General features: G+C 45.8%; 1 protein-coding gene and 1 non-coding gene across 4 annotated transcripts; one reads left to right on the forward strand and one right to left on the reverse strand.

The window, feature by feature from the left end:
- Window positions 1–25,265: 25,265 nt before the first annotated feature.
- Window positions 25,266–39,334, forward strand: Lyrm9 (LYR motif containing 9). 3 transcript variants are annotated; one of them, XM_048366382.1, is made up of 4 exons: window positions 25,266–25,323; window positions 35,041–35,178; window positions 37,451–37,543; window positions 38,172–39,334. In XM_048366382.1, the coding sequence occupies exons 2-4, from the start codon at window positions 35,053–35,055 to the stop codon at window positions 38,187–38,189; spliced, it is 237 nt and encodes a 78-aa protein (XP_048222339.1). In that variant the 5' UTR covers window positions 25,266–25,323; window positions 35,041–35,052; the 3' UTR covers window positions 38,190–39,334. The 3 variants fall into 3 exon arrangements, with proteins under 3 accessions (XP_048222339.1, XP_048222338.1, XP_048222340.1); XM_048366381.1 differs by having other exon boundaries at window positions 25,269–25,323; window positions 35,036–35,178; XM_048366383.1 differs by lacking the exon at window positions 25,266–25,323 and adding an exon at window positions 26,316–26,568 and having other exon boundaries at window positions 35,036–35,178.
- An 11,476-nt stretch (window positions 39,335–50,810) lies between these two features.
- LOC125366647 lies at window positions 50,811–50,917 on the reverse strand. Its single transcript, XR_007213934.1, has one exon. It is a non-coding gene; the product is annotated as a U6 spliceosomal RNA (small nuclear RNA).
- Between the last annotated feature and the right edge of the window lie 20,253 nt (window positions 50,918–71,170).

Raw genomic sequence — 71,170 nt, forward strand, 5'->3', positions numbered from 1 at the left:
CTGCTTTTTCTTCCCGCTCTGGGACCGCCGAGAGCGGCGGAGGCGCCTAAGCACCTACCGTGAGAATCTTTGGGCTGCCGAGCACGGCACGGTGGAAGCACGTGAGCGCCGGGAGCGAAAATTTCTGGGCTGGTGATACATGGGGCCCTGGCAGCTGTGGGCAGCGCTGAGCGCGGCAGCGTCCCGGGGTACAGAGCTGTGCTCGCTCTCTCCACCCCCAAAGCCGGCCCCAAACCAACTGCTTCATGCTGGCTGCCTCCCCTCCCCCCGCCTCTGAGGCCTGGGCAGGCTGGCTAATCTGCTTTAAAGGAGACAAAGGGGTTCTCAGTGTTTTGTCAATGTTGGCCAGTCGGAGACTCGTTAATTCTGAGTTTGCAGGCTAAATTCTAAACTTGGTTAACAGATAAAAGATTCCAAATTTTGCCGCCGCCAGCGCGGATGGGCGGGGACTCAAGAGACGGGCAGACCTCCAGCGACTGCAGCTGGGCGGGGCTAGAGCCTGCGTCTGTGAAGAAACCCCGCCCCCCCCCCGCGTGCTTGCCTGCATGGTTTCCCTGTGTTAAACTCGCAGCTACAGGCTGAGTGAGAGAAAAAGAAAAAGCCCCCAGATTTCAGACAAAAACGGAGTAATTGGAGATATTTTAAAAAGGCGAACAATAGTTCTAATACAGCAATAAGTAATTTGGTTGGATTTCCTATAATTACCAGCTCAGAGGTACTAAAAATCAAAAGAGTTTTTCTGGATGACCAAAAGGTTTACTTGCCTGAAGTGATTTGATCCTGCGATACTCTTGTAATTTGGAGATATTAGAAAAAGCGATATGCTGAGGCCAAAATCCCTTGTATTTAAATCTTGGTAAACACGATTAAGTTATCTTGGATATTAGTCTGATGATTCAGATACTGAATTTCCATGTGAGACTCCTATCTTGAGTTGCATATAATCAGGCAAGCGTCTAAAGTATGTTTGTTTAACTATGGGGATAAGAGTAAATTCTCGTTAACCCTGTATGTATACAAAATATGGCAAAATAAGCTAATAATTCTCACTAATTTATTAAAAAAGCTAAATGAATAAGTGCCTCTAAATTTGTAATTATGATTCCTGCATTAAGAAAAAATTGTCATTTGAGTTCAAAGTCTTTCGGATGCAAACAAGGCTAAGACAAAGGCCTAAAAGTACATTCCTAAATGGAAAATTAAACAACCAAAGTGCCAACAATTGCCAGATCACAGGCACCATAGCTGTTAAAAGCCACAGAATTATCTTGGGATTTTAGAACTAGAGAAATCTCTTAAAATCATCACCCTGCTTAAGCCAAAAGGGCATCTACCTACAAGGCCAGGGAATACTCAGCAACCAACCAGAATATGCTGGGGGATTTAAATGTCCTTAACCAGTCTACTTTTCTGGCTTATGCCCAGGATATATTTTATGCCATTCATGCCAACCAGCTCTGAGAACTTGTCATTACTTGGCTTGATCTTTCCAAAAGTCTCTTTTGACAGAATAACATCTCCCTAAAGTCACCACCTGGAAACTTGCAGTTCAAGGCCATCATCTTTTCCATACTGCTGTGCCAAGCTACAGGGTGGCCAGATGAGACCAGGACACCCATTGGCCCGGATGGCCATTCCATTCTCATGTTAATGATAAGAACTTTTGCCAGCAACATTGGATGGTGCCAGGCTGACCAGGGGCCCTTGACCACCTCGCCCCCTTTCAGCAGGAAGTAGCTCCAGAAGAAAGACTGCCACCCTTATTCCCAGCCCAGCCTGGTGCCCTGCCATGTCATGAAAAAAAAATAATAATAAAAATTGGAAAAAAAAAAGGGGGGAGTAGCCCCCATGATAAGTAAGGATGATAGCTATGCTTATATTAAATATCTTAAGAAAATATCTTACGAAAGTTTAAATCTTGCCAAAACAGAGGGAAAGAGCCTTGTAAATGCTTTTACAGATTGGAAAACTAAACCCAGAGCACTTGCTCTGGAGAAATGTCTCTTCTTGTTCTCTTCAGGAAAACAAGGAACATACTGGATTTCTTCTGCTCTTCTAAGAGAATACAGAAAGCCTTGAGGTGCCAGACTTTGAAGTCAGGCCCCACCACGTGAACCCCATTTTAGAATCGAACCCTGAGCCAATCAGATTTGTACCTGTGTTCTAATCTTGCTTGCACAGCTGATTGTTGTAACCTTGTTCTTTGCCTTTATAAGCCCTGTGTAATCAAAGCTCGAGGCTTCCTCCTAACCTCCGCTGTGTCGGTGGGTAGGACGAGGCCCGAGTTGGCAGCTCGTTAAATAAAGCCTTGCCTTGCTTTTGCATTTTGGAGTGTCTGAATCTCGGTGGTCTTCTTGGGGGTGGTCTTGCGACTTGGCACAACAGCCTGACTGCATACAACAGTGGTAGTGGTAAAAAAAAAAAAAAAAAAAAAAGCAACCAGCTTCCCTTCCCTGTTTGTTTGCTTTCTAAACTCTTCCTTGAGTGTTTCTTGTGGCGCAATATTTAGCTGTGGCAATGTCGCTTGCGGTTTTGTACAAAAACTAAAGAAATTTTGCACTGTGTTTCTTCCACTCCTCTCCCCCTACTGTTTGGTTTACGGGGGTCCCGTTAGAGGGAAATAGGAGCTGAGGGTTTGACACCCAACTGTAATGTTTCATGATAAAAGTGTTTTTTTAAAAAAGTAAGCGCAAAGGTTTAGCATCTTCACTTCAATGTTTATATAAAAAGAATGTTTTACTAACCACATGTGCTTAAGTCACCAGTGGTGGACTACCAGAGATGCCAGAACCTAAGCCTGCTTCTACCTCACCGCCAAAAGAGGGATGATGTCTGCACTTTCCTGCACTTGGCGTGAGACCAGCTAAGGACTCCCGCTTCTCTGGACAAAGCCAGACGGATGGCCATTTTACCTACCCCTTCCCTTTGTGGAAGAGGCCCTATATATTTATATATATATGTCTTATGTCAGCATTTGCCTTACGCCTACATATGCCATGTTACAGCATCCCCTGCTAATTAAAAAAAAGAAGAAGTAGATGTTGGGGACAGCTGTGCCTTTAAGAGGCCACAGCTGGCTTTAGCCTGTCCCCTCCCCTTCCGCCTTTAACAGGAAGAGAAGCCCCCAGCCCCTGGGGTGAGCACGTGTCTGATGGCCGGGGACCCCAGAACCCAGTCCTTGGAGGGCTGGGCCTCCGCCCACAAAGGAAGTCCCCTGACATCTCTTGATGGACAGCCCTCGTGGCCAACCTGTAGTCCCTCTCCTATGCTCGCCTTTGGGGGTATATCTGTGGCTCCTCATTTGAATAAATCAGAACGCCCCAGAGGTATTCTCCGAGACCACTGCGCACTCATGTCTTTCCTTGGGCTGGCGAGCATGGGGTCTCGCAACCACACACTAACCGAGGCTAACCCGGGACCCCGCTTCCGCATCTAAGCCCTACCTGCCGGGGGGGACATGAGAGAGTGAGTATGGATCCCACATGGAAGAGATAGATAAGCCCAGGACCCCTCCCCACACAGATGGGGGGGTGGTAGAGCGAATCCCGGCACAAGGGAGGGGATTCCCTGTCCCTCCAAGAGTCCACCACCACTCAGAGACAGTCTCAAGAAAAAAGATGGATTTATTGGGGAAGCCAAAGCCAATTGACAGGCTAGGGATGCAGCACAGACTCGGGAGCTGAAACTGCCATAGTGAAAAGTGGGCTGACTGGCCAGGGCCACAGTGCAGACTCGGGAGCTGCCACCGTGACCCCAAGCAGGCCTCAAATTGGGGTTTATAAAGGTAAATGAGCAGCAAGGATTTAGGAGGTTGACACGGGGGGTAGAGCAAGCAACAAACAGGTTAAGCAAGCCATTTACAGAAGCAGAATTTTGGGGCCAGGTTGACCTAATCTACTGCCCCCAACATTTCCTACCATGTTTCCCTAATCAAGATGGCGTCAGCTATACTCCCTACAACAAATCACAAGTGTTAGGTTTTTAAAGTAGGTAGCTAGTAAAGGAGAACGCATGTGGTATTCAGGCAGGAGAGAAAAGTTTATAACCAAACTGCTGGCCTGTGGCAGAGATGATGCATGAAGGGAGAGAAGGGGTGACCCCCACCTAGCCCTGCCTTATCTAGGGCAGGGGGTGTGGCCAGGTGGATTAGAATGTGACCTCAGGGAAAGGGGAGGTAACTGCCTCCAAGTCTGCTGGTTACCCAGGTAAATGGGTAGAGACTTAATGTGGTAGGGGGCGTCTACATGGAGCCTTCTGGGGCTGACCTTACATTCCAACCTTTTAATAGTTATAAAAAAGGATGAATATTCTTTCTGCTAGTTCTTATACTCAGGTACGGACATTAGATGGACTAGCTACTATCTCTTGATCCCCCGGCTCTGATTAATTTTGAAAGGGTGAGATAAAGTGACTCCATTTAGGATGTGACATCATCCTTACTCCTCTCCATGATCCTTGTTCCCTGAACTGGCTGAGTCCCAGGGGTCTAGGTGCTTGTTGCTGGGATGGCTTGCCCCAGTTGGCATTCATGGGGTTTGAAATCAGGGCCTGGGCACTATTCCCTGAGCACTTCTGCTCGAGGCTAGTACTCTACCACTTGAACCACAGCTCCACTTCCAGCATTTGGCTGGTTAGAGATAAGTCTCTTGAACCATGCTTCCAGCCTGGCTCTTCGCTGGTTAGTTGGGAGATGGAGTTTATAGAGATTTTTCTGCCTGAGCTGCAATCCAAGGAGTCTTTGCCACAAAAAGCCTCCTTTTATTCCCAATTAAAGCCACAAGAGACCAAGAGGACTAGAGCTTACCTACACTTTGTCAAGAATTGACCAACAAATACTTGCCAGAATTCTGCAATGACAAAGCTTCGTAGATGTGATGAGAGTTTTAGCACAGATTTATAGCTAGATAAACATATCAAGAATGGCATACTGGCTTTACACACCAAGAATTGTACTTCTTCCTACACTGTTTCTTCAATTCCCTTTTCTGCGACTTCACTAACAAATGACGTTTACACAGACATACACACTGTGCACATAGGTTTTAAAGCATGCAAAAATGAATTTCAGCCATAGACTCTTGGAATTCCAACAGTAAATGACATTTTTTGCCCAATATTTTAGAACCACATGGTCAGTTAGAAAAACAATTTTGCTAGCAAACAAAACTTTTCAGATTACAAAATGGAGAAACCATATTTCGATAAACTCCTATGGGATGCCATGTTGAGGGGGTGGCAGGAGGACACAAACACACTAAGAGAACATGTGGCATGGCATAATGGCATCTGAGCTGGTGCCTGTTAAACCCAATATCCACCACGTGGTCAATGTTAGAGAAAATAACTTTTATACTGTAGAGTTGAAGTAAACCCCATTTTTGAGGCAACAGCCATTTTGTTGACTGTTTAAACTATGAGTAACCCAGGCCACCAATTATCCTGGCTAGCAGAACAACCTTATTAGGGCCCAGCCGGTCAGGAAACTCCCTGCTTAACTCTAACCGCCTGGGAATGCTTAACTCTAACCGCCCCAGAATGTCTCTAGCCCTGAGCCAATCAGATTTGTACCCGTATCCTAATCTTGCTTAAATACCTGATTGCTGTAACTTTGTGGGTTTTTTTTTTTGCCTTTATAAACCCTGTGAAATTTCAGCTGGGGGCCTTCCTCCTAATCTCTGCTGCATTGGGGTATATAGGATGAGACTTGAGCTGCAGCCCGCCTGAATAAAGCCTTGCTTTTGCATTTCCAAACATCTGGCTCTTGGTGGTCTTCTTGGTGGTCGTCTCGCGACTTGGGCATAACAATATGTCTTTGCTGACAAAGCACATTGGTGGTCGAGCCTCAATTTCGAAGGCCTGTGAAAAGAGGCAGCTTTGCTAGCAAGGCACATTATCAGGATGGTATGACTTGGAGTTTTATAAAGTAAGCAAGCAAGCAGGCAGATGAGAGAGGGAGAAAAAGGAAAAGAGAGTAAGAGAGAAAGAGAGAGAGTCTGAATATAAGTGACTTCTGACCACTTACCATTGCAGTGGCAAAAGCTGTATTTGTGCAAGTATTTCAAGCAGGCCTCATTGCACTGTCAAGAGGCGTGCTAGAGGGCTGGGGATATAGCCTAGTGGCAAGAGTGCCTGCCTCGGATACACGAGGCCCTAGGTTCGATTCCCCAGCACCACATATACAGAAAACAGCCAGAAGCGGCGCTGTGGCTCAAGTGGCAGAGTGCTAGCCTTGAGCGGAAGAAGCCAGGGACAGTGCTCAGGCCCTGAGTCCAAGGCCCAGGACTGGCCAAAAAAAAAAAAAAAGAGGCGTGCTAGCAGTTTCCCAGCTTGGGTGTGACTGTGATGCAAAAACCCAGAAGGCACAGGAGGGAGACGGCCTGGTGAGTGAATGAGAGCTTACCGGGCAGAAGCAGTAGACAGAGCAGAGAACCAGAGCAGCAGCAGTTTCACTTACCAGGGTAGACAAGTGGTGTGGATGTGGATGTGGAGGCCAGCAATGGTATTGCTGATGCAATGGTGAAAAGTCCCACGTGGTGTCTTGCAGCAGTTCGGTTCGCGGAAGAAGGGCCGTCAAGACTGGGAATACACCCCAAAAAAGGAGAAAAATAGAGGGGAATTCTGCCTGTCCTGATTCTTAAGACCTTCCCTAGTCACGGCGCCATATATGTTAGGTTTTTAAAGTAGGTAGCTGGTAAAGGAGAATGCCAGCAGCTGCTGGCCCATGGCCAAAATGATGCATGACCGGAGAGAAGGTGACCCCAACCTAGCCCTGCCTTATCTAGGTCAGGATGGGGGTGTGGCCAGGTGGATTAGGATGTGACCTCAGGGAAAGGGGGGGGGGGTAACTGCCTCCAAGTCTGTTGGTTACCCAGGTAACTGGGTGGAGACTTAATGAGATAGGGGGCATCTACATGGAGCCTTCCAAGTGGACCTTACAACAAGTACCACTTGCAGGTGGTCATGGGGTAAAAATCATGGGGCAAAAATCACATGTACCACATGCAGGTGATAGTGCATGTGGTAGCTGAAGTGATGAACATAATTAATCTGTTGCTATGCTAGCTTTCAACAACAATAATGCTTGTAATGGAGTCTCCCTGCCAAGGGCGGGGATTCCTGGTTCCTCCAAGAGTCCCCCACTCTATCTCCAGCAAAAAGATGATAAAAGGATTGATTTATTGGCGAAGTAAAAAGCGAACCAACCAGCCAGGGTCACAGCCCAGACTCGGGCTGAAACTGTGACCATGAGTGGCTTTCCAGGCAGGGTTATAAAGGCAAACCTCACGTAGTCAAACCTGCCACACACAGGTGGCCAATGAGGTTAAAACACTTACAGAGCATGCCAGGTCACACACAGGTGGACAATGGAGTTACAGTCTGTCTCATAGTAACTGTTTGAACCAACCTATTATTTTAGTTAGACTTGGCGCATGGATTTGGCGGGGCTCACATGATGCAGGGGAATACGCCTACTCATGGGAGGGCACAGGTTTAACCTTGAACGTTCCTTGAACCTTCCACAACTCAGGTGGTCAAGCAGTTCACACAATCTTATAGTGAAGGGGAACTTCCCTGGATTCTGAGCAGACAGGGCACACTCCCAACCCTGAGGCTCAAGGGCAGAGGAGAGCTTAGTGAAGATGGAGTCAGCTTCTGCTCTCTTTAACAGAAATGACACCCTTCAACAGCCAATGATGCCACTGGCCAGATCTGACCTCCATATTACAATTCTGTTCTGTAGTGTTCAATGTAAAACTTGTTCTCTTACTGTTTTATAGTGTTCAATGTAAAACGTTTCTGAAGTTGGCCACTTCTGTAGTTACGTAGATTGTATTCACCCAACTATTTTGGACTTGTTTTGGCCTGTATTGATCACACCTGTAACCCCTACCCCTCACCCCAGAGTTTCATCCTGTTTTGCCACCTAGTTGTTAGATGATCTCCAGTGAAGATCAAGATGCCCTGACCTGTTGTGACTGACACCTTGGAAGTAACAAGCCCCTGTAGTTGACACCTATTGTGAAGCTAAAGGGAAAACTCCTGTAGTTTAGGGTATATAAGTAGCCTTCTGAAATGGCCAGGGACTGCATCTTGAGATTCTGAACTGCAGTCCTGGTGTGCCACAAGCAGACATACAGAAGCAGAATTGGCAGTTAGTGATTACAAATAATGATTGCCATTCAGGTAAACGCTGGTAAACAAAGCAATGAACCATTTACACAATCAAAATACTTTTTCTTTGCTTAATTCTTGGTTCTGAGTATAACTGGTATTTACTGAGTAACCCATTTAACTTCTTTACAACATGCACATGGAGTAACAATTATGCTTGTTCTCTCTCCTTCCTTTCTTTTGCAAGGGCCAAGCAGCTCTAGGTCAAGCTGCTTTTCACTTACTTGGGATAGCTCAGCTTCTTTAGCTAGGACTACAGGTGAATTTCTTGGTCTGGATGTCTCACTGAGGGGTTACAGTTAGATATGTCAGGTAATGAGTACATGTCACCACTGGGCTATTTAGAATAGGAGGGGACAGGTGTTACCATCAGGATTTCCCCATTCATGCTGAGGACCTAACTCAGGGCCTTATGTTATGTGGAACAAGTGCTCTGCTACTGATGGGTTTTAAAGATGATGGTAAAAGGATAAATTGGGGCCAATGAGGCCCCTTTCCTTCCCCTTCTTTCCATTCCACCACAAACACAGATATGACTTTCATTTAAAAGAAAAGTCAGTTGCTGGTGGCTTGTACTTGTAATCATAGCTAATCTGGAAGCTGGAATCTGAAGATCAAGTTGAAAACCAGCTGGGGGGAAAGAGTCTTACCTCCAATTAATGACCAAAAAAACTGAAGTGGAGCTGTGGCTCAAAGTGGTAGAGAGCTAGTCTTGAGTAAAAAAGCTCAGGGACAGTGACCAGGCCCTGAGGTCAAGTTCCAGGACTGGCACTCCCCACCAAAAAAAATAAAACCAGCCAGAAAAGAAAATGAAGGGGTTAGGAATGTGGCTTAGTGGCAGAGTGCTTGCCTAAGATGCATGAAGCCCTGGGTTTGATTCCTCAGTACCACAGAAACACAAAAAGCTGGAAGTGGAGCTGTGGCTCAAAGTGGTAGAGTGCTAGCCTTAAGCAAAAGAAGCTCAGGGACAGTGCCCAGGCCCTGAGTTCAAGCCCCAGGACTGGCGAAAGAAAGAAAGAAAGAAAGAGGAGAGAGAGAGAGAGAGAGAGAGAGAGAGAAAGAAAGAAAGAGAAAAAGAAGGAAAGGAAGGAAGAATGAAAAAGAAAAGGAGAAAAATGCTTGTTGGTGTTAGCATCTCCCCCACCTCAGGTCATCAGCTCCTCCCATTAACCTCCCAGATCCACCCATACCTAAACTCCCTTCCCTAGAGTTATAATGGGCCACTCCCACTCACCATTCCTACTTCCCCTTCAGAGCTATCTAAGTAAGCTACCACCTGGGTAAGGTGCAGAGGCCAGCCTGTGCTCCCTCTCCCATGGGAGATATGGCCCCACTGATAAACTTTCTTATAAACCTTCTCCTGTCTGTGACTATCTCTGCATGGTCCCCTGGGATGGCTGGGACATACTCTTTCACTTGGACCAGATGGCTTGCCCCCATAATCCTAGCTACTCTGGAAGCTGAAATCCAGAGGATCTTGATTCCAGGCCGGACTGAGCAGAAAAGCCGGAGACCCCACCTATTGTATAAGACCCAGTGCATCACCATCCTCTTCTTTCTTCTGAGTCCCCTCTCCCCTTCCTATTTCTAGATGGACTTCACTTAAGAGAACACAGATGTCTGGGGGAAGGAGAAAGAAGGAAACAGCCATGGAGACCAGCATTTTCTGGACTAGGAAACGGACCATTTTGGTCATCCGGTTTGGTATGGAGGTGGAAATTGGAAATCCTTCATTCACCTTGTGAAACTAGGTTACATTTTGCTGATGCCAGGCCAGCTGGCCCTGGAGAGATGTGTCACCATGGCAACCGGTCAGGTCACCTTGTTGTGACCCACCCGACCCAAGCTTGTTATGTCTAGACGCTCATGCTGAGGGTGGCAGCGTCCTAGGAATCAGAGACTCACACACCGGCCTGGTTGCTGGTTCATCTCGTTTTCTCTGACATCAGGGACCTTCCACACCAGGCATTCATATCCTTGGTCTGTGTTCTCCTGAGGCTGAGCGGCTTTTCTTCCCCAAGGCAGGAGCCCCCCACCCCCACCTCTACCCCCTATGACAGCAAATCCTTCGCACCACTTAGATTTAGTTAGAACACAATGACAGATGATTAGTTTACACACCAAGGCTCAGAAACAACTCAGCAAATTGGCCCCATCCCAAAGGCCCTCCTCCGCCTGTACACACATTCACACAGGAGTTGCACAAATTCACACAGGAGCTGGCCTCGAACTCAGACGCATTGCCTGCTGGGGCTGGGGCAGCCAGCTCCTGAGCTGTTTCCCTAGTAAAGTGAGCGGATGGATTCCAGCTCTCTCTCTCTCTCTCTCTTTCTTTTTTTTTTTTTTGTTTGATTTTTGTTTGTTTGTTTGTTTTTTTGGCCAGTCCTAGGCCGTGAACTCAGGGCCTGAGCACTGTCCCTGGCTTCTTTTTTGCTCAAGGCTAGCACTCTGCCACTTGAGCCACAGCGCCACTTCTGGCCATTTTCTGTATATGTGGTGCTGAGGAATCGAACCCAGGGCCTCATGTATACGAGGCAAGCATTCTTGCCACTAGGCCATACTCCCAGCCCTCTCTCTCTCTTTCTTTCTCCTTCTTTTCTTCCTTCCTCCCTCCCTCCCTCCCTCCCTCCTTTCCTTTCTTCCTTTCTTCCTTTCTTTACTATCCTGTGACCTTTCAAGAGAGATTTTTGATTGTTCATTAGGGCTCCAACCAGAGAATAAGACATAAAGGCAAGTAAATTCATCTTTAAATCAGGCCCCATGGTGATTGGTGTTTTGTTCTATTGAGGTTTGGTCATAGGGAAGATGGAAACCATGGCTTGTGCTGGGTGTGGTGATTCAGTTTGTAATCCTAGTATTTGGGAGGCTGAAGCAGGGAGACAGGGAGTTTGAGGCCAGTTTAAGCTACACAAAGACTGTGGGAAGGAAAGGAAGGAGGAAGGAAGGAAAGGAGGAAAGAAGGAAGGAAGGGAAGGAGGGAGGAAAGAAGGAAGGAAAGGAAGAAGGAAGGGAGGGAGGAAGGGAGGGGAGAGGAGGAAGGCTGGTTACAGTAAGGTAAATTAATTTTTGCTGAGTCTCCTTCATACATTCTTTTTCTTGTTCCTTTGAGGGTGACCAAGAAACAGCTGACATATGATCAGACTTTACATTAGGTTGTCTTTGCCTTTTATTTTCTATTCCAAATCCCTTCTTGTGCTATTGGGCATCAGAGGGGCTGACCAGTGGCCAAGAGATAAAGCTGTTTGCTTCTTTTGGTGAACAACTAATTTGCTCAGTTAATAAATTGAAAAATGAACAACCAAATCCTAAAAGTTCAACCAATGAGCCAATCTGATCTTACTTGGTCTCCATATAAAGCCATGGAAACAAAGTCAACTATGGAGCGAAGAATCTTGGTCTTATTCACAGCCTGTGAGACAAGGTGAGCTTTCATGGCCCCAGGGCAATGGCACCATAAAAAAATCACTGGAGCCACCAAGCCTCTGGCCCCTCAGCATTGGTGGGTGAGTGGCCATCAGGCCTGCTGTGGTGATGTGGATGAACAGATGGGCGCACACCCCCTCTGGCATGTGTGTGTGTGTGTGTGTGTGTGTGTGTGTGTGGATGGAGGGAGGGTGAGCTGTCTGGGAAAGCCCTTCACCAGGAAGATGACACTGCATTATTAGCATAAACCTATTGATCTGGCTGATTAGAAAGTCTTTCAAGTCACTGGAGTAATTAGCACAATTTGCGGAGTAGCAGTTATCAGCTTCATTGCCTAATTAACAATGTAAATATCCTCCATATGACATTTGATAATCATGATCAGACCCTCTAGCTTGGGCCCTGTTCACTGCTGATTCCTAACCAGGTGTGACATGGTGGCCTCTCTCCATGCCAGACACCCATGCCACATGGCCATCCTGGATGCCCCCATCTCCTCCTTTATGTCCTCCTACAGGTCTGCTCTGTGTTGAAGTCCACAGCCCGAAACCCACAGCCTGCCCATTGAAATGCCAATTAAAAGTACTTAATTAGATGTGAAAGGGGCTTTCTGTCATGTTCTGGATGCTGAACTATTTTTTATTTATGTGCTTAGCAGGATAAGTCATCTTAAATTAGCATCACATTTCTTCCTCTGAAGAGCATGTGAGAAATGAGGCCATTAAGAGGAGAGGGTTTAACACAATATTTGTGTACACTAGTCATGGGTGCAAAAGAATCATCCCCAATGCATATGTTGCTTTGGCAAGCAGGGTTAGTCTCCTTTTTGATCTTATTTCCTTATTGTTTCTGGTGGAATTGCTTTTTGTCATAGATTATTTGGCCTGCCTCATCAAACATAGAGCAGGGAACTGGATTGTTAAGATTTGTGTACTTCAAGCTCATCTATTTGCAGTATCAGCACCCTACGTAAGATGTTTGCTTCATGTCAGGTTCTAAAGGGCTGGGAATATAGCTCAGTGGTAGAGCACTTGCTTAGCAGTGTGGGGCTTTGAGAAGCATACACACAGAAACAGAGAGACAGAGCAAGGAAGAAACACAGAGAGAAACAGAGAGATGACAAGGGGGAAAAGAGGACAAGGAAGAAAAGAAGAGAAGGAAGGAAGCAAGGTGGCTCACACCTGTAATCCTAGCCACTCAGAAGGCTGAGATCTGAGGATCACAATTACAATACAGTCAGAACAGGAAAGTCTGTGTGACTCTTATCACCAATTAACCACCAGAAAAATCAGAAGTAGAGCTATGGCTCAAGTGGTAGAGTGTGCTAGCAAGCCTTGAGCTGAAGAGCTCAGGGACAATACCCAGGCCCAGAGTTCAAGCCTGATGACCAACAAAAGAAGAAGGAGGAGGGGGAGGGGAGGGGGAGGGGGAGGAGGAGGAGGAGGAGGGGGAGGGGGAGGGGGAGGGGGGAGGAGGAGGAGGAGGACAGGAGAGGAGAGGAGAGAGAAGGGAATTCCAAATAGCATATATACAAATCTTTCCTGGGGGTGCATTTCCCCCCTTCCTGTTGAGCCCCCAACGCTTTCCATTGCTACAGTTGTTTCTCCAGTTGGTAGATTACTTACTCCTGGTCCTTGGTTTCCACTAATTGTATAGTAGGCAATGCAATTACACTTGTGCAGAGTGAGAGAAAAGCAAAAAGAAAGGAAAAGGAACTTACAGATACAAACTAGTGTACATTACATTGGTAAAAGATAGGAAAGGCAAAAGATGAATTCCAGAGGAATTTGCCATGGGTTTTAATTAACCATCTTGTCCTTATTCCCCATTATCATTGATTTGTGTGATAAGTGCCAATTATATGTGTCATAAGTATACTCCTTTTTGTTGAAGACAAGAGATCTTATGTGTGATGCAAATAAGAGTTCTCAGAATGCTAATTTTGTAATGAGCCAATGCATTCTTCAAGGAGTTTATAATCTAGAAGGGGAATAAAACATGTGCATAAATAATTACCATGCAAAGTAGGAATCTGGCATGTCATGAGACAACACAGAAAGAATTATGACCAGAAAAAGAGGGTGGGGAAATAAATTATAGTTAAGAGATTCAGTAAGGCCGGCTTGAAGGTTGGGGAAATTTGGCATTAAAATACATGGAGAATATCTGGTGAGGTTTCAGATGAAAGGAAGAGCAGAAGTGAAGGATTGATTCCTGCCCTATTCCTCAAGGTCAAGCAAGACACCAAGCTACATGAACAGGCTTGCCCACATGCCTGTCTGCAGGTAGGTTATTCCAATCTGGGCCTGGCCAAGGACATCCCTCAGGGACCCAAGAGACCATAACCCATTTTCTTTGTTTTCTTTTGTTTTGTTTTTGCCAGCCATGGGGCTTGAACTCAGGGCCTGAGCACTGTCCCTGGCTTCTTTTTGCTCAAGGCTAGCACTTTACCCCTTGAGCCACAGCGCCACTTCTGGCTTTTTCTATATATGTGGTGCTGAGGAATCGAACCCAGGGCTTCATGTATACAAGACAAGCACTTTAACACTAGGCCATATTCCCAGCCCCCCATAACCCATTTTTGATTTTCTACTTCCTTGTTAAACCTGATGTAAGCCAACCCCAAAATCTAGTACCCTGTACAACCTCCAATCTCATAGGCAGGTCTGTGCCCCTAGCTGTTCCTTAAACAGTCCTGGCCTGTTGAGGATCCAGTCTGGCCTATCTATTCCTTTAACATTCTCATTCTCCTAACAAGAAGAAAACAAGGACGTGTGATCATAAGAAATTAATTGTGGGCTGGGAATGTGGCTTACCACTAAGCCACTCTACTCCACTAGAGTGCTTGCCTAGCATATATGAAGCCATGTGTTCAATTCCTCAGTACCACATAAACACCCCACAAAAAACAGAAGTAGCACTGTGGCGCAAGTGGTAGAGTGATAGCCTTGGGCAAAAGAAGCTCAGGGACAGTGCCAAGGACAGAGAGAAAGAAAGAAAGAAAGAAAGAAAGAAAGAAAGAAGAAGAAAGAAAGAAAGAAAGAAAGAAAGAAAGAAAGAAAGAGAAAGAAAGGAAGGAAGGAAGGAAGGAAGGAAGGAAGGAAGGAAGGAAGGAAGGAAGGAAGGCTGAGAATATGGCCTAATGGCAAGAGTTCTTGCCTTGTATACATGAAGCCCTGGGTTCGATTCCCCAGCACCACATATATAGAAAACAGCCAGAAGTGGCGCTGTGGCTCAAGTGGCAGAGTGCTAGCCTTGAGCAAAGAGAAGCCAGGGACAGTGCTCAGGCCCTGAGTCCAAGGCCCAGGACTGGCAAAAAAAAAAAAAGAAAAGAAAAGAAAAGAAAGAAAGAAAGAGTGGCTGAGATCTCAGGATCATGGTTCAAAGCCTTCCTAGGGAAGGAAAGTTGGTGAGATTCTTATTCCAATTAACCATCAGAAAGCCAGAAATGGAGCTGTGGGTCAAGTAGTAGAGCAACAGCCTTAAGTAAAAAGCTCGGGGACAGTACCCTGGCCCTGAGTTCAAGCCCCAGTACACACACACACACACACACACACACACACACACACACACGCACACACACACACACAGCCCTCCAAACCCAAAACTTTTATTTGTGGACATTGAGGTTTATATTGTATATGGTTTTCAATTATCACAGTCTGTTTTTACTACTATATTATGGACTAGGCAGGGCTGGAAACTGTAACCATCTCACTGTCTAGTGCTTCTTCTATTGCTGTGAGTACGGCCTAGTGGTAGAGTGCTTTCCTCAAATACATGAAGCCCTGGGTTCGATTCTTCAACACCACATAAACAGAAAAAGCCAAAAGTGGCACTGTGGCTCAAGAGGTATAGTGCTAGCCTTGAGCAGAAAGAAGCCAGGGACAGCGCTCAGGCCTTGAGTTCAAGCCCCAGGACTGGCAAAAACAAAACAAAACAAAATGTACAGGCCTATGATCTGGGCTACCCGAGGAAATCATAGTCTGTTAGCCGGTCCCCAAGTCCCCACAAAAAGTGAGACTCTACCTAAAAATAACTAAAAGCAAAAAAAAAGAAAAAGGGCTTGGAGTATGATTCAAGTGGTAAGTACCTGCCTAGCAAGGCCCTGAGTTCAAAACTGAAGTCACACACACACACACACACACACACACACACACATACACACACACACACTTTCTCTCTCTCAAAACAACCCAACAACACCATTAAGTAAGATGTACTTTTAAACAAATTAAGAATGACATTTTTTATGCTAGAATAATATTTGTCACCTCCTTGATCTTCTCTGATTGCTCCCCTCTTATCCAGAGAGTCTTCATTTTTTTGTTTTGTTTTGTTTTAACAAGAGCTACACTGACCACAAAGTTTGAAAAAGGAAGGTGCAGTTAGTTGACCCAATCACTGTTGAGAAGCGAAGGAAGGGAGGGATGAGTTAGAGTTTGGATATGAACGATTCCCCCAAAAACGCTCCTGTAGGCTGGATGCCTGTGGCTGGTGTTTAGCTACTCAGGAAGCTGAGATCTGAGGATTACAGTTCAAAGCCAGCTGGGACAGTAAAGTCTGTGAGACTCTCATCTCCAATTAACCACCAAAGAGCCAGAAGTAGAGCTGTGGCTCAAGTGCTAAGACTGCCAGCCTTGAGTAAAAAAGCTCAGAGACAGGGACAGCACCCAGGCCCTGAGTGCAAGCCCCAGTACTGGAATAAAATATAAAAGTTTTTTAAAGGCTCATGTAGCTTGGCGCCAGTGGCTCATACCTGTAATCCTAGCTATTGAGGCTGAGATCTGAGAACTGCAGTTCAAAGCCAGCCAGGGCAGGAAAGTCTATGAGACTCTTATATCCAATTAACCACCAGAAAACCAGAAGTGGCACTGTGGCTCAAGTGGTAGAGCACTAGCCTTGAGCAGAAGAGCTCTGGGACAGTACCCAGGCCCAGAGTACAAGGACCACAACCAGCGAAAAAAGGGGCTCATGTATTGAATACTTGGCTCCCAGCTGGCAGCACTGTTTTGAGAGGTGGTAGAAACTTCAGGAGAAGGGACTTCACTGGAGGAAGTAGGTTCCTGGGGATGTGCCTTTGCAGCCCGTCCCTCACCCCTTCCTCTCTTTGCTCTTGCCCACCATGAAGTGAGGAGCTTCTTGTTGCGTACTCCTTTGACCTCACCGTGGCCCCAGGACCAACATCATATATGGTAAATTATCAGAGAAGCCACAATTTGAAGGATCAAATCTTGGAGTCTTTATTAGAGCGTTAACAGTCTGTAGGCAGCCAGTTGTTACAAAGGCCTATAGGCCACAAATACCCTTAACACTGTCAGGAAACAGGTAAGAGAAGAAAAAAATGAACAAAAAAATACCAACAAACCAATTCAACTCCAATGAAGAGCTGACTTTGGACACTAAGGTGACCAGAGATGAGCCAGGACACAGGATGCAAAGATGGAGACATGTGGCATGGCGTAATGGTGCCTGAGCTGGCCTGACCCTAAATAGGGTCAGGTCAGGGGGCAGGGTCATAGGAAGCTCCCAGTCCCAGGTACTTGACTGACATGTTCAGTAACCTATAGGCCAAGGGGCCATCCCTGTTTCCAGGGACTCGGGAACACCTATCACCTGGGGATGGGACTTCTCTTCCTCTAGGAATTCAGGCACATCCATCAAGACAAGATGCCAGATAGTACAACTTATCGTGTGGCCAATGATGGCACTGGACAGACCTGACCTTCTTACTACCAGCAGAGCCCAGAGCTATGTGCCCAAACCCCTGAAACTGAGCTAAAACAAAGCTTTTCCTCTTTTAAGTTGTTTATGTCAAGTATTTTGCCACAGCAACAGGAATTCTAACATGGATAAAATAACATGGAAGCCAGCAAGGAAGGGGTCATTGATTGCTTTGTATTGGCTGAAGAATGAATGGGAGAATAGAAAGCTTGCTTGGCTGGCACTCTACCCCTTAAACCATGTTTCCAGCCTGGGCTTTTTGTTGGATATTGTAGACTGTTCTGCCTGGGCTAGCCTTGAACTGAGGTCCTCTGGATCTCAGCTTCTTGAGTAACTAGGATTACACTGTCACTGCCACCACCCCTTTCTCTCCCTCTTTTTTTTTTTCCTTTCTCTGCCCCTAGGATGCCACACATATACAACTATCACATATATTTTTTATTTATTCTGTTTTCCCAGAACCTTGAAGGCTGGGTTGGTACCTGATAGGCATTCTGTACACATTTATTGAATGAATGCATGGAAGTTTGGCTATGATGGGAAGATTGAAATCTAGCTGGTGGAGATTATGAAACAATGGGGGATGCCTGGGATTTTCCTCCCCTCATTTGTTTTTGAACCCTCACCTAGTGCTTGTCAAACTTTAATGTGCCTGGAAACCATCTGGGGATCTTGTTAAAATGTTGATTCTGAGTGAGCAGGTCTGGGTGGGAGCAGATGCATTTCTAACAAGCTCCCAGGTGAGGCCCTGGTCACTGGTCCATGAATCACATTTAGATCAGCAAGGCTCTAGACCACTTGGTATGTTGCTTAGAATGAGCAGGTGGAGAGACAGAAGCTAATGAAGTAGAAGAGAGAGGTAACCATTAAAGCACATTGAGTTTTCCCAAGGCACAAATAAACTTCCCTCCATGTAACAGGAGAGAAGGGGTGAAGACCCAAAAGTTCTTGCCTGATAATGTTTATTTTTTCCATGAGATTTCCACTGAGAGGGAGGAAGGAAGTGATGGGTGGGAGTCCAAAGACACAGTCATTTTCTTCTCAGGAAATAACCAGAATGCCTTTGAGGTTTGGGTCATAAATTTAAAAGAATACCTCATCAAGTCTGTCTAATTTTCTCAGTATTATCTGCTTGGGGGCAGGTTGGAGGAGGAGAAGCTAGAGAGGGTGGCAGAGGAACCAGGGTTTGAGAACTTTGGTGAGGGAATGATTTTAATGTGATACAGGAAGTGAGCAAAATGCAGTTGCTTGACCCTGCTTTCAAGGGGTTCCAATGAGGAGAGAGATGAGTGATATAATCATTTACAAAGGCATGTCCATAAACATCCACATGCATTATATATTTATACAACTAGCAGGTCTTGTAGTGAGCTGGCAGGATAGAGGTACTAGGGAGTTAGTGCCCCCGAGGCATCATTCAACCTGTAACTTAGGAGAATCTTGCATAAATATCCCTGGGAGTAACTGAGAAGTAAGTTACACATTGGTTCCCCAGGATGGGGGAAATGAAACTCAGTTGCTTCTCTCCCAGCCTCACTTTCTCAATCACTTACTGGGTGTTTTCTAGGGTCTCCTTCCAAATAAATGGGTTGCTCTCAAATTGTCGCTTCCAGGTCTTCTTCTGGGTGATTCTAAACTTGAGGAAACAAGGAAATTAAAATGAAGAAAGATTAGGTCAGGGGCACTGGTGGCTCACACCTGTATCCTAGGGACTCAGAAGGCTGAGATCTGAAGATCACATTTCAAAGCCAGCCTGGGGAAAGCCCATGAGCTAAAGAGTAGACAAAGAGGTAGCTTTTGAACACCAGTGAGGGGGTGCCTCCAGCCAAAGCTAGAGACTCACTTTTTGCTTATAATCTGAAGGACTGAAAGAGTGCTAGGATTGACTAGTGGAGGTGATTTGAAAATAACGAATGATGGGACAAATGGTGGGAAATAAGGTCACGGTTGGAGGCAAGGGAAGGAGTGAGCTGAATGTCTGCTCAAGGTCCAATCTGGGAGTGAATTTTGTTCTGGCGCCTCCATATCTAGTCTGAGAGAGAGGGTAAAGTGGGAGTGTTAATGAATCAAGAAGCTGTTTAGGGGGCCTCCAGATAAGAACACCTGGCCATTTTGGACCTAACTAGCATCTAGGCCCCTAGTTTAAGCCTCAGTACTGTCATAAGATAAAATGAAATAAAATAAATAAACAGGATCAGACATTAAAACCAAGGAAGTTAAAAACTGAAAACCCAAAAGGAGCTCCGCCCCACCACATCTGATTTTAGATGTTAAGTGACAAGAAGAGACATAAAGGGGCTGTCTGTAGCCACCTTCTCCTTTTAGATGTTCTAACAGCTGTAAACTCCTTACAACAAGGAAAGACAGAAACTTGGAAGGTAGGCTTATTATCCTAGTGCTTCCATGTTTGAGAACAGTGAACAGCATTCACCTGACCCACCCTTAGAACCATTGTGTAAGGATTAGGAGTGGCTAATGACCACATAAACTCTCCCCCTCAGAAAGGATCAAGGCTACAGATGACAGCTACCATTTGAGTCTTTAACTCCCGTTTCCTGTGGGAGGAAGTGAGAAGCCATTAAGAGGTCTAAAGCACCCAATTTGTAATACTGCCGATTAGACCAGCCTCTCACAACATACATGGAAAAGGGTGGGAGGAAGCCCAGGTGGGAGGGTTAGGAGGTCAGGCCTCTGGAATGACCCAGGACTTTGGGTGGAATTTCTCACACATAGAGAAAGGAGTCTCTACAAATGTTTGCTGACATGGAAGGTAACTATTAACAAGATACTTGATTGACCAGAACACTCTATTTCCTGGTCAAATCAAATCATGCTTTCCTTTCATGAATGCTGTCCTGTTCCCCTCCCCCCCCCCCCCCCCATCCATACCAGCTGCTTCTCTATCAGCCCTTTCTCTTGGGACTGCAGCAACTGGATAAATTCCTTCTTTCCTGGTTCTCTGCTTCTCTCCTAGTTTTTCTTTCTCCTCCGTCTATCTGTGTTCTTCTCTCTTATCCTCCAATTAATCCTAATCCGGTAAAATGATTGCTTTTTATTGTCTCCTTTTTTATTAGCTATGGCATGTGTACTAGGGTTTGAACTCAGACCTTGGGCACTGTCTTTTAGATTTTTTTTTTTTTTTTTTTTTTTGCTCAATGTCAGCACTCTATCCCTGGAATCATAGCTCCTCCACTTTCAGATTTATTTATTTATTTATGTGGTTAATTAGAGATAAGAATCTCATGGACTAGGGCTGGGGATATGGCCTAGTGGACTTTTCTGCCTGGGCTGGCTTTGAACTTTAATTCTCATATCTCAGCATCTTGAGTAGCTAGGATTACAGGCATGAACCACCAGCTCCAGCTAAACAAGATAATTTAAAAGACAAACTATCAAAATGCAAAACTATCAAACATGTAAAAACTATCAAAATGCAAAAGTGCTCCCATGCACTTTTACTCCTTTGGTAAAATCACCATATACACATCAGCATAAACTAGATTTTTTTTTGGTGGGTGGGGGTGGGGGTACAGGATCTTACAATGTAGCCCAGGATGACACTATACTTTTTTTTTCTTTCAGTCCCCTGATTTTTTTTTTTTGCCAGTCCTGGGACTTGGACTCAGGGCCTGAGCACTGTCCCTCGCTTCTTTTTGCTCAAGGCTAGCACTCTACCTTTTGAGCCACAAGGCCACTTCTGGCTTTTTCTGTTTATGTGGTGCTGAGGAATTGAACCCAGGGCTTCATGCATGCTAGGCAAGCACTCTACTGCTAAGCCACATTCCCAGCTCCAGTCCCTGATTTTTTTTTTTTTTTTTTGCCAGTCCTGGGGCTTGAACTCAGGGTCTGGCCACTATCCCTGAGCTTCTTTTGCTCAAGGTTAGCACTCTACCACTTGAGCCACAGTACCACTTCCAACCTTTTCTGTTTATGTGGTGCTGAGGAATCAAACCCAGGGGGTTCATGCATGCTAGGTAAGCACTCTACCACTAGGCCACATTCCCAGCCCCAGGTCCCTGAGTTTTGTTTGTTTGTTTGTTTTGTTTTTGGCCAGTCCTGGGCCTTGGACTCAGGGCCTGAGCACTGTCCCTGGCTTTTTTTTGCTCAAGGCTAGCACTCTGCCACTTGAGCCACAGCGCCACTTCTGGCCATTTTCTGTATATATGGTGCTGAGGAATTGAACCCAGGGCCTCATGTATACGAGGCAAGCACTCTTGCCACTAGGCCATATTCCCAGCCCCTGGGTCCCTGAGTTTTATCTCAGTGCTTTGCACTTCCTTTGCTTTCTTGGTTTTCTTGCTCATGGCTGGCATTCTGCCACTTGAGTTACACCTCTACTTCTGGCTTTTTGGTAGTAAATTGGAGGTAAGAGTTTGCCTGGGCTGGCCTCCAACCACAATCTTCAGATTTCAGCTTCCTGAATAGGTAGGATTACAGGTGTGATCTACTGCTGCCTAGTGTGTGTTACTTACAATCTTACATCAGGAGATATTGAACTTTTTTTTTTTTGCCATTCCTGAGGCTTGAACTCAGAGCATGGGCACTGTCCCTGAGCTTCTTTTGCTCAAGGCTAGCACTCTACCACTTGAGCCACAGCACCACTTCTGGCTTTTTCTGTTTATGTGGTACTGAGGAATTGAACCCAGGGCTTCATGCATGCTTGGGAAGCACTCTACCACTAAGCCTCATTCCCAGTACCCAGGAAGGATGATTTGTTGCTTCATTTCCACTTCCCTCCTTGGGAGACCAAAATAAAGTAAACTTAGTGGGGTTAGGGCAGGGCAGAACCACATTCCCAGCCCCTTGAATGTATTTTCTGGAGACAAAAAAGGCAAAGCTGATATTCAGAGATGACATAGACCTGATCACCAATGTGGCCACACAAGTGGCTGCTGTCAGTGAATCACTGCAGAAGGCACCAGAAACACAAAATAATACCTACCAATCAGCAAGATTTGATTTATGATGATTCAGAAAGTAACATGAGATGGAACACCAGAGAGGCTAAAAATCCAGCCTGGAAATTACTCGCCAAATGTGCGTCGTAAATAGTCACAATTGTACCCTTTTCCTTTTCCTCCTTTTTTATTTAAAAAAAAAATCTTAAAACCCTTGCTCATCCCCTTCTTCCACCCAACAATTAGAGAAGAAAAGACACTAGATGTCAGAGATTTCACATAACCTTTTACACCCAATATTTTCATTGTCTTCAGTGGTTGGTGTAGGGTTATGTTTTGCACCACCCTGGGGTGAAGATCTGTTCATGGGGTTTCCATTTTTGCCTGGGTGCCCTCTTTTGGCACATTTCCTTGTCACTCCTTGTGCCCCTCACCCTGTGTTCTGGCAGGGTTTGAGACATGCAAATTACAAACTGGTAAATAGCAACTTTGCATATTTTGAATAGAAGAAAACAACATTGTAGGGCTCATTGGGTTCTCTGAGAAATGGAAGATAATGGGGAGAGAGAGTCAAGGCTGATCGAAGGTCTGAAGTATTTTCTTCAAAGTGTTTATTACGCTTATTAAATCTATTGTAGACTGATGCATTAATTTGAATTATTTACATGGTCAACCTTTGAGACAATAACCTGATTTAATCAGAGCATGCAACCATTTGCATTTTCATTTCTTTTGAAATCTGCAAACAGGTTTAAACTGGAAACACCTGGACTTCTTCCATCTTTACTACAAAGACTGGTTATAAACCTGCCCTTGTCAGACTGAACAACATGTGGCAGAAATCAAGAGAGAATGTAGCTATGTATTTCTTAGGGAAATTGATAAATTTCCTTGTGAGAACATGTCCCTTAGATAAGCCAACCCTTGGGGGACAAATTTCCTCAGCAAAAATCTTTAAAATTCTGTTTATTTGTAAATATCACACACTAACCTGAGGGTTTACCATTCACACTGCCACACACAGTGTAAAGAAAGATGACAGGTAAGAATGGCTGGGTTTAAAGATAAATGAGCCTGAATGTTTGGATCCATAGAAATTCTTTAGTTTTACTTTTGAAGCCATAGGAATTTAGGATTGCTCCAAGTTAAAAGTATCACAATTCAATTGATTTTTTTAATGTAAATTTCCACTTTGATTTTTTTTGGGGGGGGGAGGGACTAGAGACCATTGTCCAATCCATCTCTGTTAATGATTTTCTTCTTATTGCATGTTTAGCTTCTTCTGTTTAAGGCTAGCACAATACCGTGTGTGTTACTTATAATCTTATATCGGAGATATTGAACTTTTTTTTTTTTTCCAGTCCTGGGGCTTGAACTCAGGGCATGGGCACTGTCCCTGAGCTTCTTTTGCTCAAGGCTACCACTCTGCCACTTGAGCCACAGTGCCACTTCTGGCTTTTTCTGTTTATGTGGTACTGAGGAATCGAACTTAGGGCTTCATGCAATCTACCATTAAGCCACATTCCCAGCCCTATAAGGAATTTTTGTAAAACGTAAAATTGCATGAAGCAGTCCATGTGATGGTGAGGGAGGAGAGCCTTTCTGAGGTAAAGAGCACAGCTTTCATTTAGAATATTTTATGAGCAACCTAGGAACAAAAGGGAGATGGAACTAGAAAAAAGATTGTGGAATTTCTTGAACATATTATGTGCCCATACCTGGTGGTGTTGCTGTAGACTACTTCTAGAAGGGCTCTAAAAGCATAACGATTTATTGATTGGTTCTGTACTCAGGATTGGACCCCTGATTATGTACGTGTAAATAAGATGACTGATTTGTGAGAGAACAATCAGATAATCCTGATGCCTTTGACTCAAGTCTATATATTGAAAAGGAATGGAAGCAATTATCTGGATATTTCAGGGGTGGTTCCCCCACCCCTACTGATGGTTTGAAGACAGTCTAGTATTTTATATGAGGGAAAGAGGTGAGGGTAGAAATTCTAGAGTTGGGGTGGGGGTGGGGGGGGTAATACAGAAAAAAAAAAAAGAAGTTAAAACAAAATAAAATCCCTGCTTTCCCTTGGAATAAGAGGCTGAAGTGCTACCAGGGAGAAATGTTTAACAAGAAAAGAAAAGGAAGGAGGGAGGAGGGAGGGAGGGAGGGAGGGAGGAAGAAGGAAAGATAAAGGAAGAGGGGAAAAAAATACATTAGAGGAAATTGTCCTGTTTCAAAGCAAGACACACAGACTGCAAGGAACTCAGGCTTTTCATTATGGATAGGGTGTAAAAGTCCCAGAGAAGAGAGATGGGAGCCGAGCAATATTATCCCCCCTCGTCCCCCAACACAACCTCTCTCTCTTTCAGACAGCCCAGACAAGCTCAGCCGCGCCATGGAACAGGATGCTTGTCTCACTATAAAGACTCATCTTTATTTCCTTCATGATATAAAACTTGTATTTAAATCAATTCAGGCAAGGCACTTCGGCTTTAAACATTCGCGAGTGGGGAGAGCCTGCTTAATGAAACCGTGGTTTTTTGACTCTCAAAGAATGATAGATCCTTAGTGGTGGCTCTGGCGCTTAAATTCCGCATGGATGATAATTACGGCCGGTTCTGAGAGGAAGCATGCCTATTGCTGTCCTTTTTAGTCTTCTGACAGGTGGTATGGGACTGTGATCTAGTGAGACGACTCAAAAGGCAGAATCCCAATCCAAACAGAATTCCTGTCACTGGCAGGAGAGGCTTGAGGACGAGCCCTCCTCCAGCAGGACTTTTTCCACTCATCTTGAACTCGCCTTAGCATTTTAGCTCGGACCACACTCAGAGATGGGAGGGCCAGAGTGTGGGCGTGGCCGTCTCGTGGGCGTGGCCGGCGTGTGGGCGTGGCCACCTTGCTTTTTCCACTTGGGTTCAGAACGGAGAATACACACCCTGTAGGACTCCGAGTTCCGCCTGCAGCCGGTAGAGGGTGCCAGACCCACGACTGCCCGGCGCGGGCGGGGGCAGGGCCCACGCTGGCTCCGGCCGCGCAGGCGCATTGGTCGCCGCTGCCGCCGCCGCCGCCGTCGCCGCGGCGTCCGGGTTGGCGTCCCCAGTGGAGGCCGGTGAGCCGCGCCGTGCAGGCCGAGGGCGGGAGCGCGGGGACTGCGGCGACCTGAGCGCCCCCCTCCCCGCGGGGGGGGGGACGGCGTGGGAGGGAGCGGTCTGGGGATGTGGAGGTCACTGGCGTCCCGGGACCTGTGGAGGCCCTAGGGTCGATCCGCGCCGCCCTTTTGCCTGAAGGCCGAGTGCACCTGTGGCGGGCCTCACCCCGGGATCCCGCGGAGAGGGACTGGGAGGGGGTGACGAGAGTGGGGGTGTGGTGCCTGGGGCTCCCCAGGTCGCCCCTGCGAAGCCCAGCTGCTGGGCCCACTGCAGAGAAGCCGCTGGCCTGGCACACAGCCTCCAGGTCAGCCCCAGTGTGCTCCTGAAGAGGACACGTGTCCCCCTCCCCCACCCCGTATGTCTGCGGGAGCACCCCGCTTCCCGACCTGGGGTGACCTTCACATTTTGATGGAGGTCACTCTTGACTATGGCCAAAACCCTTCGGCACTTAGGATTTATCCTTAAAAAACAAAAACAACAAAACAGTTTTGTGGTTTTTTTTTTTTTTTTTTTTTTTTTTTTTGCCAATCCTGGCAGTTGGGACTCAGGGCCTGAGCACTGTCCCTGGCTTCTTTTTGCTCGAGGTTAGCACTCTGCCAACTTGAGCCATGGTGCACTGCTGCCTTTTTCTATATACGTGGTACTGAGGAATCGAACCCAGGGCTTCATGTTTGCGAGGCAACAGACACTACCACTAGGCCACATTCCCAGCCCTACAGTATTTTTTGAGATATAAATTATGTAACATACAACTCATTCATTTAAAGTACATTCACTTGACATCTCCTAGTGTGCAGAGTTGTGCATCTGTCACCATATTAGAACATGAAACACCTCCTCTAGCTGGAGCCCCCAACTCTTCCCATCCCGGGTCTCTTCCCATCTGCCTCATCTCTTCCTAGTCCCCCCATCTCTTCCCAGTGGCCCAAACCTTAGAGCAATGGTTGTTACTCTACTTTTGTCCTTATAGACTTTCCTGTCATTTAATATCAATAGAATCATATTTTTTTGTAGCCCCTTGGCTGGCTTCATGCATTTAGCATGTTTTCAAGCTTACCCTTGTAGCACTTCTTTCTATTGTAGAATATTCTATTGTATGAGTGTTCAATCCACTCATCAGAGGATATTAGAATTCATTTGAATAACTCACCACCAACTGCCAGACCTCTGGCTGCAGGACTGTGGGTAAAGAACACTCTGCAAAGATTTTGGTGTGTGTGTGTGTGTGTGTGTTTGCCAGTCCTGGGGCTTGAACTCAGGGCCTGGGCACTGTCCCTGAGCTTCTTTTGCTCAAGGCTAGCACTCTTACCACTTGAGCCACAAGCACTACTTCCAGCTTTTTCTGTTTATGTGGTACTGAGGAATCAAACCCAGTGCTTTATGCATGCTAGTCAAACACTCTACAGCTAAGTTACCTTCCCAGCCCTCTGCAAAGGTTTTTCATGAAAGGGAATGATGGGATGTGTTTGGGGTGACAAGGTGGGGATTGACCTGGAGGGAGAGAACCTGAGTAAGAGATAATAAGATGGTCCCAGGATAGGTATAAAGCTGAGATTGAAGGTTGTGTAATGGCTATGAAGAGGGATAAAACTGAAGTGTGGAAGACCTGAGAACTTCACCATTTCTGTAAAGAGGGACTGAAGGAGGGAGGATTTCAGTCCAGTTTCTAACAGGGGAGACTATAGATGAGAGAAGGAGCCCTGGAGTGGGTGGTGTCAGGGAGCAAAACCATTCTTAATGTTCATCTTTCTCCCGTCAAATAGTCATTGCATATTTAAAGAATTGCTGGTTCTCTGCTCATCAAGGTGTCGTTTCTGTTAATTTTTTGCAGCAATAGTCTTGCCTTTTTCCCTCCCTCCCTCCCTCCCTCCCTCCTTCCATCCCTCCCTTTTTGGGGGGGGGCCAGTCCTGGGGCTTGAACTCCGGCCTGAGCACTGTCCCTGTCTTCTTTTTGCTCAAGGCTAGCACTCTACCACTTGAGCCATAGCACCACTTCTGGCCTTTTCTGTTTATGTGGTGCTGAGGAATTGAACCCAGGGCTTCATGCATGGTAAACAAGCACTCTACCCCTAAGCCACAATCCCAGCACTCCTTGCTTGCTTCTTAAATATATGACCTTTCCCAATTTATTTTTAGATGTTTCATGTCTGGACACAGATTAGGGGAGAATCAAAAGGCTTAAATGGGTCTGAATCCCTCTGCCAACCTGGTTCCCAGGAAATTCCTTTTGTAAATTTTTGTCCTTTCTCTCTTTCCTTCATTTTGGATTTTGTAAGGTATTGAGAATCATCTCCTAGTTGCCTCTTTCTGCAAGTGACATAAGTCTTTGAAAAAAAATCTATATGCAGGGGGCACTGTATATAATGCCCCCCCTCATGTTTCTCAAAAGCATGGAGCAGGGTTTTGAGGAATAGTAGGTAATAGGGGTCAAGTACTTTTATGAATTCATTAGCCTGATCCTCACAGAAGCCCTGCGAGAATTTTCTGTGTAGTTCTCAGCCTCAATCAGGTCAGTCTGGTCAGTGTTTGTATGGATGACACAGACATAGGCTAGTAGGGAAGGGTATGGGCTTTGGAATTAAATAGACTTTTAGCTTCATGTTCTCACCTTACTATCAACAAGTTGTGTGAGCCTCAGTTTCCTCATGTATATAATGAGGCTAAATCAGAAGACAAGGAAGCAGACTTCCCAAGGGTCCATGGAGAAAGATGCCTTTGAAATGGATGCCAGAGCCTCCCGAGAGAAAAGCAGAGAATGTAGCAGTCCAAGCTGCATTGCCTGAGTTCCCAGGCCAAAGGAGGGGATGAGCCACTGCCAGTAGAACTGGTTAGAACCCAGCAACCTGCTGGTTTTCCACTGGCAGCATGTTTGAGAGTGATCTGTGGGAGAGGTGAGAGGGAGAGAGGCACACCTTGTGGCTAGTTACATTGGCTCAGGGATGACTGAAGGCCATAACGGCTGGCTTTGGATAATAAAACATTAGCTCCAAAGGGCAGAGCTCAGACCAATGAGTAGAATATTTTTATTAACATGTATCAATTATATGTAATAATGGGTTTCATTATGACATTTTTGTTTTGTTTTTGTTGCCAGTCCTGGGGCGTGGACTCAGGGCCTGAGCACTGTCCCTGGCTTCTTTTTGCTCAAGGCTAGCACTCTACCCTTGAGCCACAGTGCCACTTCTGGCTTTTTTCTATATATATGGTGCTGAGGAATTGAACCCAGGGCTTCATGTATACAAGAGGCAAGCACTTTACCACTAGGCCATGTTCCTAGCCCCTCATTATGACATTTTTATCTGCATATAATGTATATTGATCAAATTATGTCTCAGCCCATGAGTAGAATTTTAGTTAGAACCAGAGGAACTTCCCAACAGCTTAAAGTTGAGGGGAAACTATGTCTGATGTCAAACCTGACTTTTGCTTCCTAAATAGCTGGGATGCTAGGCATGAATCACCACACTCTTGGTCTTATACTCGTGTGTGTGTGTGTGTGTGTGTGTGTGTGTGTGTATGCTGTCTTGGGGCTTAAACTTAGGGCCTGGGCACAGACCCTAAGCTTTTTTTTTTGGCCAGTTCTGGGCCTTGGACCCAGGGCCTGAGCACTGTCCCTGGCTTCTTCTTGCTCAAGGCTAGCACTCTGCCACTTGAGCCACAGCGCCACTTCTGGCCGTTTTCTGTATATGTGGTGCTGGGGAATCGAACCCAGGGCCTCATGTATACAAGGCCATATCCCCAGCCCGACCCTAAGCTTTTTTAACTCAAGGCTAGTGCTTTACTACTTCCAGCTTTTTTTTTTTTGTTTTCCCAGCTTCCAGAGATAGGAGTCTTATGGACTTTCCTGCCCAGGCTGGCTTTGAACTTTGACTCTCAGATCTCAGCCTCCCCAGTAGCTAGGATTATAAGTGTAAGCCACTGGTGCCCAGCCTTTACACTTCTTTAAACTGTTTTAGGGCTGGGTACAGTGACTTACTCTTGTACTCCCAGCTACTTGGGAGGCAGAGATCAAGAGGATCACAGCTTGAGGTCAGCCTGGAAAAAAGTTCATAAGACCTTTCTCTTCACCAACAGCTAGAAGTGTTGGCATGCGCTAGTCATACTAGTTATGTGGAAAGTATAAATAGGAAGATTCAAGTACAGGCCAGGTCCAGCATAAACTTGAGACTTTATCTCCAAAACAACTAAAGCAAAAAGGGCTGGGGGCATGGATCAAGTGGTAGAACCTTGCCTAGCAAGCACAAGTTCAAGCCCCAATTCTAGGAAAAAACCGAGCTTCAAACCTCAATACTACAGTCCAAAACCCAACTGTTTTAAGCCATAATATCTAGAAAAAATTCTTATTTTGGTCATGGGACTTGAACTCAGGGTCTGGGCACTGTCCCTTAGCTCTTTTGCTAGCATGCTGCCACTTTGACCCACAGCACCACTTCCAGTTTTCTGGTGGTTAATTGGAGATGAATCTCACAGCCTTTCCTGCCTTAGCTGGCTTCAAACTGTGATCCTCAGATCTCAGCCTCCTGAGTAGCTAGGATTACAAGCATGATCCACTAGTGCTTGGCTCGACTTTTTCCTCATTACTTACATAAGTCTGTATAAAATCATTACAATAAAAACGTATGGGTCCTTGTGCTGTTTAAGACAATTTTCGGGATTTGTCTTGCATTTTGGGAATTTGCTATGACCATAGTTGTGAGTAGGGAATATTAATGGTTTCAGGAAGGACAGGAAGACACTGAAAGAGTGGCAGAGTTCATGTTTCAAGAATGAGTCACTCTTGTTCAGTGGAGAATAGATGGGCAGGAAATTGGCTGGAAGATGATAGAGAAATGAGCTCTGGACTGTTGAGATAGGATTAAGAGGAGGGGTGAATTTAAGAGGCACAGGGAGGTTAGAAGGGGGAGTTGGGTAGACTGTGATGATTTTAGTTTGGTTGCCTGGGTGATAGAGGTGGGCAGCAAGGAGGCAGGTGGGAGGCAGAGGTCAGGCCCAAAGGACAAGGTAAAAGAAGCAGGCAGTTCCAGGGTTCCAGGGTTTGACTAGAGCAATGATAATGTGGGGTTCATTGCCCCTTAAATAACAGCAAACCCACACTTTAAATTAAATTAAAACATCTTTAGTTTAGCTCTTCTAAGTGGACCCACACATGTATTCTCTACTAGTTATTACTGAGAATGACTAAGTATTATAATTGAGCTGAAAATAATCTACCCGCCCATACATGCCGGGTTGGTTACTAAGTATTGCTTGGGTTTTTAAGTAATGAAACAAAGTTGTGCTCTTTCCAAATGTTAATTTTGAGGACTGCAGATGGTAACCATCTGTTCCACGACTAGCATTTTACAATATTTGATTAGCACTTTATATAGTTTGGGGAAGCCTGCCAGGGGAGTCTTCCTGTCACGTTGGGGACTTTGGTTGGCTTGTCCTCTGTGGTTGTCCTTGAAGTTCTTGACCACCATTGTAGGTGGGGTCCTTTGCTTGTCGGGTTACAGTGTGGCTCATCAGACGTGCTGTGATGAGTCAGAGCAGGAGGAACTACAGGAGTCCGGTCTTGCAGAAACATCCTCCCTTCTAGAACCCTTGCTGCTCATCATGGAAGTTGAATTGGGAGGAGGTCAGGATTTGTCCATCTGTGAAGACCCTTTGGGCTGCAAAGAACAAACAAAACCCATACTATGGAGTGGCTCAGGCATTGAGAGGTATAGGTTTGAGGCAACCTGCAGATGAAGGGCTTCAAATGAGTTCATTGGACTTGGTTTCTCCAAGGGCCTCAGCCCTGCTTTCTACAGTCACAAGATTAAAGAGACAAAAAACAAAGGTGGAAAGAGGAGGCAAGATGACTTCCCCTGAGAGACCATCTAGCCCTTTCAGTGTCTAGTCTAGTGGGAAATGTCTGGAGTACTTTCCTTAGACAAGTGGTGAGATTCTCTCTGATTGGATCAGTTTCTAGCATGTGCCATCTGTGGACCAGTCCCTGGGCTCATGCAGATGCAGGGCTGGGATTGGTCAGGTGGACAGAGACATGAAGTAGTGTGCTCTGTGTTACACATAGGGGTTATAACCAGAACAGAGAAAGGATAATGAGGGGTAGGGGCAGGTGAGTAGCAGTCCCTCATCCTCAAGTGTCAGAGCAGGAGCCCTGAGAGCATGAGCAATTAGCTAATTTAGCTAAGGAGATAGGTATTTATTGTTGCTGGGGAGATAGATAATTTGCGGGAAAACGAATAAAGGAGCCTCTGAATCCATTTCCTTATGAAGTGTCTTTCCTCAGTGTAAAAGGTGTCTGATAGGCTTAGTGTCTGCCTTTCTCCTGGGAACAGGCACAAGGGTGGGATCATCTTTCTACTTTTATGTTACCTTAAAACGAATGCCAGCCAATGTCAGGGAGCCTCTCTCATGGAGGGGAAATCTGGAGGAGGCAGTACGTTGATGTGGTTCAGTTCAACTGAATGGTCTGAAGCCTGCTGTAGGCCAGGCTCAGCCTGAAGGAGCTACTGGCATGGCCACAGAGAAATGCCACCATAAGTGAGGCACTGCAGCCCCATGGAGGAAAGAATCCCAGGAAGGAGCACTCGGGGGGGGGGGGGGGCGGTTCCTGGATGAAAGATACTAAGCTGGAATGAGTGAAACTCCCCACTTTAAGGGGACAGGGAAGGGAGGTCCTGTTCAGGGAGCTGCACATCCAAAAAGTACCAAAAGGTGACTTATTTTGCTTTTTTTTTTGCCAGTCCTGGGGCTTGAACTCAGGGCCTGGGCACTGTCCCTGGCTTCTTTTGCTCAAGGCTAGCACTCTACCATTTTGAGCCACAGCTCTCTACCCTTTTCTGTTTATATGGTACTGAGGAATCGAACCCAGTGCATGCTAGGCAAGCACTCTACCACTAAGTCACATCCTCAGCCCCAAGGTGACTCTTTGATGGTGTTGGGGATCTGAAAACCTTCCTGTGCCTGACTTGGGTGTACCCAGGACACTGGTTCTAGAGCTTATTTAGTGGGAGTGTGAAGGAGACTGGAATGACAAATGGGGGCATCAGGCAGGATGCTGCAGCAGAGCTCCGGGGGAGGGGGGTGGGCATGGAGAGGGGTGTGGTTATTGGCTGGGAGGCTCTTAATAGAACATTTCCTGGGCAGGTAGGTAGCTCAGTGGCAAAGTAAACTTGCCTAGCAGGTACAACATCCTGGGTTTGAAAAAAAGACAAGAAAAAGTTGTTTTTTCTTTTAGAAGAACAGTCCTTATATTCTAGAATCTACTATTTAGAAGCATCTACACTCTCCTGGTTTCTTTAAAAAAAAGTTTAGGTTACAGTTGTGGGGCTTGGGGGGAGAACATGCATAACATAGAGGTTAAAAAAAGTAGGTTTGTGATGAAGAAAGGGTGTTGGATGTTTTCACCATAAGGAAATGATAAACATTTGAGGAAACCGACATGTTTAACCTGATTTAAATCTTACGCAATGCAAACATGTTGCGAAGTAGCACGTGATAGCCCATACATTTTATGTTTTCTGTATTGCCTAAAAACAAATTTAATGAAGGAAAACCTATGGACTATCTAGACACACAAGAAAGCATGGTGCCTCATTTTGAATTGCCAGACTTTGAAGTCAGGCCCCACTTTACCACGTGAACCCCACTTTACCACGTGAACCTGAGATAAGCAGGCCCTGTGAGCAGACCCAGGATAAGCCCATTAGGGCCCAGTCAGTCTAGAACTCTAACCGCTGGGAATGCTTAACTCTGACCACCCCTGGGGTGCCTCGAACCCTGAGCCAATCAGATTTGTACCTGTGTCCTAATCTTGCTTGCTTGAACACCTGATTGTTGTAACTTTGTTTTTTGCCTTTATAAGCCCTGTGTAATCATAGCTCGAGGCTGCCTCCTAACCTCCGCTGTGTTGGTGGGTAGGACAAGGCCGGGGCCGCGGCCCCGCTTGAATGAAGTCTTGCCTTGCTATTGCATTTCGGAATGTCTGAGTCTCGGTGGTCTTCTTGGTGGTGGTCTTGCGACTTGGCACAACAATTTCATTTATATATGTCTAGGAAATGCAAATGAAAAATGCAGTGATGGAAAGCCACTCAGTGGTTGCCTGGGGACCGGCAAGTGAGGAGAATGGGAGAGAGGGATCACAGAAGCACAAGGCAATGTCTATGATCATTCTTCATTGTGGTGATGGTTTCTCCGGTGTGCACATATGTCGTCACTTACTGCACTTTAAATATATGCATTGATTGTATGCCAACAGCAGCTCAAAGAACTGGGGTTTTGTTTTGATTTGGTTTTTAAATTACTTAATAATTATTTTTGTGTTAGTACTGGGGCTTGAACTCAGGGCCTTGATCTCTCCCTTAGGTTTCTACTCAAGGCTAGTATTCTACCACTTGAACTTTTTGCTGGTTTATTGGAGATAAGAATCTCAGACTTTTCTCTCCCAGGTGGCTTGAACCACAAATCTTAGATCCTAGCTTCCTGAGTAGATAGGATTATAGGCATGAGCCTGGTGTTTTTTATTTTTGTTTGTTTGTTTGTTTGTTTGTTTCCAGTCCTGGGGCTTGAACACAGGCTCTGGGCAGTGTTCCTGAGCTCTTTTTGCTCAGGAATAGCACTAGCCACGGTGCCATTTTTGGTTTTCTGGTGGTTAATTGGAGCTAAGAGACTCATAGGATTTTCCTGCCCAGGCTGGCCTTGAACCATGATCCTCAGATCTCAGCCTCCTGAGTAGCTAGGATTACAGGCGTGAGCCACCAGCACCTGGCCTCAGCTCTGTCTTTCATCAGCTGTGTCATCTTGGGCAACTTACTAGATCCGTGTTTAGCTTTCTTATATATGCGTTAATTAATTAATGATTAATTATCAAGTGCTCATTGGCATTAGTAACACAGTACAATCATGTGTCTATGCTTTATCATGACGACTTTGTATTCAGCTACTTCTTCACATAGTGCCTCCCAGAATCATGTTTCTCAAACTTGAACTTGTATGTGAATCTGCTGGTTGGGGGGTAGGGGTGCTGACTGGAATCTGAGAGTAATTTTTTTATCATAGGGCTTGACTTCAGGACCTGGGTGCTGTCCCTGAGCTTTTTTTGCTCAAGGCTAGTATTCTACCACTTTGAGCCACAACTCTACTTCTGGTTTTCTGCTAGTTAATTGGAGATAAGAGTCTCATGGACTTTCTTGCCCAGATGCCTGGTCTGGCTTCAAACTGCACTCCTCAGGTCTCAGCCTCCTGAGTAGCTAGGATTATGGGTATGAGCCACTGGCGCCCAGCTTGAGACTAATTCTCACAAGCTCTTTGCCACGGCTATGCTTTGAGTAGCTGGGCCTTCTGGCTTTTCTCCCTTCTCTTGCCTCACTTGGATGGGCCTGGTTGCTCTTTGATTGCCACTCAAGATCTCCAAGCTTGTGTCCCCACATTCTGTTGCCGGTGCCACTTTCTTACCCCCTACCTCCAGAAAGAAGATGCTGGGGCTGGTTGTACATTTTCCTCCATTTGTCCAGGGCCTTGAGGGCCTTCTCTGGGTTGAGATTTCAACAGACTGAGCATCCACCTTTGCCACGGTGCAGGCCCCATGAGGGCAGGCCATGAGAAGGCACACAAGCCCTAGACAGGGCGGGCCCCAGGGCCTGGACTTGCCTTGATGTGTGAGAACTAATGTTCTGTGTTTGCCAGGACAGAGGTGCCGGTGGATGGCCCCACTACCTGGGGCAGAGCTGGTGCAGAGGCCACTGCAGCTCTACCGATACTTGCTGCGCTGCTGCCGTCAGCTGCCAACCAAGGGCATGCAGGAGCACTACAAACATGCTGTCAGGCAGGTGCGTGCTGCGGCTTCCTCGGACTGGGACCCACTGGGGAGTCAGAAGCCGGGGCATGGGGAAGTGTTTTGGGGTGGGGGTGGGGTGGGACTGGGCAGTGTGGTGAAAGCCATAGGAAACCAGTACTGGGCAGCCTGACTCCTCTCTCTGGTTTCTCTGGAGTCAAAGCGTTCATCATCTGGCATGCCTGTGCTGTGCCAGGGCAGAAACCAGGCAGCTGAGCCGGCATTGAAAGAGATTGTAGAACACATGCCATTTTGCCAGAAATGCATGTGAATTTCATCCTGAGCAAAAAACATCAAGGAAACCCAAATAGAGACCATCTACCACACCGCGTTTCTGCCTGTATGTATTAGAGTATCAGTTTTGCCAGATATGGTGGCTCAGGCCAGTGATCCCAGTATCAGGAAGTCCAGGCAAGAGGATTGTGAGTTTGAGGCTCCCCTGGGCTACACAGTGAGACTGTATCTCAAAAAGCTGGGGGGAAAAATCAGTTTCATGAAACACAAAGAAATAGCTCTTTGGACTGGGCACCGGTGGCTCACACCTGTAATCCCAGCTACTGAGGAGGCTCAGATCTTAAAGGATCATGGTTCAAAGCCAGGCCTGGCAGGAAAGTCTGTGAGACTTTTATCTCCAATTAACCACCAGTAAACTAGAAGTGGAGCTGTGGCTCAGAGTGGTAGAGCATTAGCCTTGAGCAGCACTTAGGCCTCAAATTCAAGCCCCATGACTGAGAAAAACAAAACAAAAAAAGAAGCTTAAAGACAGTGCCCAGGCCCTGAGTTCAAGCCCTAGGACTGGCAAAAAAAATACAAAAAGAGAGAAGTAGCTCTTCTGAATATAATAGCTTAGTTCTAGCTTGGACCTGAACCAGAAACAACTCCTCCTTCTCTTCTTCCCCCTCCTCTTCCCCCTCCTCCTTTTTTTGTGGATCTTGAACTCAGGGCCTGCACACTGTTCCTGAGCTCTTTTGCTCATGGCTAGCCCTCACCACTTTGAACCACAGCACTATTCCCAGTTTTTGAGTGGTTAATTGGAGATAAGAGTCTCACAGGAACTTTCCTGCCCCTGCTGGCTTGGAATCATGATCCTCAGACCTCAGCCTCTTGAGTAGCCAGGATTACAGATGTGAGCCATCGGGGATCTGCATGAAGTTAAAATGTGGGCTGTGATTAGGTTGCAGTGGTGAATCAATATTTCTGAATTTGATTATTATGGTTACATAAAAGAAGCCTTTGTTAGGAAATACACATGAAGATTCCTTCCCCTCCCTCCCTCCTTCCCTCCCTCCCTTCCTTCCTTCCTATAGTTTTGCTATGTCACTGAGGTATCCTCTAACTAGAGATCTTGACTCTGCCTCCTAAATGCTGGGATTATAGGCATGTGCCACCTGACCAAATAGTTTTTTGTTAACAGTGCTGGGGATTAAATGAAGGCCCTTGTTCACGTTAGGCTGGTGCTCTATCACTGAGCTATATTTCCAGACCGTTTTTTTGTATATTTTTGAAAACCTTCTGTAGGAAATCATCTCCAAATAAAAAGTGAAACTAAGATTCATATAAATGCAATATGGAAAGTACAGGAACATTTTGCCTAGTACTTGTGGCTCGTGCCAGCTACTTAGGAGGAATGGCCAAGATCTGGAGGACCACAGTTATGCCAAGCAGGATAGCCTGAGGGACTTCATTTCCAAAGTAAAAAGCAAAAAGCTGGTGTGGAGATAAGGCTTAAAGGGTTTAGTTAACTTTAGCTGTGAACAGGCAAACCAAACGTGTGAGTTCAGTACCTGAAACAACAACAACCAAAAAAAAAAAAGTGGACAACAACATCCTGTGCATTGCTTTGGGCTTGGCTGGACTTTCCAAAGCCCCCCTGCAGGCTCCCCTTCAGCCCTCCATGGCAGAGCCCAGGCTGAGAGCCGAGCTCTCACTGAGATGAAAGGAACTTCCTGGGAGGAGCACATTGAATAAGGAGGAGGGAAGCTTCTCTTCTGGCCTAACCACCTGCTTGCTAACCTTTAGGCCCCAGGGGCCTGCTCTCCTTTTCATCTGCCCCTCTGGCTAGATTACCACTTTTGTGGTCAAAGATTAGGATTCAAATACTGTTGCCTAGCAGCATTTTGGGATCTCTATGTGGGATAATAAAACCATGCAGGTTAAGAGGTGCTGAGCTGAAGGAGGCAGCTGTTTGTCTGGTGGAGGTTTTTGTTCTAAAGTTGCCAATCGTGTGAATTTTGCTTCATCCTGTTTCTTTCTGGAAAAACTTCCAGAGTTTCCGGGTTCATTCGGATGAAGACAATCCAGAGAGAATCCAGCAGATTATTAAGAGAGCCATTGAAGATGCTGACTGGGTCATGAACAAAGTAAGTGGCTTGGCTTGAGCCTCCTCCACCTTCCAGTAAGGGAGCTGATGCTGTAATCGCCATGACCACTAGGGCTCGCCCGCACCCCACAGATGAGAACAGCCACCAGGGAGGGGAATTTCCCTACTCAATTAAGTCCTCCAAAGGCTGAAAAGGGATTTCTTCTGGTTGCACTGATTTTCTGCAAGGTAGGATGAGGGGGTTCAATCCTTAAAGCAGTGCTGAATGAGCTAAGGGCACAGGAGGAGAGAGGGAAGACAACAGTAGTTTCAATGACAGAGATAAAGACAGAGAGACAAAGGTGGACACAGAGACCAAGAGAGCACATTAGCTTAGCAGATGGATGAGAGCTCTCCTCTGCCCGAGAATTTTCCCCCCAAGCAAGACTCAGCTTAAAGGGAAGAATGAATGAATACAATGTTCAAAGTTAAATGTTCTCAGTTTCCTTATTCTCCTCTCCCCATCCCCATTAGCTTCCTTTTCCACTGAAGAAGAGGGTCTGGAGATCTGACCATCTAGGGCCTCCTGACTGGGTCTCCCCACTGCGGGTGGCTCGTGTCACCAGCGCTGGAGATTTCTTCTTCCTCGCTTGCTGGCCTTACCCACTTTTCATCTCTCTGTCTTACAGTACCAAAAACACAACTGAGAACCCGGGGCCCAAAGTGAAGCTGTCTTAGACATTTGAAATCCAAGAGCTGCTCTTCTGGAACTAAGTGGCCGCAGTTCCTGAATATTCTTTGTCCCTGTTGGCTTCCAGAACAAGAAATTGGAGGCAAGAGAAGCTGATACTCCTCTGACGGCTCATTTTGCCGCAACCATGTTTCCGGCATCCTTTCTGTTTGCCCTTCCAGCCAGTAACAATGTGAAATATGGGGAGAATGCGGTGTTTTTTTGTTTCTTTTCTGTGTTTTTCATTTTTGTCTTTTTGTTTTTCTACTTTGCCCTGAAAGTATTTCACTTATTCTGGAGGTCCTTTTACCATACTCTGAGCCCCAGAGAAGATGTTCCCTTAAGTGGTCGCTCATACAGAGAAAAGAGAGCGGGCCTTAGAACTAGGCAGATCTGGATTTGAACCCCAGCCCTGTCGCTTCTTTAGGGTATCTCCCATGAGCTCAGTTTACTCCTTGGTGAGGATGCATAGGATGATGTTAGAATGCCTGGCACAGGGTATGGTACACAGGGTACGGCATCCCACCTGCTGCTCCCTGCCCCTGCCCCATGGCAGATCTCTGCATAGCTCTGTTCTAGCATCCTCCGTGAGGTCTCAGTGATTGGTTTGTGGCTCGTGAGCTTGTCCTGTCCCAGCTTGGAGCCTCAGAACCCATACAGCCGTGCCATGCCCAGCAGTCTGCCAAGGATCTGCGCTTCCCAGCCCCATCCCTCCATGTTAAGGAAAGAGACGCCCTGGTCCCTGCCATCAAAGCATTGATAGTGTCTGTGAACATTATGTGAAGTAGGAAGGTGGCCAGCACAGTGTCAGTAGACATGGTTAGGCACAGGCTCTGGGAATTGGCCATCTGACCTTCCTGGCCTTCCTGGCTTTGCTCCTGTCATGGAAGGATCAAAGGAGGGAGAGGAGGGGGAGTCTGGAGGTCTGGGGGTCTAGTGGCCGGAGCTGGTTGAGCACTCAGAAGATTCAGGGAAGGCCCACTGGGATGGGAGCATCCCCAGGGCACCCAGCCAGAAGGATGTGCTTGCACGTTTTTGTCCTTGCAGTTCTGTAACTTAAAGTGGCATCTATCCGTAGAAACCTGATTAACAAGTAATGGAGTAAATGTATCATCTATGAAAGCTTTTGTCTCTTCTTTCTCCTCTTTTCTTTGCCAGTCGTAAAGCTTGAACTCAGGGCTTGGGCACTGTCTCTGAGCTTCTTTGGCTTAAGGCTACCACTGTACCACTTGAGCCACAGCATCACTTCCAGCCTTTTTTGCCTATGTGGTACTAGGGAATCGAATTCAGGGCTTCATGCATGCTAGGCAAACACTCTACTACTAAGCTACATTCCTAGCTCTCAGAGCTCCTTTGAGAAAGGACCTGTGACATCTAAGGCTGAGTCCTGCTACCAGCATGTACTCCCTGGTTAGAACCCAGTTGCCCCTGTGCTGGGCCCTCATTCCTTCCTAGCCTTTCCTCTAGGGACAGGAAACCACAGTCCAAGGGAAAGATAGGGGAAGTTGAGTAAATATAGCTCAAAGGATATTATGATATGGACTTTCATTATTTTTCTCACAATTCCTTTTTTTCTGAAGGTTATTATTATTATTTTAATTTTTTTCAATCATGGGGCTTGAACTCAGAGCCTGGGCACTGTCCCTGAACTCTTCTGCTCAAGGCTAGCGCTCTACCACTTTGAGCCACAGCTCCACTTCCAGTTTTCTGGTGGCTAATTGGAGATAAGAGTTACATGAACTTTTCTGCCTGGGTTGGCTTTGAACCATGATCCTCAGATTTCAGCCTCCTAAGTAGCTAGGATTACAGAGGTCAACCACTGGTGTCTGGCTTTCTGAAGGTTTTAGTTCTTCATCTTCCTAAATGAAAACTGGGACAAACACCAATTTTTATGACTAATCCTAGGTTAACCAAAGCTATGGTTGCTTTTAAGCTACAAGTGTGAATTTACTAAGTGAAATGTCCCAGTCTTGCTGGGTGCTGGTGGCTTGTGCCTGTAAATCTTAGCTACTTAGGAGGCTGAGATCTGAGGACTGCAGTTCCAAGCCAGCCCAGGTAAGAAAGTCTATGAGACTCTTGTCTCCAATTAACTGGACAGAAAACCAGAAGTGGAGTTGTGGCTTAAAGCCATAGAGAGGTAGTCTTGAGCATAAGAGCTCAGGGACAGCCCCAAGTTCAATAGAGAAAAAAAAAAGTCCAGTCTCAGAAGTACAATTTCAGAACCAAATTAGGGTCCCAGCTTCCTCTTCTTACAGCTGGAAGGCGCCATCTAAGAAAGAGATGCTGGTCTTTGCCAGCTTAGGGGTGAGAAGAGGGATCCAGGCTGAGTGCTACATTCAAGGAAAGGCATCTCTTGTTGAGCACCTCCCCCCCCCCGCCCCCCCACCCCCCGGCTGAGCCCAGCAAGGGTGGCTCACATCTGTAATCCTAGCTACTTAGGAGGCTGAGATCTGAGGACCCAGGTTCAAAGCCAGCCCAGGCAATAACGTCCATTAGGCTCTTATCTCCAATTAACCACCAAAAAGCTAGAAGTGGAGCTGTGGTTCAAATGGTAGAGGACTAACCTTGAGCACAAAAGCTAAGGGACAGCACCCAGGCCTTGAGTTAAAGCTCTAGTACAGACACACACAAACAATATGAAACAAAGCACAAACAAGGATGGGGTCAGGCAGTCTTGCCATGAGGGAGGAGCCTGTTCACACTGTAGTCAATCTGAATCCCTGTGGGAGCAGCACCATCATGATTATCTGAGATGCCAGCGGAACTCCCTGCTTTCCGGTGGAGCACCATGTTTGGTTGAGACAATGTCTGACCAACTGGGCATTCAGACTTCATTACTTGACACACATCTTCCCCCAAATGAGGCAAGCCCATCACTTCAAGGGAAACAACTGACAAAAACCATACAGTGGTTGCCACCCATACCAGTTGCTCTTTCTGTCACAGGCCAATGGATATAAATGGAGCAGACTACAAAATGTTTCAATTTCTGTGATGTAACTAACTTGTAAGAAACTGTCATTGATCAAGTTTTGGTAGAGCATCTAGAAGGATATATGACATTTAAGAGGCTGAGAAAAAAGGATCGTGAATTTGAGGCCAGGCAGGGCTGCACAGTAAAACTCTGAAAGAAAGAAAAAAGACTACCTGAAGAAGTTATTTTTAAAAATTCCAACATTTCCCACATAAGGATCTGTGAGATTTTCTTCGCATTCTTCACCCCAGGCATCATTTTGCTCCAGGCTGAATGAAGCATGTGTCTTATGAAGGTTTACAAAAACCCAAAGGAATGTTGCCCTTCTCTCTAAATTTTTGGAAAGTAATTATTTCTCATAAAGACTGTTCATATTTAATAGATTAAGCTTGATTTTTTTTTATGAGCTAGTAATTTAAAGTTCTACTAGGTGCTGCTGCTACTCAAAAGGCTGAGACTGAGGATCTTGTTTTGCAGCCAATCTGGGCAAGGAAGTCTATGAGACCCTTATCTCTAAATAAGTACCCCCCCCCAAAAAAAGCTGGAGGTGGAGCTGTGGCGTAAGTGGTAGAGCACTAGCTTTGAGTAGAAAAGCTCAGAGAGAACACCCAGGCCCTGAGTTCAAGCCCCAGGATCAACACAAAAGTAAACAAACATGCAAATAAAGTTCTTAGTTTTAAATTTCATATAAACAAAAATTCTAGGACTTGGGATGCGGCTCATGTCGTAGAGCACTTATAAGTACAAGGTCCAAAGTTCAATCTCCAGTACACACACACACACACACACTCCTAGCCAGGCGCCAGTGGGTCACCCCTATAATCCTAGCTACTGGGAAGACTGAGATCTGATGATCTTGGTTCAAAGCCAACTGGGACAAAAAAGTCCATAAGATTCTTATATCCAATTAACCAGAAAAAAAAGCCAGGAATGGAAGAATAGCTCAAGTGGTAGAGCCTTGAGTGGAGAAAGCTAAGCAAGAATGTGAGGCCCTGAGTTCTGGCCCCAGTACCAACACACACACACACACACTCCTAAAAGCTGTTTCTATTTACAGACATTAGTACACAAACATACATGTACTTTATAACAATTCTGGTTGGGAAATAGCAAATCATTATGAAAACCTATTCTTCTGGCTTTGTCACCTTTCTATTTCTATGCATGTTTAAAACTCTTCAGTTGCACAGGTAGAAGGAATTATGCAAGGAGCCAGTTTGGCAAGCCAGCCTCAGCCTGAAGCCTACAGGCCCGCAGGTGAGTGAGCCTGCACATACTTTGCCCCAGTGTTGATTTCAGGCTCTCTGTGGCCCAAGTCCCCAGTTCTTCCCTTGTGTACTTGGCTATATCAGAAACCAGTCTGGTTCACAGCCTCCATTTAAAGGATCTGGCATAGCACAGAGAAAACAGAAAAGAATGTAAGCCTTCAGGAGAGCATCTCCAAACTTTGGGAGTCATTCTCATACCCCTAGATCATCTCAAATATTTGTCAACCCCTCAGCCTCTCTCCCTAGCTTAGCAAACCCATTGTACCTCCAGTTCTCCATCCATAGCCCAAGGTTCCATCCCTTCCCTTCTGCATGGAGACACAGCCAAGAGAGAGTCTCTCCTTTGTCTGCAGTTGCATCTCAAGAACACAGATATGGGCTGGGAATATGGCCTAGTGGCAAGAGTGCTTGACTTGTATACATGAAGCCCTGGGTTTGATTCCCTAGCACCACATATATAGAAAACGGCCAGAAGTGGCGCTGTGGCTCAAGTGGCAGAGTACTAGCCTTGAGCGGGAAGAAGCCAGGGACAGTGCTCAGGCCCTGAGTCCAAGGCCCAGGACTAGCAAAACAAAACAAAACAAAAGAACACAGATGTCCCAGGTAGGCTATTTTGGGAAGCTAAAGACTTGACACCACAACCCATTTCCCTTCAGTTATGCTTTTAAGGATTGTAACTTCTATTTCCTCTCAGAAGTCCTAGAGATTCAAAAGGATTCAGGGAGATGAACTGACTTTGGCTTCAGAGTTTTCCAACAGGAGTACCCTATGCTTGTCATCTCTACCTGCTACAACCTCAATCCGATATCCCTGTGTTATTCTCGTTACTTTGTTGTTGTTTTTTTAATATGTGTACCTGGGAGAACTGGTTACAAGAGAAACCTTGGTGTCATCTTTGACTGAACCAAGATAGTAGTCACTCTATGTCTTCCACCTCCCGAGAGCTGAGATTATAAATCTTCACTACCACATCTGACAAAGAAAAGACTTTAATTGCCACGGTGAAATATTGCAAATGGAAGGCCATCTTGTTTAGGATTCTGACAGAATAATTACTACACTGGTAAGGGGACAGCATTCTTCCCCCAGTGAGAATAAGCCTCAGGGGTCACATCAGAAGGACTCATGGAGTCACAGGATTGAATAGACAGACACCAGTGATATCAGGAAAGGTGACAGGCACACAGTCTTGAAGGAGCATAGGAACATGTGTGCTCCTCTCCAAGGGGAGGGGCAGCCAGGTAGCCACCAGATGGCAGGTGGAGGTGGCTCTGGAGGCTGTGGCAGCAGATCCATTGGTATGGAGGTTTGAAGACAGCCAGAAGTCCATGAGACTCTTCTCTCCAATTAACCACCAGAAACCTGGAAGTGGAACTGTGGCTCCAAGTGGTAGAGCACTAGCCTTGAGCTGAAGTGCTCAGGGACAGAGGGGCCAGGCCTTCATTCAAAGCCCCAGGACCAGTATACACACACATACAAAAAGTACAGTGAACCCCGACTTCACAAAGCCCATGAAGCAGCCACCCTGCCTTATGTGGAGGAGAACAGAAAACTGGAGAGAGTGAAGACATGGGGAATTTTTTTCTTTCTTCTGAATTTCTAAGGACTAAAGTCTAGAGTTAAGAGAGCTTAGCAGGAACAGAGGCCCAATGGAAGTCTAAGGGTTTTGAGGTACAGGGAGGGGTCATGGCAGGGGGTCTAGAGAGCTCAGCAGGCCTGCTGAGTAGAGGGACTGTGGAACAGGGGGCTAAGGAAGCCTGCATGTTGCATCTGGGGCCTTCTATACGATGCACTGAATAAAAGAACAGCAGGTGAATATTTCTGATTCTATTTCCATTGTCCCCAAAGTAAAAGAATGAACTATGGCCTGGGAAGACCTGTGTTTCTATTCTCACTGGGGTACCGGTCAGCTCTGAGTCCTTAGGCTCTTTTCTGAAACTTCTTACAGTAGAATGTTCTTTCTACTGCCCCTTCTTTGGTTCCTCTGGGACCCCCTTGTCTGGCCCGTGCCTTAGACCTGCCAGAGCAATGTCAGGCAGAGCACCTGGAGTCACCCTCCCTGCCCAAGCCCCAGGGAATTCCTTCTGGAAACCTGCCGGTTGGTCTCCCTTTCATTCCCCTCACCCTCACCCCCAAATCAGGCCAGGGTGATGAAAGCCTGCAGCTCTGGCTGTCAACAACCCTTTCCATAGGAATTTAATCACAGTTCAGGGGCCCAAGTTGGAGGGCTCCAGGCATTCCCACCTTCCCTGTTGCTTCTCTGCTCTTCCTGATGTTGCACAGATTTGGGGGGGGGGTCTTAGTTTTAGTCAGGATTATGTCCCCTAAGCATTTTTTTTTAGTAAGAATTCTCTGTGCAGGGAAGTGGAGGGCATTGCCTCTCTGGGGGCTGGTTACCCCATTGGAGACCAAAGGCAAGTCTTGAGAGACTTTTCAGCAAGGAGCATAATTAAACAGGCTTGGAACTGTTTCCCAGTTGTCTTTTGGTGGTATTCTGAGGCAAACCTGTTTTCAGGGCTGAAGGCAGAGGCCTTTTCCTGAACGAGTACCAACTGACTAAAACAAATCTTTCCACCCAATCTGCCTTTCCAAAGGCTCTTCTGTTGGTAGGGACCCCGGGGACCCAAGCATGAGATGACCACACTGGCAGGGGCCAGACTCCCGGCAGCCTCTCCTCTAAGCAGCAGAGGAGAATCTTGCCTGGAAGTCACTTAAAAAGTAAGTTTAGGGCTGGGAATATGGCCTAGTGGCAAAGAATGCTTACTTCCTTTACATGAATCCCTGGGTTCGATTCCCCAGCACCACATATACAAAATGGCCAGAAGTGGTGTTGTGGCTCAAGTGGCAGAGTGCTAGCCTTGAGCAAAAAGAAGCCAGGGACAGTGCTCAGGCCCTGGGTTCAAGCCCCAGGACTGGCAAAAAAAAAATAATAAACAAAAATTTTAAAAATTATAAAAAAAAGTAAGTTTAACTAATTGATTAATTTGTTGTTCTAACGGAGGGCCCCATACTTTCTCAACAGGTGCTCTACCACTTGAGCCCTCACCCTAGCCATGGAATTTTTATTTTTTGTACTGGACCTGGAACTTGAATTCAGGGTCTGAGCACTGTCCCTGAACTCTTTCTGCTTAAGCTAGCACTCAGCCACTTGAGCCACAGCTCCACTGCCAGCTTTGTAGTGGTGAATTGGAGATAAGAGTCTCACAGACTTTGCTGCCAGGCTTGTTCCAACTTTGGTTCTTAGATCTCAGCTTCCTGAGCAGCTAGGATTACAGGTGTGAGCCACCAGCACCCACCTTAAGGATCTAGTAGATTTATTAGCCTTCTTCTTTTGCTGTGTGTGTGTGGGTGTACTGGCTTGAAACCCACCTGGGCATGGTCTCTTAGTTGATTTTTTTTTCTATTAAGGCTGTTACTTTACCACTTGAACCATACCTCCACCTCCTTGAAAAATTTTTATTAAATGTTTATTATGTCCCATGTACATTGAGTGGTTACAAAGGTGACCCAACCTTCAGTAGCTTCCTGCTGTGTATAAGGAGCAGCCCTCCCAGGTTCTGGCCCCCTTGTATGACCTGTGAACTCCCCACCAGCACCCTAGTCTCACACTGTGTCTCCTTCCTTGCCTGGCTTACTACCCTCAGGCAGGCTCACTTTTTAAAATTTCTTTGAACTTTCTGCCTAGGTATTCATGCAAAAAGTCTTTGAGACTCTTATCTCCAATTAACGGGCACAAACCCAGAAGCAGAACTATGGCTTAAGTGCTAGAGCGCCAACCTTGAGTATAAAAGCTACGCAAGAGCACAAGACACTGAGTTCAAGCCCCAGCACTAACCCAGAAAGATAATAAATAAAGAGATTATTTATCATGTGGATAGTCGAAAATTTTGTGCATTTTTTAGCATCCAAAGCAAAAGGAGAAATGGTGGGTCATATGAATTGTATCCTGTAGTTTATAAAAAAATAAAAAGGAGGAGGAAGGGGGGGGAAGACAAAGATGAGGAGGAGGAGGAGGATGAGAAAGAGGAGAACAAGGAAGATGAAGAGGCAGAGGAGGAAGGAAAATGTTGTTTTGGATCATTTTTGCTTAGAGGCAACTCACCTAGCATTACATTATTAGAGAATTAGACTTCATAGATACTCACCTAAGCCACTTGGGTTATCTCGCTCAGAGATGTCTTCTACTGTGATTTTTGCAAGAGCAAAGTTGGTCTGGGTCTTACCATGAACTGATGAGTCGGTGATGCTTTATCTATACAGAGCCATCCATTACACAAAAGCACCAGCACTGTTGCCTGACCCCATGTCTCTCTTTTTTTTTTTTTTTTTGGCCAGTCCTGGGCCTTGGACTCAGGGCCTGAGCACTGTCCCTGGCTTCTTTTTGCTCAAGGCTAGCACTCTGCCACTTGAGCGCCCCTTCTGGCCGTTTTCCATATATGTGGTGCTGGGGAATCCAACCAAGAGCTTCATGTGTAGGAGGCAAGCACTTGCCATTAGGCCATATTCCCAGCCCTGACCCCATGTCTCATTGACTTTTAACTTTGGTTCAGGGATGAGAGCCAGTTTGCTCAGCATAACCTGCCTTCCAGAAAGATGGGCTTTCGACATGCTGCTGGGACAGGTAACATCAGCAAGCCGGCGTGCACAAACCACTAGAAAATCCCCAGGCTTCCGTCCCCTCTGCTTGCTCAATGTTGTATTTACCCTTTCATGAGGCTGTGAAGGGAGAAAGGAAATGATAACTGGGCAAGCCTTGGCCAAGGGTAACACAAACTCTAACACTGATTTCATGGGTAGAGCAGGAGCTTCAGCTGTGGGAAATTTCCACTCATCTTGGCATTCCCTATTAGAAGTGCGTAAAATAGCCACACCTGGCATCTATGGTCAGCGTCATCCTTACCCAAGAATGGCCCCACATTTTCCTGTTGAGCTAGCACACAGGCTGAGCCAGGCCCAGTGTTTCTGTTTGTACTCAAAGACAACTTTTTCTTTCTTTTTTTTTTTTTTTTTTTCTGGTTCACTTTGGCTGGGGAATTCACTTAGCTTGTTTTCCTGACTTCTCTCATATGGTTCTTTTGCAACCAATCAGCTACCAACATCTGAAATGCAGTTGTTTATGGGAAAAATGCAGCACCCCAAGGACCCCTAGTACTCCTGGAGGTCACTTTTGGGGCAGCCTCCTGCTGCTTAGAGGTGATCTGGATTCGGAACCAATTCATCCCCTGAGGAGGGTTACACAGCTGAACACAGACAGGGGCCTGGGCACAGTTTTGTAGCTGTTTGACTTAAGGTTGGTGTTCTGCTACTTGAACCACAGCCCCACATCTGCTTTTGGCTGGTCAATTGGAGATAAGAGTCTGACAAACTTTCCTGCCCAGGCTCAGATCCCAGCCTCCAGAGTAGCTAGGATGACAGTCATGAGCCACCAGCACCCTGGTGACAGTGTGTAGTTTGTGGTCTGCAAAGGGCATGTGTTTGTGTTGGGAGTCAGGGGGCTGGGGCTGTTCCTTTGCTATCAGCGTGAAGACCAATAACGGGATGTCAACTCCTCAGACACTCTCTCCCCATTTTGTGAAGCCAGCGCATCCTGAAATACCCTGTGCAATTCTGTTTTGTTTTGTTTTTTGCCAGTCCTGGGGCTTGGACTCAGGGCCTGAGCATTGTCCCTGGCTTCTTTTTGCTCAAGGCTAACACTCTACCACTTGAGCCACAGTGCTACTTCCAGCCTTTTCTAAATATGTGGTGCTGAGGAATTGAACCCTGGGCTTCATGTATATGAGGCGAGCACTTTACCACTAGGCCATATTCCCAGCCCCCTGTGCAATTCTGAGTGAGGCCACCGTGGGGTTTTCCCTGCCTGGGTGAGACAGGTGATTCACTTCTCTGGCTAAGTTCCTTTCTGGACTCTTGGCTGAACATCTTGACTTGTGCTAGGAAAAGAAGGTCTTTCTCAGAAATGGTTACCACTGCCTGGTGTGGTGACCTGAGCCTATAATCCCAATACTTGAGAGACTGAGGCATAAGTTCAAAGCCAACCTGGACTACATATAGAGGTTCTGTCTTACACAACAAAACAAAACAAAGCCATCCTCAGCATGATGGTATATACATGTAATCCTGGCTTCTAAGGAGGCAGAGGTTGGATGGTACTCTGAGACTGGCTTGGATAAAGCTTAAGACTCTATCTAAAAATGAACTAAAGCAAAAAGGCCTGCATATATGGCTCAAGTGGCAGGCTGCTTGCCTGGTGAGCACAAGGCCCTGAGTTTAAACTCCAGTACTGTCATAAGGTAGGAAGGAATTATTCATTTTTGAAACGATTACATTAACAGTTCAAAAAAATTCATGTTAAAAGAGGTTGTATCATAAGCTGATAAGCCAAAACCCATGTTATTCCATGTGAGTCAATGCCACCTTTAACTTTATAATTAGTTGTGTGTGTGTGCGCTCCTGTGTGCATGTATGTTTGTGCATGGGTGCATGTGTTGGTACTGAGGTTTGAACTCAGGGCCTCCCACTCCCTCTTGACCTTTATGTTCAGTACTGGCCCTCTACTACTTGAACCACTGCATTTCTGGCTTTTGGCTGGTTAATCAAAGATAAGAGTCACAAGGATTTGTCTTCCAGGACTAGTTTTGAACCTTGATCCTTCAATCTCAGCCTTCTGAGCAACCAGGATTACAGGTATAAGTCACTGGCGCCCAACTGTAATTAGCAAGTTTTCATAGCTGATTATATTGTCTTAACTTTTCCTTCCTTATGATTGTCTTGAGCAGAGGTTGGCAAGCAATGAACCACAATAAGGCAAATTTAGAGCATTGATTGTTTTTATAAACCAAGTTTTATTGGAAACTAGTCATAGCCATTTGTCTACATATTGCCCATGGTTACACTTGTGCCATAAAGGCAGTACTGAGTACTTGTGACAAATATTTACTGAAGTATTTACTAAATATTTAGTTTCTGACTCCTTTTATTTCAAACTTTTATTATCAAACTGATGTACAGAGAGGTTACAGTTTCATAAGTTAGGCATTGGATATATTTCTTGTACTGTTTGTTACCTCGTCCCTCATTCCCCCCTCCTTCCTCCCCCTTTCCCTTTCCCCCCATGAGGTGTTCAGTTCACTTATACCAAACAGTTTTGCAAGTATTGCTTTTGTAGTTGTTTGTCTTTTTTTTACCCTGTGTCTCTCGATTTTGGTATTCCCTTTCAATTTCCTAGTTCTAATACCAGTATACACAGTTTCCAGTATACTCAGATAAGATTACAGAGATAGTGTAGATACAACCACAGGAAGGTGATACAAGAACATCATCGATAATAGAAGCTACAGATACACATGGGACGTTGAAAGTAGTTACATTTGTGATATAACAATCGTTTCCATAACATGGAGTTCACTTCACTTAGCATCATCTTATGTGATCATAAGGGTATATAGCTATTGGGCTCTTGTAATCCTCTGCTGTGACTTGCCTAAACCTGTGCTAATTATTCCCAATAAGGGAGTCCATAGAGTCCATGTTTCTTTGGGTCTGGCTCACTTCACTTAGTATAATTTTTTCCAAGTCCTTCCATTTCCTAACAAATGGGGCAATGTCATTCTTTCTGATAGAGGCATAAAATTCCATAGTGTATATCTATCACATTTTCCTGATCCATTCATCTACTGAGGGGCATCTGGGTTGGTTCCAGATTCTAGCTATGACAAATTGCGCTGTGATGAACATTGTTGTGCTGGTGGCTTTACTGTGATTTTGTTTGTGGTCTTTTGGATAGATACCCAAAAGTGGGGCTGCTGGGTCATAGGGGAATTCTATATTTAGCCTTCTGAGGAATCTCCATACTGCTTGCCAGAGTGGCTGAACCAGTTTACATTCCCACCAACAATGAAGTAGGGTTCCCTTTTGGCCACATCCCCTCCAACAATTGTTATTGTTAGTTTTCTTTTTTTTTTTTTTTTTTTGGCCAGTCCTGGGCCTTGGACTCAGGGCCTGAGCACTGTTCCTGGCTTCTTCCCGCTCAAGGCTAGCACTCTGCCACTTGAGCCACAGCGCCGCTTCTGGCCGTTTTCAGTATATGTGGTGCTGGGGAATCGAACCTAGGGCCTCGTGTATCCGAGGCAGGCACTCTTGCCACTAGGCTATATCCCCAGCCCCATTGTTAGTTTTCTTGATATATGACATTCTTACTGGGGTGAGATGGAATCTCAATGTTGTTTTGACTTGCATTTCTTTTATGGCCAGTGATGTAGAGCACTTTTTCATATGTCTCTTGGCCATTCTCATTTCCTCATCAGAGAAGTCTCTTTGTAAGTCTTTAGCCCACTTGATGAGGGGGCTATTGGTTCTTAAAAATATGGAGCGCTTCACCAATTGGCGTGTCATCCTTGCGCAGGGGCCATACTAATCTTCTCTGTATCGTTCCAATTTTAGTATATGTGCTGCCAAAGCGAGCACTAGTTTCTGACTCTTAACAGGAAACATTTTATAACTTGTAGTCTTAACTAGATAATAATGCTCTCAATGTTGATTTTTTTTTTTTTTTTTTGCCAGTCCTGGGTCTTGAAACCAGGGACTGAGCACTGTCCTGGCTTCTTTTTGCTCAAGGCTAGCACTCTGCCACTTGAGCCACAGCACCACTTCTGGCCATTTTCTGTATATGTGGTGCTGAGGCATTGAACCCATGGCTTCATGAATGCCAGGCAAGCCTTCTACCACTAGGCCATATTCCCAGCCCCCTCAATGTTGATATTTTTTTAAATCATGCTGGGATTTTAGTTGAAATTACATTGAATATTTACAACAATGCCCACTTACAATATTACATCTTGCAGAGCTTGAATATCTATTTAGTTTGTATCAGTAGTGATTTATGGTTTTAGTGTGGTTTTCCTCCCTCCCTTCCTCTCTCCCTTCTAATTGGAATTATCCAAATTGAGACATGCAAGTACTTTAGAGCCATTAAATTATTTGTTTTATTTAGTTATGTAGCCAGTCCTGGGGCTTGAACTCAGGGCTTAAGCACTGTCCCTGGGTTCTTTTTGCTCAAGGCTTGCATTCTACCACTTGAGCCACAGCGCCATTTCTGACTTTTTCTGTTTATGTGGTGCTAAGGAATTGAACCCAGGGCTTCATGTATGCTAGGCAAGCACTCTACCACTAAGCCACATTCCTAGCCACACCATTTTTATTTATTTTTTTTTAAATTTATTTATTAATTAAACACAAATTTTTTGACAAGGTGTTGTGTAAAAAGGGTACAGTTACATAGTAGGGCAGTGTGTACATTTCTTGTGATATCTTACACCCTGTTTTTCTTTCTCTTCCCTAGGTCTGGTAGACATATATACAATACACAATGTACCAAGAACATAGCCACATGGCCTACGCCCAAGAAAATTCGCCTAGGGCTTTAAATGTAATGTCAGTATTAGACAATATGTCGACAGTAGTCTTATATGAATGTACATACATAGCTTTTGAGCTATTGTATTCCACTGAGAGGTCAATTTTTGACCTTTATATGTTAAGTAGTTAGTTGTTTGGTTTTAGTTACATAATGTTGGGTCGCTGCCCCAATCCTGTGGGAAATACCTTTTGACAAGCAGTTTTTGGTTTCACAGACCTGGTCTCTACTGTCTCTCCATCGCCCCTTCTTTTTTTTTGCTTTTTAAAAACAATTTATTTATTAATTGAACACAAATTTTTTGACAAGTTGTTGTGCAAAAAGGGTACAGTTACATAGTAGGGCAGTGTGTACATTTCTTGTGATATCTTACACCCTGTTTTTCTTTCCCTTCCCTAGGTCAGGTAGACATATATACAATACACAATGTATCAAGAACATATACAGTATCCACGTGGCCAAGCCCAAGAAAATTCATCTAGGGCTTTAAATGCAATGTCGGTATTAGACAATATGTCGACAGTAGTCTTATATGAACGTACATACATAGCTTTTGAGCTATTGTATTCCACTGAGAGGTCAATTTTTGACCTTTATATGTTGAGTAGTTGTTTGGTTTTGGATACATAATGTAGGGTCACTGACCCAAACCTGTGGGATATACCATTTGACAAGAAGTTTTTGGTTTCACAGACCTGGTCTCTACTGTCTCCCCCTCCCCCCTCCTTAACAGTCATATATCAAAGAGATCATGCCCCTTTGTTTTCTGTGTTCTAGGCTTGTCTCGCTCAACATTATTTGTTCAAGTTCTGACCATTTCCCTGCGAATAACAATATTTACCATTCCTAATTGCTATGTAGTATTCCATTGTGTATAGGTACCATATTTTTTGGATCCATTCATCTGTGGAGGGGCATCTGGGTTGTTTCCATATTTTGGCTATTGTGAATTGTGCCGCGATAAACATGGAAGTACAAATGTCTTTTTGATATCTTGGGGTTTGCTGTTTAGGATAGATGCCTAGGAGTGGTATGGCTGGGTCATAGGGTAGGTCTATATTGAGCTTTTTGAGAAACCTCCATACTGTTCTCCAAAGTGGTTGTACTAATTTGCACTCCCACCAACAATGGAGAAGGGTTCCTCTTTCCCCGTACCCCCTCCAGCATTTGTTGTTGCCTGAGTTCAGAGTATAGGCCATTCTAACTGGGGTGAGGTGGTATCTCAGGGTTGTTTTTCTTTGCATTTCCTTTACTACCAGGGATGTTGAGCATTTCCTCATGTGTTTCTTTGACATTTTTATTTCTTCTCTTGTGAAGTCTCTCTTTAGCTCCTTTGCCCATTTCCTAATAGGTTTATTGGGCTTGAAGGGGCTTAGTTTTTTGAGTTCTCTGTAGATGACAGATATCAGGCCTTTGTCTGTTGCTGTGCTGGTAAATATCCTTTCCCATATCATTGGTTGTCTTTCTATTTTGATGGCTATGTCCTTAGCTGTGCAGAAACTTTTAATTTGTAGTAGTCCCATTTGTCGAGTCTCTCCCCTATTTGTTGTGCCCCTGGGACTATATTCAGGAAGTTCCTATATTCAGGAAGTGCCTGTAAGTTCTAGCGTCTTTCCTACTCTGTCCTTCAGTAGTTTCAAGGATTCAGGTCTGATATTGAGGTCCTTGATCCATTTTGAGTTGATCTTGGTGCATGGTGATAGGCTTGGGTCTACTTTGAGTTTTCTGCATATGGCTGCCCAGTTCTCCCAGCACCAGTAGTTGAAGAGGCTATGTTTATTCCATTGTATGTCTTTAGCTCCTTTGTCGAATATCAGTTGGCTGTAAGAGTGCGGTTTTATTTCTGGGTCTTCAATTCTAATCCATTGGTCTTCCGATCTGTTTTTATACCAATACCATGCTGTTTTTGTTATGATGGCCTTGTAGTAGAGCTTGAAGTCTGGTATTGTGATACCTCCTGCACTGCTTTTTTTTGCCTAGATTTGCTTTGGCTATTCTAGGTTTTTTGCTGTTCCATATGAATTTATGGATTGCTTTCTCTGTTTCAGTGAAGAATGTGGCTGGGATTTTGATAGGGATTGCATTGAATTTGTATAACAATTTGGGCAATATGGCCATTTCACTATATTGATTCTGCCTACCCATGAGCATGGGAGGTCTTTCCATCTCCTTGTGTCTTCTTTGATTTCCCTTATTAGATTTTTATAGTTTTCATTAAATAGGTCTGTCACGTCCTTGGTTAAGTTGATCCCTAGGTACTTTATTCTTTTTTTGGCTACTGTAAATGGAATTGTTTCCATAATTTCCTTTTCTGTTTGTCTATTGCTGGTGTACAGAAAAGCTGCTGACTTTTGTGGGTTGATTTTGTATCCTGCTACTTTGCCAAATTGGTTTATTAGGTGTAGGAGTTTGGGGACTGAGTTTTTTGGGTCCATCAGATATAAGATCATGTCGTCTGCGAATAGGGATAACTTGATTTCTTCCTTGCCGATATGGATCCCTTTGATGTCCTCCTCTTGCCTTATTGCTATGGCTAGGGATTCCAGCACTATGTTGAAAAGAAGTGGGGAGAGTGGGCATCCTTGTCTTGTTCCTGAGTTTAGGGGGAATGATTTAAGTTTCTCTCCATTTAATATGATATTAGCAGTTGGTCTGTTGTATATGGCTTTTATTGTTTTGAGGAATGTTCCATCTATTCCTGTTCTCTCCAAAGCTTTTAATAGGTATGGATGTTGTATTTTGTCAAAGGCTTTTTGGGCATCGACTGAGATAACAATGTAATTCTTAATGTTAGATCTGTTTATGTGGTGAATTACGTTGATTGATTTACGGATGTTGAACCATCCTTGTGACTGTCGGATGAAGCCTACTTGGTCATGATGTATGATATTCTTGATCAGTTTCTGGATCCTGTTAGCTAATATTTTATTGAGGAGCTTTGCATCTGTGTTCATTAGTGATATTGGTCTGTAGTTCTCTTTTTTTGTTGGGTCTTTGCCTGGTTTGGGAATGAGTATGATATTAGCTTCGTAGAATGAGTTTGGGATTTCTCCCTCTGTTTCTATTTTGCGGACGAGTTTGAGGAGTATTGGTATTAGCTCATCACTAAAGGTTTTGTAGAATTCGTTGGTGAATCCATCAGGTCCTGGGCTTTTCTTTGTTGGGAGGTTCTTGATTACCTCCTGTATCTCACTGTAGGTTATTGGTTTATTTAGTTGATTTATTCTTCTTGGTTCAGTTTGGGCAGTTTGTACTTCTCTAAGAATTGATCCATTTCTGTAAAATTATTGTTTTTTGCTGAGTAGAGGTTTTGGAAATAGCTCCTTATGATTGTTTGAGTATCGTGTGTACTTGTAATTTTTCCGGTGGAGTCCTTGATTTTACGTATATGAGTCTCTTCTCTTCTTTTTTTTTGTAAGTCTTGCGAAGGGTCTGTCAATTTTATTTATTTTCTCAAAGAACCAGCTTTTAGTCTTATTTATTTGTTGAATGGTCTTTCTATTTTCAATCAGATTTATCTCTTCTTTAATCTTCGTGATCTCTCCCTTCCTAGTCGTTTTAGATTTTGTCATTTCTTGTTTCTCCAGTTGTTTTAGTTTCATCGTGAGGTTATTCACCTGCTCTGCTTTCATTCTTTTAATGTGAGTGCTGAGGGCAATGATCTTGCCCCTCAGTACTGCCTTAGCTGTGTCCCATAGGTTTCTTTGTCATGTGTTTTCATTGTCATTGTGGCTTATGAATTCGTTGATTTCATCTTTAATTTGGTCTGTGGCCCAAGTGTTGGATAGCAGTATGGGGTTTAGCCTCCACGAGTGTGTATAGCCTCTGTGGTATTCTTTGTTGTTGAGCGTTACCTTTAATCCACTGTGATCAGATATAATACATGGGATGACGTCAATACTTTTGTATTTGCTGAGGTTCTCTGTGTGGGCTATGACATGGTCTATTTTGGAATATGATCCATGGGCTGCTGAGAAGGTGTATTGGGTCTCTGTAGGGTGGAAGATTCTGTATAGAGCTGTCAGATCCATTTGGGATATGGTGTTACTTAGGTCTTCAGCTCCCTTGCTGATCCTATGGGTGTTGGATCTGTCTCTTGGAGAGAGTGGGGTATTAAAGTCTCCCACTATGATTGTGTTTGGGTCTATCTTGTTCTGTAGTTCTGTGAGAATTTGCTTGACATATGTAGGGCCTCTTTGTTCGGTGAGTATACATTTATCACCGTGATGTTTTGATTCTGGATTTTTCCTTGTATTAAAATGTATTGACCTTCTTTGTCTTTTTTTTTTTTTTTTTTTTTTTGGCCAGTCCTGGGCCTTGGACTCAGAGCCTGTGCACCATCCCTGGCTTCTTCCCGCTCAAGGCTAGCACTCTGCCACCTGAGCCACAGCGCCCCGTCTGGCCATTTCCCATATGCTGGGGAATTGAACCGAGAGCTTCATATGTAGGAGGCAAGCACTCTTGCCACTAGGCCATATTTCCAGCCCCTCATTGTCTTTTTTAGTTGATTTTAATGAAAAGTCCAGCTTGTCTGAGATCAGGATGGCTACACCTGCCATTTTGGTAGGTGCGTTTGCTTGGAAGATCTTGCTCCATTCTTTCATTCAGAGCCTGTTTTTGTCCCTTGCTCTAAGGTAGGTCTCTTGTAGAAAACAGATGGCAACTTTTTGTTTGCGAATCCATTCTGCCAGTCTGCTCCTCTTTATCGGAGAGTTTATGCCATTTATATTCAAAGAGATCAAGGATAAGAGTGTTTTTTCTCTTTCCATTTTCTTGTTGGGCTGTTTTTCCTCTCTCTCTTTTTTTTTTTTCTTGTCTTTAGTGAGCTGCTCTTTCTGTTGGGCTCTGGCTATTGTAGTTTCTTTCTGTTTCTGTCTGTGTATCCTGCACGATTTCTGTTGGGTGGGATTCCCCTCTTAGAATTCGCTGTAGGGCTGGTTTTTTATTCACATACTCCTTTAGATCCTCCTTGCTATGGAAAGATCTGGTTTTCCCCTCAAATATGAACTCCAACTTAGCTGGATATTTTATTCTAGGTTGGCAGTTGTTGGCCTGTAGAACTTGGATGGTGTTCTTCCACTCGCTTTGCGCGTGGTAGGTTTGTGTCGAGAGGTCTGCTGTTATTCAGATCCTCTTCCCATTGTAGTAAATTTCTTTCTTCGCTTTGGCTGCATTTAAAATTTGCTCTTTATTCATGAGATCTGAAGTCTTGAATATTATGTGCCTTGGCGTGGCTTTTCTGGGGTCTGGCCTGCCAGGTGTCCTATAGGCTTCGGTTACCTGGATGGGGTCCCTTGTGAGATTGGGGAAGTTTTCTGCAATAACTTTATTGAAAATATGTTGAAGCCCTCTGCTCTGGTATTCGGCTCCTTCTTCGATTCCAATTATGCACAGATTATATCTCTTGTTTTTGTCCACTAGCTCCTGGATTAGTCTGCCCTGAAGCTTCACCGTTTCTTGGAGTGTGGTAATTTTCTGGTTCTTTTCGGCTGCATTATTGTCCGAGAGAGATTCTGGATTCCATATGGTCAATTCTTTGTGCTGTGGATTCAATTGCGGTGTTTATGGATATCAGAGAGTTATTTATGGTTGCCAGATCAGCTTTGATCATGGAAATTTCTTCCTTTAAAGAGTTGTATTTTAAATCTATTTTTTCATGCATTTCACTTCTCAGGATGTTAAGGTCTTCTTTAACGGAGGTTTGCATTGTATCCATTTTTGCTTCCATTTCTTTTTTGGCTTCCTGGCTGTCCTTCAAGACTTCCACTCTAAACTCCTGGAATTGTTTTCTGATTTCGTTTCTGATGCTTTCCATCATTTCTGCTAACATGGCCTCAGTTAATTTTTTATTCTCCATCTCCTCTTCAGTCATGCTGCTTTATGGAACTTGCGAGTTGGCTTGCCCTTTGATGAACTGTGTTTTATTTCTTTGTTATTTGCACATATGGAGATCTGTGGGTGGCTTTCCTGGTTTGGCTTTGTGCTGGTTCCCACTGTTCTGTCAGTGGGAGCCTGTGTCCTGGTGTCCTGGCTCTGGGTTTGGGTTGGCTGTTGAACCTTGCTTCCTAATGGGTGAGTATGACCTTCTCGGTTGTTGCTGAGGTGGTCACCCTCACTGTACTTGTGGGTGGGTAGGTTCTGTGTCTTTCTCTGCGGGACAGTGTCCTGGCACTGTGCTGTGCTGACCCTAGCGTGCCCCTGGTGGGGGTTTGCTGGTCACTGGTTCAGCGTGGCATGGAGGCTTATCTCTTCTTTGGTTCTTTTTTCCACTCTGTATCTTGGTCAGAGGAGCTCACCTCTCAGGTGGTTCGCCCTCCTGTGTGGACCGCTCTGGGGCTGGTGTTGTTGAGGGGCGGCCCACCCACTTGTGCGAAATGCGCCAAACTGAGTGGGCATGGCCGCTGGAGAGCTCTGCCCTCCTGTGCGGGTGTGCCTACCAGAGTGGGTGCTGTCACCGGGGCCCCGCCCACCTGTTTCACGTGTGCCCACTACAGCGGGCGCTGCTGCTGTGGCTCTGCCCACCTGTGCGGGGTACCAGAGTGAGCCCCAGGTTGTTGGGGTGTGCTTCCCCCCCCGCCCCGCGAGGCTGCTGTGGGGGGCGGTAGGTGTGGGTTCCAGTGGGATCAAGTGTCCGGGCACAGATTAGCACCCTCAGACTGTGCCTCCGCTGCGAGGGGGGTGCGTGGTCAGGCCCAGGTGTCCCTGCTGTGCTGGTATTGCCCACCAGCGCCTGTGACTTTAGCTGAAAAAGTCTGCGAGGCCCAGGCGCCTCTGGTGGGGCTTGCAATTCCTGTGGTCCCCAGCCCCTGTTGGGAAGGGGGCTGGGCAGGTGTGGCTGGTTCAGGCTCTTCTACTGCCTTGGCCCTGCTCTGCCCTTCCCCTGCTAACTCCTGTGTCTTCCCAGAGCCTGATGGGATCTTGACCCCTGATTTGGGGGTTCTTTGTTCCCTCGGGGTGGGGAGGGGGAGGGAGGGAGTTCTAGCTTCTTTATAGGGTTTGGGTCTCTGATAGCTGGTCTCCTGTTGGGGGAGGGGGCAATGGGGGGACTCACTGGTTCTGGATTGTGTGTGTGTGTGTGTGTGTCCCACGCCACCGTTGGTCCTTCGGGGATGGAGTGCTGGAGTGTGGCGAAAGGTCGTGGTGGTGGACCCGGCTCTCCCCTTCTGCGCCGCTCGGTTCCCCCACCGTTCAGGTCCAATCCCGGCCGTGCGGTCCCGAACTTCCCGTCGCTGCCATGTGTCTTGGTCCACGCTCTCCCTGGGGTCCGTGGAGTCCTGCTGTCTGGACTCTGCGCTCCCAGTGTGGGTTTTCGGCAGCCTGTCTGCCATTCGCCGGGTCCCTTTTCCCAGCCTGGCCCTGTTTGGGCCAGGGTCGGCTGGTGGGGGGAGGGTACCCCGGAGATTCTCCGGCTCCGTGCAGGTTATAGGCACTTCTCTTTTTGCTCCTTTTTGTTTCCTGCGTTTCTCCACTGCTTCTGGCTGCTGGTTTTGGTGGGTTCTTCATGGGGTGTTCACGATGTTTATTTTAAATCAGCCGAATGAAGAGATGTTACTCTGCCAACTCATAGATGGGGAAACTGAGCACCTGAGCAGGCAGATGCCTCCCCTCCCTGGGAAAGTCAGAGCTTGAATGAATATCCTACTTTTGCCTTGTTGTTATTCCACAAGTCATTATCTCCCTCTTAACCATCCTTTTTGAGATGTTCTTCACTTTCTGGTTCGAAGATATTCCCTTTGATGGAGAGGAGCCTGGAAATGGATGTTGAATAGCGCTGTGTTCTTTGCATCCTCCCTGTCTTGTAATGTTGCCTGATATCTCCAGAAATTCTGTATGTGTAATCCTGTTGTTCCTCTAGGTGTCCACAATATTCCACAAAGAGGAAATTGTAGAATTGACAAGTGGTTTGGGAACTGTTCCCGACTTAGAGACCTAGGTGCATTAACATTGTAAAGGCTGTGCTAAATCCTGCAGTAAGAAAGCTGCTTAACTTCACCCAACCCAAGATCTCTCAGATTCGTTGGTCTTCATCTCAGACCCTTATTTTGAAGGAACAATTATTAAAATTTAACAATGATTAAAATTTAAAAATTTGATGAGCCATTAGGGTTTATTAGAATTGATTTTGAGAAGCCCTGCTATAAAAGATCAAACTAGGGGCTGGGAATATTGTCTAGTGGCAAGAGTGCTTGCCTTGTATACATGAAGCCCTGGGTTTGATTCCCCAACAACACATATACAGAAAACTGCCAGAAGTAGTGCTGTGGTTCAAGTGGCAGAGTGCTAGCCTTGAGCAAAAAGAAGCCAGGGACAGTGTTCAGGCCCTGAGTCCAAGCACCAGGACTGGCACCAAAAAAAAAAAAAAAAGAGAGATCAAACTAAGAGCAGAAAAGAGCTAGGCAATCAGAGCAAAGGCCTCCCCCATAGTAGTTCTGCCTTCCTCCCCATGGCCTTGAGCAGCCCTGAGTGCAGGCCCCTGGACATTGCTTCACCATGACCTTGAGAAATCTTACATTTGGGTACCTCTCAAAGCCCATTGCTCCCTGGAAGACTTGCCTATAAGTAGGGGACTGACTGGACCCCAGAGGCATGTACTGGAACAGACACTTAGTAAAGGGGCTGAAAGACACGTGGAAAGCTTGTGAAGGCTATGAGGCATCTGATTGGGTCTGAGGACTGACACAGCCCATAGTTGGTCCAACGATCTGGAGAGTCACATAGATTTCAGATCCTACAGACTCCTTTTCAACCACTGCTGCATAAGATGCCATCTAGAGGGCTGGGGATATAGCCTAGTGGCAAGAGTGCCTGCCTCGGATACACGAGGCCCTAGGTTCGATTCCTCAGCTTCACATATACAGAAAAAACGGCCAGAAACGGCGCTGTGGCTCACGTGGCAGAGTGCTAGCCTTGAGCGGGAAGAAGCCAGGGACAGTGCTCAGGCCCTGAGTCCAAGGCCCAGGACGGCCAAAAAAAAAAAAAAAAGATGCCATCTAGACCATGCCCTCCTTTGTACTTTTCCAGTCTAGCCAGAGCTCTGCTCATCTTTTTCTTTAAGAAAGAAGGAAAGAAAGAAGAAAGAAAGAAAGAGAAAGGAAGAGAGAAAGAAAGAAAAGAAGGAAGGAAGAAAGGGAGGGAGGGAGGGAGGAAAGAAGAAAGAAAGAAATTTGCTAAGCCAGGCACTGGTGGTTCGCATCTGAAATCCTAGTTGCTCAGGAGGTTGAGTTCTTAGGATTAAGTTTAAAGCCATCCCAGGCAGCCAACTCTGAAAGATTCTTATCTCCAATTATCCAGCAAAAAACTGGAAGTAGAGCCCTTCTTTCCCACTGCAGGCTCAGGCAGTGGGTTCTATGGTTGTGCAAGGGTCAGTAATGAGCCTGAGAGCCTCAGTCTCTGAGAAGAGTGAGGATTTGATTCCTGACAGTAGGCTTAGACCTTTCCCACTGCCCCACCACACCTTAGGTTCTGGTGCTTCACAGCTACTGGGACTGCCTTGGCAGCTGCCATACATTTTCCAAGCGTCTGCCCCCTCACGTCAGCCTTCTTGCTTTAACCTGGGTGACTTTAGCCCAAACACAGTGCTTGCTGAGCCCCTGCACTTGTTGCTGGAAATTCCATGTTGGCACACCATGGCCTTTCCACTCAGGGTGTGGACATGATTTGGAGACAATATGTTGTGACAACAGGCTGTGGCTGAGGCTATGGAGGAGGGAGCCTGGTGCTGGGGGCAGGCTTGGCTGCCCCCGGCACCACACGGTAGCCAGCACAGTGATCTTCGAATGTATATCTAGTTCTGGGCTCCCATGGCTATAATCCTAGCTATTGCTGAGATCTGAGGATCACAGTTTGAAGCCACCCTGGGCAGGAAAGTCTGTGAGATTTTTTTTTTTTTTTTTTTTTTTTTTGGCCAGTCCTGGGCCTTGGACTCAGGGCCTGAGCACCATCCCTGGCTTCTTTTTGCTCAAGGCTAGCACTCTGCCACCTGAGCCACAGCGCCCCTTCTGGCTATTTTCCATATATGTGGTGCTTGGGAATCGAACCGAGAGCTTCATGTGTAGGAGGCAAGCACTCTTGCCACTAGGCCATATTCCCAGCCCTGTGAGATTTTTTATTTCCAATTAAACAGCAAAAGCCAGGAGTGGAGCTGTGGCTCCAGTGGTAGAGTGAGCCCAAAAGCTCAGGGACAGCGCCCAGGCCTTGGGTTCAAGCCCTAGGACTGGCAAAAGAAGAAAAAGAAAAGAAGAGAAATCTTTGCTAGCCCCCAAATTAGGAAGATATTCTTTAAAGAAGTTTTCTTGTTTTACCTTTTACAATTTCATCTACGATCCATTTTGGGGGTCATATTTAGTTTTTTCCGTGTGTGTGTGTGTGTGTGTGTGTGTATGCGTGCACGTGAATTATACAATACAATGTGTTTGTAATCCGTCTTGAAGTACTTTTTTCTGTATGTATATGCCGATGTTGAGGCTTGAGCTCAGGGCCTTCCACTCTAGCTTAGCTTTTTTGCTCACTGTGGGTGCTCTACTACTTGAACCATGCCTTCAGCCCAGCTTTTAGCTGGTTATTTTGGAGCTAGAGGTTTTTTTTTAGACTTTTCTTCCCAGGCTGGCTTCAAGATTTGATCCTTAAATCTCAGCTCTCAGGTAGGATTATAGGCATGCGTTACCAGAGCATGGTCTGTTGGATTACTTTTTTTATTTAATGTGAGGTAAAGGTTATATTTTACATGGGAATTTAGTTGTTCTAGTACCATTTGATGGAAAGATCATCCTTCCCTTCCTGAGTTATAATGTGGAACTCTAGGTTTTATTCTTGGTTTTGTTTTGTTTTGGTGCTGGGGATTGAACTCAGGTCCTTGTGTCTGCTAAGCCAGTGCTCTACCATCAAGCCACCTGCCAGCCTAGAACCTTTAGTGTTCACAAGGGATTGGGAGGGTTCTTCTAGACTTTTAAACCAAGAGGAAGAGATGGAGGAGAGGGAGGTCGAGATCCCCTGAACTGGAACTACATTCGCTCCATGGAGCAGGGGCATCGGGGCAGGGAGGGGCTCTCCCACCATCTCTGAAATCCTCTGTCTCCCTGGTGTCACTGGAAAAGATGTGAGTCGGGGCCAAGGCTTCTCAGCTATTACTGGAGAAACTGGAGGTTTCCAGGAAACTACCCCCTGAGAAGAGCCCAGCTTTGCATGTTAGAATGTTTTTATTACTCTTCATGCTCTCCAAATTTGTATTTTGGAGGGAAACAGGTTGTAATCCCTGAAAGACACCCACATGCCAGAGCTGGCGGCAAAAGCAACCAGGGAAAGTCCTGTCTATTTTCAGGTCTTAAACTGTTTATTTTTGCCAATGAAAGAGAAAGGGTGTCTGAGTTCAGGTTCTGTAGACATCCGGCCAAAGACCAATATTTTCCAGACAGTTGTCTTACATCCAGTGCTTTCCTGGACTGTTCCTCTGGGTCTTTGCGCTGGCTACGTGATCCCTGGCAGCTACTCTGCCATCTGCAAGGGACAAGAAAACGACTCCAGAGCCAGGCACAGTGACTCATGCCCATAATCCCATTTACTTGGGAGGCAGAGGTAGGATGATGTTAGGCTAGGCAGGGCAAAAAAAATCTCAGGATCCTATCTGAAAAGCAAACTAAAACCAAAAGGGCTAGAGGTGTGTCTGCTTTGCAAGCATGATACCCTGAGTTCAAATCCCAGCATTGCCCTTCCCCCTAGAAAGGGAGAGAGAGAAACAAAGAAAAAGAGAGAGAAAAAGAAGGGGAGAGGGAAGAAGCCATTATTGAATTCACATCACCAACACTCTGAGGATGGGGATAGAGGGTGATTTGATTCCCCACCAGAACTGGAGCAATGTGTTTGAGGCTCAGATTTGGCTGGTGGCACTGAGCCAGAGAGAGAACATAGGGAGAGTGTGGGCCCTTGAGCAGGTGGAGAAGAATATGTAATTCCCTGACCCTTGCTTACTCCTGAGCAGGGCAGCTCTGTCTGAGGACCATGTATTTCCGGGTCTCTGGGCTCTGGCCTCCTAGCCAACCCACTCTCCTTGCAAGACAATAGGGTTCCATCCAGCAGATGCCATGACAACGGACGAGGAATCACCCATGCAGTGGTATTTTAAAATATTTTAATATCACCATTATAGACAAGGAATAAGTTTAACCAACAGACATGATTAGAATCGAGAGTTTTTCCTTTTCCCTGCTTTGAAGGGACTGCAGAGGCTTGCTTAAGGCAGATTTTTGGTTACAGATCCAAGGTCACAATCCAAGGGGCAGTTAACAGGAAGATAAATACTCGCAGACACCCACCTGCCTTTTGACAGGATTACTGCAGAAAGCCAAACACTTAGAACACCGTGTCTTTACTCAGACACATAGAAGACAATCACACAACCAGCAGTTTTCTGCCGGCATCAGGCATCCTCCATACACTCAGTCTTTCTGCACCCATGGGGCTTCAGGACTCCCACAACAAATAATTTTTTTCTCTGCCAAATTAACCAATGCACTCATTGCACAAGTATTTATCAAGGCAGGCACTCTGCTTGGGGTATAAACAAGGAGCAAACAAGGAGCAAAAAGGACCTTCCTACTCATGTGGGTGCTCATTCTTGGGACAAAGAACAATGGCTAAGTAAATCCCACAGTGTGAAATTTGGCTCTGGGGAAGTTGCATAGAACAAGTTGGGGTGCCTTGAAATAGGATTGGCCTCCATGACAGGGTGACATATGAACAAAGACCCCAAGAAGGAGAAGGTGTGTTGGTTATCTGTGGGGTAAGTTCACAAAAAGGGAGAGGTCAGTTTGAAGCCAAGACATCTCTGCCACCTTTCTCCCCTCTTCTTCTCTCTCTTCCCTCTTGCACTCCTTCCCTCCCTCCTCTCTCTCTCCCTACCTCCTTTCCTTCCTTCCTGCTTCCTTCTTCCCTGCTTCCCCTCCTCTTCCCCCCTCCTCTGCACATTAATCCATTCTTGCCATCAAACAAGAACCAGGAAGCAAAGGCCAGAGCCTTTCTGGCAGCTCCAGAAATGACCCCCTCCCCCAGTATGGCAAGAAAGATGGAAATTTAGTGATGGATTTATACTCTCTCTAATAGTAGAGCCTCACCCCTACCTCTGTCTTGAAATTAAATTGTAATGTGTTCATTCCAACTATTTTTGTTTCATCCCAATGAACCCCTACTTTCCAAGGTCTTTGATGGACATTTTAATTAAGTCAGAAAGAGCCCTTTGTATCCTGAGACCAGGAAGGAAGCTTCCGCATCTCTCTTGCTCTGTCCTGCCTTGCAGCTAAGGAATGTGTCTCCTTCTAAGCAGTTCTGGAGCTGGCCTTACCCAAAGGCCACCCCCAGTGTCAGGGTTCTTCCTAGAGGGACAGAGCACTTGCTGGGTGCTTGTGGGTGTGTGCTTATGCTCAAACTTGAGCTTCACTCTCGCTTGGCTTGTTCGCCCAAGGCTGATGCTCTACCTACCACTTGGGCCACAGCTTCACTTTCTAATTCTTTTGTGTGTGTTCTGATCCTAGGGCATGGGTGCTGTCCTTGAGATTTTGTGCTCAAAGCTGGTGTTCTATCACTTGAGTTCCAGCTCTACTTTTGGCTTTTATTTTATTTTTGTTGGTCATGGGGCTTGAACTCTGGGCCTGGGCTCTGTCCTGTAGCTCTTCAGTTCAAGGCTAGCGCTCTGTCACTTGAGTTACAGCACCACTCTGGTTTTCTGGTCGTTAATTGGAGATAAGAGTCTCCTAAACTTTCCTTCCTGGGGTGGCTTTGAACAGTGATCCTCAGATCTCAGTCTCCTGAGTAGCTAGGATTACAGGCATGAGCCACCAGCACCTGGATGCTTTTGGCTTTTTGATGGCCAATTGTAGATAAGAGTCTCACAGATTTTCCTGTCCGGGCTGGCTTCAAATGTTTAAAATTTTTTTTGGTCAATCCTGGGGCTTGAACTCAGGGCTTGAACACTGTCCCTGGCTTCTTTTTGCTGAAGTCTAGCACTCTACCTCTTGAGCCACAGTGCTACATCAGGCTTTTTCTATATATGTGGTGCTGAGGAATCAAACCCAGGGCTTCATGTATGTGAGGCAAGCACTCTACCACTAGGCCACATTCCCAGCCCTGGCTTCAAATCTTGACCCTCAGATCTCAGCCTCCTGAGTAGCTAGGATTACAGATATGACCCATCAGTGCCCAGAGTCTGGGACTTGGTAATGTTGAAACAATCTTCTCCCAGCAGTCCCATGTGTCTGGGTTCTCTTTCCTCTGGCCTGTATAAGTAGCTGCCACCTTCAGCTTCATGCACTTCAGCTCCTGACTTTGATGACAGGAGAGCCATGCTGAAAATGTCCTGCCTGAGGCTGGTCATCCACCCATCTATGCATTATCCACCCACCTGTCTGTGTTCTTTTTTTTTTTTTTTCTTTTTTGCCTGTCCTGGGGCTTGAACTCAGGGGCTAGGCTCTGTCCCCGAGTTTCTTTTGCTCAGGCTAGCACTCTACCACTTGAGTCACAGCGCCACTTCCAGCTTTTTCTGTGTATGTGGTACTGAGGGTCCCCAGGGCTTAATGCATGCTAGCAAGCACTCTACTGCTAAGCCACATTCCCAGCCCCTGTTTGTGTTCTTCTACACTAGAGTGAACCATTTACAAATTCCCTATCCTGGTCTGCTTTTCCAGGCTTCTAGACCTGGACTCCTGTTTCTAGAACTACAAAGCCTAGTTCAATGATCCATAAAAACCAAACTCAACAAGTTGTATGCCATAAAAATTTTAACACCGTGTGTGTGTGTGTGTGTGTGTGTGTGTGTGTGTGTGTGTGTGTTTATGTCTGTGTGTGTGTACCAGAGCTTGAACTCAGAATTGTCAGGGTAGTGACACTGACCCTTAGCTTCTTCTGCCAAATACTGGTACTCTACCACTCTACCACTGGTACTCTACTCCCTAGCCAGGGAAATCCGTGAGACTCTTATCTCTAATTAGCCAGCAAAAAGCTGGAAGTGGAACTGAGGCTCAAGTGGTAGGGCACAAGCCTTGAGTGGAAAAAGATAAGCAAAATCTTGAGACTCTAAGTTCAAGCCTCAGTCCCAGCAAATACACACACACACACACACACACACACACACACACACACACACACACACACTCAGTTACACATGTGGTTCGGTTTACGCGATAATCTAACAAAGGCAAAATTGTAAGGACAAATGTATCAGTGGATGCTAATGGTTTAGGATGGTAGTAGGCGAAAGAGTATGACTACAGAGTATGACTACAGATCCACTTAGGCTTTTGGTGGTCAATTGGAGATAAGAATCAGACTTCCTTATGTGGCTGGCTTTGAACCACGGGATCTCAGCCTCCTGAATAGCTAGGATTACAGGCGTGAGCCACCAGCACCCAATTCAAATTTAACACTTTTGCTTTGCCAGAGACATTAAAAAAAAAAGAGTGGGCAAGACATTTGTAAACCATCTAGCTGACAAGTGATTCTCACCAAGATTATGTAAAGAATCTGTGAAACTCAGCAGTAAGAACATGAACAGCCAATTGAAACAATGAACAAAAGACTCAAACAGGCCCTTCACCAGGGAAGGCACATGGATGATAAATTAGCACATGCAGTCAAGTGGACAATCAACAGAGTTAGTCATTAGGGGAAAATGCAAAACCACGTGGAGCTACCAGCACAATCCCATGAGATGGCTAAGCCATGAAGAGAAACCTGACAGCACAAAGTGCTGGCTAGTTCTTGGAGCAACTGGAACTCTCACACACTGCCAGCAGAAATGTGGCACGGTACTACCATTCTGTAAATCAGCTAGACAGTTTCTCATATACTTACCATAATACCCAACCATCCCAACCCTTGATATTTATCCTGGAGAAATGAATTTATGTCCACATAAAAAAGCTGTACATAATTGCCCATCCCTAGAAGCCATGCAAGTGTCTATCACCAGGTGAAACAATTAAACTGAGTTTCAAGCATGCAGATTACTTACTAGCAACAAAATAGGATGATTTATCAATACCCAACAACATGGAGGACTCTCCGAGGTCTTATGCTGCTTGAAGATGTTAACTTCAAATGTAAGGTACCTGAGGCTTACACCTGCAATCCTAGCTACTCAAGAGGCTGAGGCTGAGATCTAAGGAGTGTGGTTCAAAGGCAGCCTAGCCAGGGAAATCCATGAGACTCTTTTTTTTTTTTTTTTTTGCCAGTCCTGGGACTTGGACTCAGGGCCTGAGCACTGTCCCTGGCTTCTTTTTGCTCAAGGCTAGCACTCTGCCACTTGAGCCACAGCGCCACATCTGGCCATTTTCTGTATAGGTGGTGCTGGGGAATTGAACCCAGGGCTTCATGTATGAGAGGCAAGCACTCTTGCCACTAGGCCATATTCCCAGCCCCTCCATGAGACTCTTATCTCTAATTAGCCAGCAAAAAGCTGGAAGTGGAACTGAGGCTCAAGTGGTAGGGCACCAGCCTTAAGTGGAAAAAGATAAGCAAAATCTTGAGACTCTAAGTTCAAGCCTCAGTCCCAGAAAACACACACGCGCGCACAGGCACACACACACACACACACAATTACACATGTGGTTCAGTTTACACGATAATCTAACAAAGGCAAAATTGTAAGGACAAGTGTATCAGTGGATGCCAATGGTTTAGGATGGTAGTGGGGGGAAGAGTATGACTACAGAGGTGTGGGAAATTATTTTTGGGGTGGGCAATGAAAATGTACTATGACCTGAATATGATTATGGTTATGAGAATCTATGTACACCCACATACCTGGAAGGCACAAAAAGAAAAGGAGGGGGTGACATTGTCCAAAAGAAAGAAATAGAGAAAGAAAGAAGGAAGGAAGGAAGGAACAGAGAGGAGGGGAGGGAGGGAGAAAGGAAGGAAGGAACAAAGATACTCATTATCTGACTTAGCTCATGGTAACCCCTCTGTAAAATAATAATGATAAAATTGTATTCTAAAAATTAAACCAAAAAAGAAATAGCCAATGCTAATTACCTCCCATGGGTGGGAGCTCTCGCTAGCCTCCAGGCCCAGACTGCTCTGAATGACAGCCTAAAGTCCATTCATGATCATGGTGGAGGCATGGGAGCTGAGCCTGATGCTGAAGCTCTCCCTGTGATTCCGAATGGTTGAAGTGAATCTCCATGGAATAGGTGGCTTCATAAAGTCAGCTGTTTGCTAACAGCCTCTTTAGGCTGTGAGTGCTGATTGTCTGTGAAGGATTGAGCCCTACCCTATTATCCCAGGTGCATGCGGATGTCCAAAACCCCAGGTATACCCGAATGTGCTTGATGTAGCCAGGGCAATCCATTGTGGATCAAGCCTGTAGGGAACTCTGAGGCCCAGCTGTGACATCAGGAAAGGGTAAAGAGATTGGAAGACTGAGAACTGGACCCCGAGAAGGTCAAACCATCAAGGCAAGACAGATGGTAAAAGCTTGAGACCTTGGATAAGGGAGTCAATTATCATTACATTTACCATATTCTCTGCCCACACCTGCAGTCCCTTCCCCTGTACTGAACTCAAGTAACCTCTGTCTCCTTGCTCAGACCCCCCCAAAGCCTAACTCCAACCCCACCTCCTTGCACAACCTCCGATCCTATGGGATCCCCTCATTGTGCCTCAATAAACAGTCCTAGAGGTTGAGAACTGAGTCTGGCTTTTTCCTTTTCCTTTCTCCTCCATTTCCCTAACATTCAGTGCCAAAACCTGGGAGAGGAGAAGTAACTGGGTCCCCTCCACCAAGGGGTCACTTGCTTTCTGGCTGCCTCTCATCGAGCTTTTGGTTACTCTCCCCCCTCTTTCTGAAGCCTTTCTCCACCAGGAGCACAGAGCCCTCCGAGCTTACTTTGGGCTAAACAGCCACCAGAAGCAACTTGGAACGATTGCTTGAATTTGGCCTGAATTTGGAAACTTTGATTTTAATATTCTTACTGGCTTAAACAATTTTCTCCAGTGAAACAGCAGAGTCTGAGGTCTCATATGCCCAGGCCTTTTTTCACCTAGGTTCTAAAACTTCCCTCTGTTCATCCCATCCTGCCTCACAAATTCTCCTTTGCTGCCTACCACCTCAAACTCTAAAATACTGCCCAAACCACCTGTATCTCCACCTAGTCTTCTGAACTTCGACCCTGCTGATGAGCCCCCTCCTTACTCCCCATCCTTCCCCTCCCCTTCCACCCCTACTCCTGAGACCCACCAGCCTCCAGAGCCTCCTGCCACCATCTCCCAATCACCTTCCGATCCAGCTCCTCCGTCTCCCCCTGCTCCACCCTCCCTTGCCCTCTTCCCTCCCATCCTCACCTGACATTCACTGTAAAGTGACCCATATGTTCCCCTTTGTGTGGTAACAGGACAGGACACACCACCCGAGTCTATGGGTGGATTCTATTGAGCAAAGATTTGGGTCATTTTCAAGCAATCCTCTCCATTATAAAAAGCAGTTTACCAGGACTTCCCAATTGTACTCTCTCACCTGGCATGATATTCAGCACATTCTTAACCCTAACGGCAGATTAGAAAGAGTGCATCTTAAAGTGGGCCAGGGCTCTGTCCTACAGTTGACCCCCACTGGAATTATCAGAACAACTGCAGTGGCTCTGAATGCCTTCTATGTCCCCCTTCTCCCACCCCAAGTGAGCTCTAAGATTTGGCCATTAAGGTTTTTAATGGCAGGGAGGAAGAAGCAAAAAGGGAATGGGAACAGGAGAAGGAACAACATAGGAAGGAGATCGGGGCTAACTTTCAGCCCCTAGTGGCTGCCTTTCAAAAGGCTCAGCCCTTCACACCCAGGGTTGTGGTCTCAGGCCCTTCCCCTCAGCCACAGGGTCAGTGCCGGGGCCCCTCCGTCCTTGCTTCAGGTGCAATCAAATCCAAAGATTCCTACCAATGCCTGCCCTAGCTGTGACAATGGGGACACTGGAAATGGGAGTGTACTACAACTGCTACAACCTGCCCTATCTTGGGTAGACTATCTGACGCCCACATCTCCCCTCCTACCTCATCTCATGCCCTGATTCAATGAGGAGACCCAGGTTCCCAGCCCCAAGCTGAACCTTCACATGGCTCTGTGGAACTTAAGGTATGGAGTCAGGAGAAAATACTTCTTTTCTTCTGGGCACTGGGGCATTGCTATCACTTCTAACCTCCTGGAAAGATCCTTCTACCCTTCCAATTTAACACTTACAAAAGTTATAGGGACTCCTTTTAAGCCTTTCCAAACTTCTGCTGTTCCCTGCAGGTTTGGAAACAACTCAGCCATTCCTTTCATATTATGCCTC

This window comes from Perognathus longimembris, chromosome 17, assembly GCF_023159225.1.
Source record: "Perognathus longimembris pacificus isolate PPM17 chromosome 17, ASM2315922v1, whole genome shotgun sequence".
Taxonomy (NCBI): Eukaryota; Metazoa; Chordata; class Mammalia; order Rodentia; family Heteromyidae; genus Perognathus; species Perognathus longimembris.

Excerpts from the sequence above, each read along its gene's own strand:
- Lyrm9 (XM_048366382.1), top strand. The coding sequence starts at position 35,053 with ATGGCCCCACTACCTGGGGCAGAGCTGGTGCAGAGGCCACTGCAGCTC. Across the intron at positions 35,179-37,450 it reads ACAAACATGCTGTCAGGCAG|AGTTTCCGGGTTCATTCGGA; the intron begins GTGCGTGCTGCG and ends AAAAACTTCCAG.